At 56.9% G+C, this 69,892-nt stretch overlaps 9 protein-coding genes across 9 annotated transcripts; all 9 read right to left on the bottom strand.

The window, feature by feature from the left end:
* Window positions 1-4,719: 4,719 nt before the first annotated feature.
* Window positions 4,720-5,706, bottom strand: LOC128669519 (uncharacterized; the record flags this gene model as incomplete). Its single annotated transcript, XM_064435926.1, has 2 exons — window positions 5,281-5,706; window positions 4,720-5,214 (listed from the first exon to the last, which is right to left on the bottom strand). Coding segments are annotated over exons 1-2 (921 nt in total), but the record flags the coding sequence as incomplete, so codon positions are not given.
* On the bottom strand, window positions 5,706-7,718 carry LOC128669520 (uncharacterized). Its single transcript, XM_053744420.1, has one exon. The coding sequence runs from the start codon at window positions 7,716-7,718 to the stop codon at window positions 5,706-5,708; it is 2,013 nt and encodes a 670-aa protein (XP_053600395.1).
* Window positions 7,719-21,988: 14,270 nt separating this feature from the next.
* LOC128669521 (uncharacterized) lies at window positions 21,989-22,975 on the bottom strand (the record flags this gene model as incomplete). The annotated part of the gene is made up of 2 exons (XM_064435927.1): window positions 22,550-22,975; window positions 21,989-22,483 (listed from the first exon to the last, which is right to left on the bottom strand). Coding segments are annotated over exons 1-2 (921 nt in total), but the record flags the coding sequence as incomplete, so codon positions are not given.
* On the bottom strand, window positions 22,975-25,332 carry LOC128669522 (uncharacterized). The gene has a single exon (XM_053744422.2). The coding sequence runs from the start codon at window positions 25,330-25,332 to the stop codon at window positions 22,975-22,977; it is 2,358 nt and encodes a 785-aa protein (XP_053600397.2).
* A 2,694-nt stretch (window positions 25,333-28,026) lies between these two features.
* On the bottom strand, window positions 28,027-29,013 carry LOC128669483 (uncharacterized; the record flags this gene model as incomplete). Its single annotated transcript, XM_053744351.1, has 1 exon — window positions 28,027-29,013. A coding segment is annotated over exon 1 (987 nt), but the record flags the coding sequence as incomplete, so codon positions are not given.
* Window positions 29,014-32,082: 3,069 nt separating this feature from the next.
* Window positions 32,083-34,266, bottom strand: LOC128669523 (uncharacterized). The gene has a single exon (XM_053744423.1). It carries the CDS (start codon window positions 34,264-34,266, stop codon window positions 32,083-32,085), a length of 2,184 nt encoding a protein of 727 aa, XP_053600398.1.
* A 3,908-nt stretch (window positions 34,267-38,174) lies between these two features.
* LOC128669525 (uncharacterized) lies at window positions 38,175-40,358 on the bottom strand. Its single transcript, XM_053744424.1, has one exon. The coding sequence runs from the start codon at window positions 40,356-40,358 to the stop codon at window positions 38,175-38,177; it is 2,184 nt and encodes a 727-aa protein (XP_053600399.1).
* Window positions 40,359-43,235: 2,877 nt separating this feature from the next.
* Window positions 43,236-44,222, bottom strand: LOC128669526 (uncharacterized; the record flags this gene model as incomplete). Its single annotated transcript, XM_064435928.1, has 1 exon — window positions 43,236-44,222. A coding segment is annotated over exon 1 (987 nt), but the record flags the coding sequence as incomplete, so codon positions are not given.
* On the bottom strand, window positions 44,222-46,237 carry LOC128669527 (uncharacterized). The gene has a single exon (XM_053744427.1). It carries the CDS (start codon window positions 46,235-46,237, stop codon window positions 44,222-44,224), a length of 2,016 nt encoding a protein of 671 aa, XP_053600402.1.
* Between the last annotated feature and the right edge of the window lie 23,655 nt (window positions 46,238-69,892).

A 69,892-nucleotide genomic window follows, 5' to 3' on the forward strand; every position in this document is an offset into this window, starting at 1 on the left:
ATCTCAGGCGAGGGGTGCTCACCGATTTCCCTCCTGTTCGCCACAAAGTGGTAAACCTCGGCGAGCACCTCCGCCACCAACTCCCACGGCGGGTCGCCCGCGAGGGCTGTGGCCGCAGAGAACGCCACTGTACGGTACCCCCGTATCGCCCTTACCGCGATCACCTTCTGCGCCTGCCGGAGAAGGCGCTTATTCTCCGCGGCAAGGGCGTCCACCCAAACGGGGGCGCCGTACATCGCCATACTCCGGCACACGCCGGAGTACAGCTTCCGTACAGCGTCGCTGGGCCCACCCAGATTGGGCAGGAGTCGGCCCAGCGACGCAGCCGTCCTGATGATCCTTTGCCCCAGCTCTCGGAAGTGGGGGACAAAGGACCATCTCCCGTCGAGGATGAGGCCCAGGTATTTCAAACCTAACCTAACCTAACCTAACCTTTTTTTTTTTTTTTTGTTTTCGCAGGGGAATGCATTTACGCACTGAGTGTGGGACTCCTGGGCCGCTATCCAGCCCAGACTACCCACTAAACCCCTGCGGGTGCCATCGGCCGCTTTACAGGGAGGCGCCTCGGATCTATCTAACACAAGACGCCTCAGCGACTGGCCGGTCTCTTTCGCCAGAGACCGGACTCACCATTCTCAGGGGCCCACCGACACCTGGTGGACCCCTGCCGTCGGGTGGGACTAGTCCCACCGATTTAGGGGGGCGCCTGCAGGCGCGCAAGGTAGCGCCTGCGTCGCACCCCCGTCCGCCTTCTGCGGATCGGCTCCGCGAGGGGGTGGTCCTCACGGTTCCTTTCCTCGGCCTCCCTCTGTGACATAACAGTCTCACAGAAGGAGGCCACTGCCGCCCAGGCTCCGTCACTCCCGAGCATCGCATTGACGACACTCGGGAGCGACAGATCCACTCCACCGAGCACTGCCACCAGATCGTGGCGCTGCCGACTCCACCTGGGACACTGCTCTAGAACATGTTGAGCAGTGTCCCGAGCCTCGCCACAATCGTGGCAGACCGGCTCGGTCTCCCGCTGGGCCACGCGGTGCAAGTACTCACCGAAGCAGCCATGCCCGGTGAGCACCTGCGTCATGCGGAAGGTGAGAGGCTTGCGCCGCCTCAACATCCATCTCTCCAGGACCTGGCGCAGGGCCTCCACTGTGCGTACACCGTACGTTGCCCGCGCCAGGTCTGCCTCCCACCTCCGCACGAGTTCCGCTTGCCCTCGTAGGCGGACCCGCCGGACCATCTCAGGCGAGGGGTGCTCGCCGATTTCCCTCCTGTTCGCCACAAAGTGGTAAGCCTCGGCGAGCACCTCCGCCACCAACTCCCACGGCGGGTCGCCCGCGAGGGCTGTGGCCGCAGCGTACGCCACGGTACGGTACCCCCGTATCGCCCTTACCGCGATCACCTTCTGCGCCTGCCGGAGAAGGCGCTTATTCTCCGCGGCAAGGGCGTCCACCCAAACGGGGGCGCCGTACATCGCCATACTCCGGCACACGCCGGAGTACAGCTTCCGTACAGCGTCGCTGGGCCCACCCAGATTGGGCAGGAGTCGGCCCAGCGACGCAGCCGTCCTGACGATCCTTTGCCCCAGCTCTCGGAAGTGGGGGACAAAGGACCATCTCCCGTCGAGGATGAGGCCCAGGTATTTCATCTGGGCACTCACCCTCAACTCCTCATGACCCACCTGGAGGCGCGCCCCTGGGGGAGGTCCTCGCGTCCGGGCCCCGCGGAAGAGGAGGACTTCGGTCTTATCCAGTCGGACCCGAAGCCCCAGCCTCTCTATGCGGCCGACCAAAAGGGCGAGGCCCGTTTCGGCCAGCCGCGCCGCCTCACCGAAGTTCGCACCCCGGGACGTGAAGAGAGTGTCATCCGCATAGCAGATGACACCCGTCCCGGGGGGAAGCCGGCACCGCAGGACCCAATCGTATGCGATGTCCCACAGGATAGGGCCGAGAATCGACCCCTGTGGCACACCGCATCCGACGCTCCGCCGAACCATACGACCCCCCCCGTCCTCGTACAGGACAACACGATCCTCCAGGTACACCCCCAACAGCCGCCGCAGGTACGAGGGCACCCCAAAGTACCGGAGTGCCTCCCGTATTACACTGTGCGGGATGCTGTTGAAGGCGTTGGCGACGTCTAAAGACGTCGCCAGGGTCACATCGCCTTCTCGATCCGCCTCCTCCGTCACCGACCGCAGACGCCTGAGGGCGTCGAAACCTAACCTAACCTAACCTAACCTAACCTAACCTAACCTAACCTAACCTTTTTTTTTTTTTTTTTTGTTTTCGCAGGGGAATGCATTTACGCACTGAGTGTGGGACTCCTGGGCCGCTATCCAGCCCAGACTACCCACTAAACCCCTGCGGGTGCCATCGGCCGCTTTACAGGGAGGCGCCTCGGATCTATCTAACACAAGACGCCTCAGCGACTGGCCGGTCTCTTTCGCCAGAGACCGGACTCACCATTCTCAGGGGCCCACCGACACCTGGTGGACCCCTGCCGTCGGGTGGGACTAGTCCCACCGATTTAGGGGGGCGCCTGCAGGCGCGCAAGGTAGTGCCTGCGTCGCACCCCCGTCCGCCTTCTGCGGATCGGCTCCGCGAGGGGGTGGTCCTCGCGGTTCCTTTCCTCGGCCTCCCTCTGTGACATAACAGTCTCACAGAAGGAGGCCACTGCCGCCCAGGCTCCGTCACTCCCGAGCATCGCATTGACGACACTCGGGAGCGACAGATCCACTCCACCGAGCACTGCCACCAGATCGTGGCGCTGCCGACTCCACCTGGGACACTGCTCTAGAACATGTTGAGCAGTGTCCCGAGCCTCGCCACAATCGTGGCAGACCGGCTCGGTCTCCCGCTGGGCCACGCGGTGCAAGTACTCACCGAAGCAGCCATGCCCGGTGAGCACCTGCGTCATGCGGAAGGTGAGAGGCTTGCGCCGCCTCAACATCCATCTCTCCAGGACCTGGCGCAGGGCCTCCACTGTGCGTACACCGTACGTTGCCCGCGCCAGGTCTGCCTCCCACCTCCGCATGAGTTCCGCTTGCCCTCGCAAGCGGACCCGCCGGACCATCTCAGGCGAGGGGTGCTCGCCGATTTCCCTCCTGTTCGCCACAAAGTGGTAAACCTCGGCGAGCACCTCCGCCACCAACTCCCACGGCGGGTCGCCCGCGAGGGCTGTGGCCGCAGAGAACGCCACTGTACGGTACCCCCGTATCGCCCTTACCGCGATCACCTTCTGCGCCTGCCGGAGAAGGCGCTTATTCTCCGCGGCAAGGGCGTCCACCCAAACGGGGGCGCCGTACATCGCCATACTCCGGCACACGCCGGAGTACAGCTTTCGTACAGCGTCGCTGGGCCCACCCAGATTGGGCAGGAGTCGGCCCAGCGACGCAGCCGTCCTGACGATCCTTTGCCCCAGCTCTCGGAAGTGGGGGACAAAGGACCATCTCCCGTCGAGGATGAGGCCCAGGTATTTCATCTGGGCACTCACCCTCAACTCCTCATGACCCACCTGGAGGCGCGCCCCTGGGGGAGGTCCTCGCGTCCGGGCCCCGCGGAAGAGGAGGATTTCGGTCTTATCCAGTCGGACCCGAAGCCCCAGCCTCTCTATGCGGCCGACCAAAAGGGCGAGGCCCGTTTCGGCCAGCCGCGCCGCCTCACCGAAATTCGCACCCCGGGACGTGAAGAGAGTGTCATCCGCATAGCAGATGACACCCGTCCCGGGGGGAAGCCGGCACCGCAGGACCCAATCGTATGCGATGTCCCACAGGATAGGGCCGAGAATCGACCCCTGCGGGACACCGCACCCGACGCCCCGCCGGACCATTTGACCTCCCCTGTCCTCGTACAGGACGACCCGCTCCTCCAGGTACGCCCCCAACAGCCCCCGCAGGTACGAGGGCACTCCGAAGTACCGGAGCGCCTCCCGTATTACACAGTGCGGGATACTGTTGAAGGCGTTGGCGATGTCTAACGACGTCGCCAGGGTCACCTCGCCTTCTCTGTCCGCCTCCTCCGTCACCGACCGCAGACGCCTGAGGGCGTCGATGGTGGACCTCTTGGCCCGGAATCCGTACTGCACGTCAGAGAGACGCGGTCCCGGGCCTTCCTCCACATGCCGAACGAGGCGAGAGGCCACAACGCTCTCTAGGGCCTTCCCAGCCTCGCTCAGCAGGACCAGAGGTCGCACCGCCGAAGCCGAGTCCAAGGGCCGGCTCCCCTTCGGAATAAGGCAGAGCCGGCCCTCCTTCCATAATTTCGGGAACTGCCCCTCTCGCAGACAGCGGTTGAGCAGCCCCCGAAACTCCTCCCCGAGGTGCACGAGAATCAGCGCAAGCACTTTCCCGTGCACCCCGTCTGGACCCGGTGCCCTCTTCCTTGTCTGGAGGCGGTCAAGGACCACCTCCATTTCGACGTCGGTGACGGGAGGCGGATCCGCCTCCACCTCTTCTCCCTCCGCGTCAGGCGGCTGTCGGGCCATCCTCGGAGGAGAAAACCCTCGCGGATTGCCGGGGAATAGATCCCCGACAATCTCCCCCAGCAGAGCTGGCTGAAGGGTCTCCGTTAGCGGGGTCGCCTGTGGGCGCAATTTGTCTCGCGCCCACTTATACGGCCGGCCCCATGGGTCTCTTTCGATACCCTCCACCAGCTCCTCGAAGGCTTCCTCCTTGGCCCGACCGATGGCCAGCTGCAGCTCCTTACGGTTTTCCACATACACCGCATACAGCTGACCATCCCTCTCCTCGTCCCGGGGACTGCGCCGCCTGCTTCGGCTATAGGCCCTTCGGGCCGCGTTGCAGGCGACGCGAAGGGCGGCAATCTCCGCCGACCACCAATAGACCGCCCGCCTAGGGGGGGCTCGACCTACGCTTGGCATGGCCGCCCGGCACACCGCTGTGAAAGCGTCGCCGAGACGGTCAGCCGCGTCGTCCACCCCCATTCCGTCTAGAGGCGGGAGGCTCCAGCGGCCGACGATGGCCGCCTCTTCCGCCAGCTCCCGGTCAAGCCGCGTAAGGGCCCAGCGCGGGAACCGGCTGCGCACCCGGGACGATGATGCCGCCTGACATTGGGGGGCGGCCGACACCTCGAACCGAATATACAAGTGGTCCGAGAGTGTCTCCACCCCCCCTTCCACCCTCCAGTCCGACACGGAGCGCGCGGCGGAGGGGGTGGCGAACGTCAGGTCCACCACCGATCCGCCCGTCCGTCGCACGCACGTGTGGGCTGTCCCCCTGTTTAGGAGAGACAGCCCCGCGGCCAGCGCCCACTCTTCCACCTTTCGCCCCTTGGGCTCCGTGGCCGGGTTCCCCCACGCCGTTGATTTGGCGTTGAAGTCACCGGCCACGAAGACCTTTAGGGGCGCTAACCGCCTTATTTCCGGCCCCAGGGCATCCAAGAACCGCTCCAGGGCCGGCAAATCCCGGTTCGGGGAGAAGTAAACACCAATTATGGCGTACTCTCCCCGAACCGCCACCACAAAGCCGTTCCCTCTCTTCTTAATCGCGAGGGGAGGGGCGGCACCAGGCCTAGCCACGATGGCCACGAGGCCATCCAGATCCCCCGCCCAGTGGGGCAGGGAGGGAACCGCGTACGGCTCCGCGACCACCGCGACATCCAAATCCCACTCCGCCATGGATTGCAGGAGGAGATCCTGCGCCCTAGCGGAGTGGTTGAGGTTGGCCTGGAGGAAGGTGACCCCCATCACTCCTCCATTTGGCCGACTGGCGCCTCCCCTTGCCTTCCCTCGCGCGGAGGAGGGGACGGCCCTTTCCCTCGGATCGGGGGTGGGTTGCAGGCCCTACCCCCCATCACGTGGCCCGCCGGCTTGCCGGCGTCGCGGCATACCGCGCAGCGGGGCTCCGCTGTGCAGGAGGCGGACAAATGCCCTGCCTCCCCGCACCTATAGCAGAGCCGGCTGCGGTCCGTCTGCGAGGGGCACAGCGATGCGGTGTGCCCCTTCCCCATGCACTTGTAGCAGTGCATGGGGCGCGCCTCCAGGTGCCGGAGCTGCACTCGACTCCAGCCTACCGTGAGGCTGCCCGCCTCGATCAGCTTTTTAGCCGTCGTGACCGGGCAGCGCATCAGGGCAGAGCCAGAGCCCCGCCAGTCTGAGCGGATTTCACCCACCCAGACCTGGTCCTCCATGCAGCTCCCGGCTTGCGCGACCGCAGCCTTTATCCGCTGCGCCGTTGCCGCATCATTCAGGCCCGTCACGCGGAAGTCCGCGGTTTTGACGGGCCTGGAAACGTCCGCGACGCCGGAAAGGGCCGCCTTCAAGGCCGATGCAAGCGCATCTGCCTTGTCTGAGTTGGAGGGGCCAGAGATCTCGATTAGCCTCGCTCCGGTCGCACTCGGGCGAATCCGAAGCGAGCCGATTCCTAGCCCCTCCAGGCTCACCGCCTGCTCGGCCTTGAGGAGGGCGGAGCTGTATGTGGCCCCTTTTTGCGCTGCCTCTGGCTGTAACTTGAGAATTACAGCCGAGGAGCTAGGGGCCGACAGCTTGGCCGCCCTCGCTGGCGCCGCCCTGGGGGGTGCCTTGGGCGCCGTTGCAGTGGCCTTTGTTGGGGCCGCCGCCGGTCGCTCCGCAGGTTTGGGCTGGGACTTCTTTCCCACGCCCTTCCCCTTCCCCCTCCTCCCCCGGACTTCGACCCAGGGGAGCTCCGGGCATTCGTCGACCACAGCTGTTGAGGTCGACGGCCCGAAGGGCCCCCACTCTGTCACTCCCCCAGCACCTACCCCCTTACAACCCCGCCTCTCAGAGGCCGGGCGTGCAGGGGCCCGAACCTCCAACTCCACCGGCTGCTCAAGCCGCGACGCCGGACCCAGACCGGAGGCCTCCTCAATGGCCGTCCTTGCAGCCCTCGCCACCTCGGAGTTGTCACCCGCCAGAGGTGGACGAGTGGCACTCCGAGGACATCCAGCCAGTCCTAGCGCTGCCAGACGGCCATCAATTAATCTGGCCATCCTCTGCTCCAGCTCATCCTCCACTGGAGCTGCCTGCCGCTGTACCGTCCGCGCAGCCTGAGCAGCCTCACGGCGGGCCTCCTCGAACCCCCGGCGGAGCGCAGCGACCTCAGCCTTCATAATGGCCACCTCCCTTTGGAGGCGACCATTATCGGCCTTAAGGCGTCGAACTTCGTCCGACTCGCTGCGCGCCACCAGGGTGTCCACGATATCCCTGATATCCGAGGAGGCCCGCATAATTTTGGAGTTGAAGCCCCCCTTGAGGGCGGCAGTCTTCCCGACGAGGCTGGTTATAATACCCAGCCTCTCCACCGCAGTGGCCATGAGTCCATCAGCACCCATGGCCCCAAAGTCCCGCGCATCAATGGGGGCCACCACCACATCATCGTCCCCACCATTCAGGGGTCCTCCCCTCCGGAAGGCCCGAGCCCCTAGAGAGGCCGAGAAGGAAGCCTCGGCATCCTCCTCTTGACTCCTCCTCGCTTCAGCCCGGGCCCTCGTCAGGTGCGAGGCACCCCGAGCCTTGCCCCTCTTCGCCACTGATTGTGCCCGTGGCACACCGACCTCAGTGTCGGTGCCGGAACCAGTCGCCACCTCAGAATAGAGGCGCTTGTTGCCCAGCACCGACTCCGACAACGAGGTGATGGAGCCCGCACTTCCCATCAGGCTCCCCATCCTCTCTTGGCCCACAGCGAGGCCACTCCCGTCCGTTTCCTCCCCAGCGGAATGTTCAGACCCTGAACATTCCATTTCCCCCCTTCCCTTTGTTTGGCCCTGAGAAGGGCCTTTTGGGTGGCCCTGAGAAGGGCCTTTTGGGTGGCCCTGAGAAGGGCCTTTTGGGTGGCCCTGAGAAGGGCCTTTTGGGTGGCCCTGAGAAGGGCCTTTTTTCAGGAAACGCCCGCGGGCGTCCCTCAATGTTAGGTCATTAGACGACATTCTTCACAGTTGCAAATTGCTCCTTCTGCACAGTGCACTTTAGCCGTCGGCCTAACCACTCCGTTACGGTGGTTAGGACGCGACGTTGCCCGGGGAACGCGACGTGGACGCAAGCACTGTGGGGTGGTTCCCCAACCTGATGCCATCGGCCGCTTTACAAAGAGGCGCCTCGGATCTAACTAGCACAAGGCGCCTCAGCGACTGGCCGGTCTCTATCACCAGAGACCGGACTCTCCACTCTCAGGGGCCCTCCGACATCTGGAGGACCCCTGCCGCCGGGTGGGACCCTTGTCCCACCGATTCAGGGGGGCGCCCGCAGGCGCGCCCCCAACCACCAAGGCGAGCCGCACGCCATCCAGTCCGGAAGCAGACCGGAGGCAGCGGCTCTCCGTCTTATTCGGCCGCAGAGGATAGGGACAGCGGCGCACCGTAATACCGGCAGTCCTCCTCCTCTGCGGCCCCACCGACCACCATGCCTGCGCCATGGCCGCGCCTCATTCGGCCGCAGAGGATAGGGACAGCGGCGCACCGTAATACCGGCAGTCCTCCTCCTCTGCGGCCCCACCGATCACCATGTTTGCGCCATGGCCGCGCCTGGTCGCGGAGGATAGGGAGAGCGGCGCACCGTAATACCAACCCCTCCTCTTCCCCCGCGACCCCTACCACGGCTGTAAGAGTAGAGGGCTTAGCCCTCTTCTCTCACAGCCACTGAGCCAATTGGCTCTCCAACCTGGGTTACCCGACATGGGTAACCCACCACCAGTTGCCAGGACATTTGCCAACGGCTAACAAGACCCCTAAACGGGGAGTTATTAACCGTCGCCCAGGGTGCACCAGCCCAATAACTTGTCAGCCGCCGCTATCACCGAATCAAAGATCAAGTGACAGAAGCAAACCTTCAAATCATCGAGCCAACGTGGAGGTTTCCTGACAGTAGCACCCCGTGGTTCCCCAACCTAACCTAACCTAACCTAACCTAACCTAACCTTTTTTTTTTTTTTTTTTTTTCGCAGGGGAATGCATTTACGCACTGAGTGTGGGACTCCTGGGCAAACGGCCCAGACTACCCACTAAACCCCTGCGGATGCCATCGGCCGCTTTACAAAGAGGCGCCTCGGATCTAACTAGCACAAGGCGCCTCAGCGACTGGCCGGTCTCTTTCACCAGAGACCGGACTCTCCACTCTCAGGGGCCCTCCGACATCTGGAGGACCCCTGCCGCCGGGTGGGACCTCTGTCCCACCGATTCAGGGGGGGCGCCCGCAGGCGCGCCCCCAACCACCAAGGCGAGCCGCACGCCATCCAGTCCGGAAGCAGACCGGAGGCAGCGGCTCTCCGTCTTATTCGGCCGCAGAGGATAGGGACAGCGGCGCACCGTAATACCGGCAGTCCTCCTCCTCTGCGGCCCCACCGACCACCATGTCTGCGCCATGGCCGCGCCTCATTCGGCCGCAGAGGATAGGGACAGCGGCGCACCGTGATACCGGCAGTCCTCCTCCTCTGCGGCCCCACCGACCACCATGTTTGCGCCATGGCCGCGCCTGGTCGCGGAGGATAGGGAGAGCGGCGCACCGTAATACCAACCCCTCCTCTTCCCCCGCGACCCCTACCACGGCTGTAAGAGTAGAGGGCTTAGCCCCCTTCTCTCACAGCCACTGAGCCAATTGGCTCTCCAACCTGGGTTACCCGACATGGGTAACCCGCCACCAGTTGCCAGGACATTTGCCAACGGCTAACAAGACCCCTAAACGGGGAGTTATTAACCGTCGCCCAGGGTGCACCAGCCCAATAACTTGTCAGCCGCCGCTATCACCGAATCAAAGATCAAGTGACAGAAGCAAACCTTCAAATCATCGAGCCAACGTGGAGGTTTCCTGACAGTAGCACCCCAACCTAACCTAACCTAACCTAACCTAACCTAACCTTTTTTTTTTTTTTTTTTCTCGTGTGGAAAACGCCTCCGCGTGCCCGGCGCCGGGGCATAGCGCCGGGGTATGTCCGACTTGCACGGACTAAAAACCACACGGTGTCCTTCTCGGCTTTCGGGCCGAGGCTGCGGGATCGCTCGCGCATGCACAACGCGGCCTCGGCAAAGCTTTGGTCCACCATCGCAGACCTCTTCAATTTAGGAGCTTTACTCCTCATCCGTCTCGTTGGGCGGTCGCACCGGACACCAGTGCTCCCGCGCCTTCTTGGCCTGTGGCTGATCAGGCGTCGGACTGCCCCGTCCGGCGCCCGCAGGCCGGACCTTATGGTGGTCTAAGGTCCATATTTGCACGCCTCCTACGGCGCACATTGCGTGCTCGGCGAGATGGTACAGTACTCGTCGCCTCTCTCACTCTTTCCGCTTCCTCCTTGGTCTCCATGACAGCCTCACAAAACTCTGCGACGGCCTGCCAAGCAGCTTCACTTTCGACCATTTTATCGAGCACCGTTGACAGCTCGAGGTCTTGTACGCCCAGTGTTGCGACGGTGTTTTGCCGCTCTTCTTCCCACGCCGGACAAACGGCCAAAGTATGGGCAGCTGTGTCTGTTTCGGCATCACAGTGATGGCAGCTCTCGTTTTCCTCCCGGCCGATCCGACACAGGTACTTCCCGAAGCAGCCATGCCCCGAGAGCACCTGTGTCAGTCTATAGGAGAGACTGCCGTGCCGTCTATCTACCCACTCCGCCAGTACTGGACGGAGGGCCGAGATGGTGTATTGCCCGGCGCTGGGCTGGGCCAGTTTCTCGTCCCACTCCTCGATGGTCACGCTGCGTAGCCTCATCCTCTGCCCGTTCACCTCCGACGGTGCTTGTGGTTGACCCTGTTGCAACATCTGCTGCCGCCAGGTATACAACTGGGCGAGGGCTTTAGCCTCTAAACTCCAGGGCGGTGTTCCCGCCAGGGCGCATGCTGCTTCACCCGACACTGTGCAATAACCGCGAATGACTCGTATGGCCATCAGACGTTGTGGTCTTTGCAAAACAGCCGCGTTCCGGGCAGATAGACTCGGTCCCCAGATCGGTGCACCGTACATTGCCATCGATCTCACTACTCCCGTAAATAGGTTCCGGCATGCGACGCTTGGTCCGCCCAGGTTTGGCAGGAGGCGGGACATCGCAGCCGCCGTCTTGGTGAGTTTGGGTGCCAAAAGATCAAAGTGGCGCCTGAAATCCCATCGGCTGTCAAGGACTAAACCGAGGTACTTGAGAGTCGACCCGACGTCGATACGGACCCCTCCCACAATAATATGGGCGTCTGAGGTCGGTGCCGCTCGGGGACCATGAAAAAGTAGGGCTTCCGACTTGCGGAGGGCCACCTCCAGTCCCAGCCGTCTAATCCGGCCTACAATTTGAGCGACTCCGGCAGTGGCCACCATAGCAGCCTGCCTATACGATTTGGCCCGCACGGTGACTAGGGTGTCGTCGGCATAACAATGTAGCGCGACACCAGGAAGTACGGTCCCGCGCAGGACCCAGTCGTAGCCGGTGTTCCACAGGAGCGGTCCGAGGACCGACCCCTGTGGAACACCGCACGACATTTGCCTCAGTTCAGGGCCGTTGAGGCCCGGGTAGACTACCGCTCTGTCACTGAGGTATGCGTCTATAATTCGGCGAAGATATGCCGGCACACCATGGTATTTCAGCGCCTCCCTTATGGTAGCCCAGGGCAAGGTGTTGAAGGCGTTTGCAATGTCTAAAGACACCGCCAGCACCACCTCACCCCGGGACGTCGCTTCACTGGCCAAACGTTGGACACCAGAAATAGCGTCTATCGTCGACCGACAGCGGCGAAAGCCAAATTGGTTCTCGGCAAGATCCGGTCCCACCCTGCTCAAATGCTCGACGATTCGATCTGCAATCACCTTTTCCAACATTTTGTCCACCTCATCAAGCAGTACAACTGGCCTATAGGCCGAGGGGGACTCTGCCGGGCGACCCTCTTTTCGTAGGAGCACCAGTTTCCCCGTCTTCCACCTAATAGGAAACCGTCCCTGCTCTAGGCAGGCTGTGAGGAGCTGACGGAATCGGGTCCCAAGAGTCCCGAGGGCCAGCACGAGCGCAACACCCGGGATACCATCCGGACCCGGGGCCGTGTTCTTCCTCTTCATCCTGCCTATCGCGACTTCCAGTTCCTCTTCGGAGACGGGGGGAACAGTGCCAATCTCTTCATTTAGGTCGTTTAACCGCATTGCCGGTGGCACAAAATCAGATCGACCCGCCGGGAATAGGGCACTCACCACGTCGTTCACCAGTTGTGGCGGCATACTCTGGGTTAGGGGAGGAGCCCATGGGCGAAGTTTCCCCCGCACCAACAGGTAGGGGCGCCCCCACGGATCTCTGTCCAGAGTCGCCAATAGCTCTTCTCGCGCCCTATCTTTGGCAGTGCGAATGGCCACCTGGAGTTCTTCCTTTGCCACTTCGACTTGTAGACCTCCGTTCGAATCTCGTCTAACTCTTGACGAAGGTCAGCCATCTCCTGTTTTAGGCGAGCGTTCTCCGCCTGCAAGCGGCGCGTCTCGCTGGAGGTACATCTCTCCATTAGCTCGTGTGCTAAGTCTTCAATTGAGGCTGCCGCATCCTTGAGGGTCTTCTGGGCGGTGCCCTTCAGGCCTTTGGACATCTTCCCAACCGCTCTTATTGCCGCAACAGAGTTGTTCAGCCTCTCCTCTATAGACCCGGCAGTTAGGTCTTCCGGCTCGAATTCCGCCTCAGACCGAGTGGAGGCGCGTGACGCTGCCCTCTCACTCCTGACCGCCACCTTTTTGGCGGCTTCAGCCAACTGCCGATCCTCCTCACCGATGCGGACCTTCAAAAACTCGGCACGACGAGTAGCCTGAAGAGCCTCCCTTGCCTTCCCGAGGCCAATACATTCGCCGGTTGTCGGCGGTCTTCCTCTACCTCTCTTACCGCGCTGAGCGCGCGCCTGTGGAGGATTATCCTCATCCGTCGCAGAACTCAATTCCGGGCTCTCCGTGTTCCGCCGTTTCCTGAAGAAGCGGGACTGTCCGCAACCACTACTGGCACTCTTAACACTCATTTCAGAGTCCGAAACCTGTGCGACAACATCTCCCGCATTCTTTCCCACCACTTCGTCTCCCACCACTTCGTCTCTCACCACATCGTCTCCTACTACTGCATCAACAATTGCGTCCGAAGGCGCAAGGCGTAAATTGCCCCCCCCAGAATACGAGGGGCAGCCGGTGTCATTAGACACCGGGGTGGATTCTCCGACCGCGGTACGGCCGGTACCACCCTGGGGTAGATTTTCTTTATTCACGACTTGCATTTTTTGAACGTTCCTTTTTTTAATTCAGGTGTGCGGTCACCCTAGCATTGACCTAAGCTCAATTACCCGATCCCACCCCAAACGACTGATTTTTCGAGTGGTTTACTCCACCGGACAGACTGAGGAAGAAAGGAAGGAAAAGGGGGAAAGGATAGAGCGATCCGCATCGCCAGTCGACTCTCATTATGAGAGAAGTACCGGGAGCAGACCGACTCTTTAAGGATGGGAAGAGGACAGAGGGAAAGGAGGGAAAGGATTGCAGGACATTGGCCAGCAACCAGCAAGACCCCGTAGGGAGTTATTGATTGCCGTTTCCAGGGTGCACCGTCCTGAGCCCTTGTCAGCCCATTAAAGCTTTCAAGGGATCAGGCACTCGGGGAGGTTTCCTGCACTAGCACCCCAACCTTTTTTTTTTTTTTTTTTTTTTTTTTTTTTTTTTTTTTTTTCGCAGGGGAATGCATTTACGCACTGAGTGTGGGACTCCTGGGCCGCTATCCAGCCCAGACTACCCACTAAACCCCTGCGGGTGCCATCGGCCGCTTTACAGGGAGGCGCCTCGGATCTATCTAACACAAGACGCCTCAGCGACTGGCCGGTCTCTTTCGCCAGAGACCGGACTCACCATTCTCAGGGGCCCACCGACACCTGGTGGACCCCTGCCGTCGGGTGGGACTAGTCCCACCGATTTAGGGGGGCGCCTGCAGGCGCGCAAGGTAGCGCCTGCGTCGCACCCCCGTCCGCCTTCTGCGGATCGGCTCCGCGAGGGGGTGGTCCTCGCGGTTCCTTTCCTCGGCCTCCCTCTGTGACATAACAGTCTCACAGAAGGAGGCCACTGCCGCCCAGGCTCCGTCACTCCCGAGCATCGCATTGACGACACTCGGGAGCGACAGATCCACTCCACCGAGCACTGCCACCAGATCGTGGCGCTGCCGACTCCACCTGGGACACTGCTCTAGAACATGTTGAGCAGTGTCCCGAGCCTCGCCACAATCGTGGCAGACCGGCTCGGTCTCCCGCTGGGCCACGCGGTGCAAGTACTCACCGAAGCAGCCATGCCCGGTGAGCACCTGCGTCATGCGGAAGGTGAGAGGCTTGCGCCGCCTCAACATCCATCTCTCCAGGACCTGGCGCAGGGCCTCCACTGTGCGTACACCGTACGTTGCCCGCGCCAGGTCTGCCTCCCACCTCCGCATGAGTTCCGCTTGCCCTCGCAAGCGGACCCGCCGGACCATCTCAGGCGAGGGGTGCTCGCCGATTTCCCTCCTGTTCGCCACAAAGTGGTAAACCTCGGCGAGCACCTCCGCCACCAACTCCCACGGCGGGTCGCCCGCGAGGGCTGTGGCCGCAGCGTACGCCACGGTACGGTACCCCCGTATCGCCCTTACCGCGATCACCTTCTGCGCCTGCCGCAGAAGGCGTTTATTCGTCGCGTCAAGGGCGTCCACCCAAATGGGGGCCCCGTACATCGCCATACTCCGACACACGCCAGAGTACAGCCTCCTCACGGCGTCACTGGGTCCACCCAGATTTGGAAGGAGTCGGCCCAGTGACGCAGCCGCCCTGACTATCCTCGGCCCCAGCTCGCGAAAGTGGGGGCCGAAGGACCATCTTCCGTCAAGGATGAGACCCAGATATTTCATCTGAGTACTCACCCTCAACTCCTCATGACCCACCTGGAGGCGCGCCCCTGGGGGAGGTCCTCGCGTCCGGGCCCCGCGGAAGAGGAGGACTTCGGTCTTATCCAGACGGACCCGAAGCCCTAGCCTCTCTATGCGGCCGACCAAAAGGGCAAGGCCCATTTCAGCCAACCGCGCCGCCTCGCCGAAATTCGCACCCCGAGACGTGAAGAGAGTGTCATCCGCGTAGCAGATGACACCCGTCCCGGGGGGAAGCCGGCACCGCAGGACCCAATCGTATGCGATGTCCCACAGGATAGGGCCGAGAATCGACCCCTGTGGCACACCGCATCCGACGCTCCGCCGAACCATACGACCCCCCCCGTCCTCGTACAGGACAACACGATCCTCCAGGTACACCCCCAACAGCCGCCGCAGATACGAGGGCACCCCAAAGTACCGGAGTGCCTCCCGTATTACACTGTGCGGGATGCTGTTGAAGGCGTTGGCGACGTCTAAAGACGTCGCCAGGGTCACATCGCCTTCTCGATCCGCCTCCTCCGTCACCGACCGTAGACGTCTGAGGGCATCGATGGTGGACCTCTTGGCCCGGAATCCATACTGCATGTCAGATAGACGCGGTCCCGGGCCGTCCTCCACATGCTGAACGAGGCGAGAAGCCACAACACTCTCCAGGGCCTTCCCAGCCTCGCTCAGCAAGACTAGAGGTCGCACTGCCGAAGCCGAGTCCAGGGGCCGGCTCCCCTTCGGAATAAGGCAGAGTCGGCCCTCTTTCCATGGTAACGGGAACTGCCCCTCCCGCAGGCAGCGGTCGAGCAGTCCCCGAAACTCCTCCTCGAGATGCACGAGAATTAGCGCAAGCACTCTCCCGTGCACCCCGTCTGGACCCGGTGCCCTCTTCCTTGTTCGGAGGCGGTCGAGCACCACCCCCATTTCGGCATCGGTGACGGAAGGCGGATTAGCCTCCACCTCACCTTCCTCCACTTCGTCAGGCGGCTGTCGGGCCATCCTTGGAGGAGAAAACCCCCGCGGACTGCCGGGGAACAGGTCCCCGACAATATCTTCCAGCAGGGCCGGTTGGAGGGTCTCCGTTAATGGGGCTGCCTGTGGACGCAATTTGTCACGCGCCCATTTGTACGGCCGGCCCCACGGATCTCTTTCTATGCCCTCCACCAGCTCCTCGAAGGCTTCCTCCTTGGCCCGACTGATGGCCAGCTGCAGCTCCTTCCGTTTGTCGACATATACTGCATACAGCCGACCATCCCTCTCCTCGTCCCGGGTGTTGCGTCGCCTGTTTCGACTATAGGCCCTTCGGGCCGCATTGCAGGCAGTGCGGAGGGCGGCAATCTCCGCCGACCACCAATAGATCGCCCGCCTAGGGGGCGCTCGTCCTACGCTAGGCATGGCCGCTCGGCACACCGCTGTGAAAGTGGCGCCGAGACGGCTAGCCGCTTCGTCCACCCCCACTCTAGCTAAAGGCGGAAGACTCCATCGGCCGACGATGGCCGCCTCTTCCGCCAGCTCCCGGTCGAGTCGTGTGAGGGCCCAACGCGGGAACCGGCTGCGCACCCGGGGCGATGACACCGCCTGACTTTGGGGAGTGGCAGACACCTCGAACCGAATATACCAGTGATCCGAGAGTGTCTCCACTCCCACTTCGACCCTCCAATCCATCACTGTGCGTGCGGCGGCAGGGGTAGCGAACGTCAAGTCCACCATCGAGCCGCCCGTCCGCCGCACGCATGTGTAGGCCGACCCCCTATTTAGCAGAGTCAGCCCCGCAGCCAGCGCCCACTCTTCAACCTTTCGCCCCTTAGGTTCCGTGGCTGGGTTCCCCCACGCCGTTGATTTGGCGTTGAAGTCGCCAGCCACAATGACCTTTAGAGGCGCCAGCCGCCTTACCTCCGGCCCCAGAGCGTCCATAAACTGCTCCAGGTCCGGCAGATCCCGATTCGGAGAGAAGTAGACACCAATTATGGCGTACTCTCCCCGAACCGCCACGACAAAACCATTTCCTCTCCTCTTAGTCACGAGGGGAGGGGCGGCACCAGACCTAGCCACGATGGCCACGGAGCCATCCAGATCACCTGTCCAGTGGGACAGGGCGGGAATCGCGTACGGCTCCGAGACCACCGCGACATCCACATCCCACTCCGCCATGGATTGCAGGAAGAGATCCTGCGCCCTGGCACAGTGGTTGAGGTTGGCCTGGAGGAAGGCGACCCCCATCACTCCTCCATTTGGCCATCCGACGCCGCCTCTTGTCTATCCTCTCGCGGAGGAGGGGACGATCCCTTCCCTCTGGTTGACGGGGGATTGCATGACCTACCCCCCATCACATGGTCCGCCGGCTTGCCAGCGTCGCGGCAAACTGCGCAGCGGGGCTCCGCGGTGCAGGAAGAGGAAAAATGCCCCGCCTCCCCACATCTGTAGCAGAGCCGACTGCGGTCCGTCTGCGAGGGACACAGCGCTGCAGTGTGCCCCTTCCCCATGCACTTGTAACAGTGCATGGGGCGCGCCTCCAAGTGTCGGAGCTGCACGCGGCCCCAACCCACCCTGAGGCTACCCGCCTCGACCAGCTTTTTGGCTGCCGTTACCGGGCAGCGCATCAGGGCAGAGCCAGAGCCCCGCCAGTCCGAGCGGATTTCGCCTACCCAGACGTGATCCTCTGTGCAGCTCCCAGCTTGTGCAACCGCAGCTTTTATTCGCTGCACAGTAGCCGCATCGTTCAGACCCGTCATGCGGAAGTCCGCAGTTTTGACAGGTCTGGAGACATCCGCGACGCCAGCCAAGGCCACCTTCAAGGCCGAGGCAAGTGCGTCCGCCTTGCCTGAGCTAGAGGAGCCGGGGACCTCAATTAATCTCGCTCCAGTCGCACTCGGGCGAATCCGAAGCGAGCCAATGCCCAACTCCTCCAGGTTCACCTCTTGCTCGGCCTTGAGGAGGGCGGAACCGTATGTGGCCCCATTTTGCACTGCCTCCGGCTGTAACTTAAGAATTACAGCCGAGGAGCTAGGGGTCGACAGTTTCTTCGCCGCCCTCACTGGCGCCGCCTTGGGGGACTCCTTGGGCACAGACGTAGGCGCCCCCTTGGGCGCCACCGTAGGCTTGGGCACGGTTGAGGGGGCCCCCTTGGGTACCGCCTCGGGCTTGGGCTTGGACTTTTTGCCCTTTCCCTTCCCTTTGCTCCTCCTCCCAACCTCAACCCAGGGGAGCTCCGGGGGTCCGTCGACCAGAATTGCCGAGGTCGTCGGCCCATCCTCAACTCCAGGAAGCTTCGGGAATCCGTCCGGAGCTGCAGAGGTCGTCGGCCCCCGCTCCATCACCTCCTCGATAACTTCCCCACTACAGCCTTCCACTTCCGCCCGATCAGTCGGCAGCGCCGGACTTAAGCCGGAGGCCTCCGCAATGGCCGCTCTAGTAGCCCTCGCCACCTCCGAACTATCACCCGCCAGTGGGGGGCGGGTGGTCATCCGAGGGAGGCAAAACTTCAGCTCTGCTAGGCGGCCATCTATCATTTTCGCTATGGAAGCCTCCAGCCTCTCCATCAGCTCTTTCTCCGCAGGTGCACCTGACCGCTGTTCCGCAGCTCGCGCAGCCTGATTGGCCTCTCGGCGGGCCTCCTCAAACCCACTGCGGAGCGCAGCGACCTCTGCCCTCATGTTGGCCACCTCTCTTTGGAGACGACCGTTATCGGCTCTGAGACGTCGGACCTCATCCGACTCACTACGCGACACCAGGGTGTCCATAATATCCCTGATGTCCGTAGAGGCCCGCAAAATTTTTGCACTGTAGCCCCCTTTGAGGGAGGTGGTCTTTCTGACGAGGCTGGTTATAATTCCCAGCCTCTCCACCGCGGTGGCCATAAGTCCCTCAGCACCCAAGGCACTGAAGTCCCGTACCTCAATGGGGGCCACATCCGACCCTTCGTCCCCACTCGGGTGTTCTCCCCTCCGGAAGGCCCGAGTCCCCAGAGTGGCTGAGAACGAGGCCTCCACATCCTCCTCCCGGCTCCTTCGCGTTTCAGCCCGGGCTCCCGTCGTATTCGAGGCACCTCGAGCCTTCCCCCTTTTTGCCTTCGACAATGTTTCCGGCCGTGTCCACTCAACCTCCGTGTCCGAACCGGATCCGGACCCACTCGCTACCTCTGAGTAGAGGCGCTTGGTACCCAGCACCGATTCGGACAGCGAGGTGATGGAGCCCACACTTCCCAGCGGATTCCACAGCCTTCCTTGGACCGTTCCTTCCCCTTCCGATCCACCGCGACTTCCTTCATGTTCGGACCTGGACCGCTCCTTATCACTTCCGTCCTTCCCGCCCGAACTTTTCTCTCCCCCCACCAAACTCTTCCCCCCACGCTTTCCACTCCTTCCCTTTAGTTGGCCCTGAGAAGGGCCGTTTGATTGGCCCTGAGAAGGGCCGTTTGGGTGGCCCTGAGAAGGGCCGTTAGGGTGGCCCTGAGAAGGGCCCTTTTTCAGGAAACGCCCGGAGGCGTCCCGCAATTGAGTTCCGTTCATTTTAAGCGCAACGATTGCTCCTTCTTGCACAGTGCCAATTAGCCGTCGGCCTGCCACTCCGTTACGGTGGTCAGGACGCGACGTTGCCCAGGGGACGCGACGAGGACGCTAGCACTGTGGGGTGTCCCCCACTAGCACCCCAACCTAACCTTTTTTTTTTTTTTTTTTTTTTTTTTTTTTTTTTTTTTTTTTTTTTTTTTTTTTTTTTTTTTTTTTTTTTTTTGTTTTCGCAGGGGAATGCATTTACGCACTGAGTGTGGGACTCCTGGGCCGCTATCCAGCCCAGACTACCCACTAAACCCCTGCGGGTGCCATCGGCCGCTTTACAGGGAGGCGCCTCGGATCTATCTAACACAAGACGCCTCAGCGACTGGCCGGTCTCTTTCGCCAGAGACCGGACTCACCATTCTCAGGGGCCCACCGACACCTGGTGGACCCCTGCCGTCGGGTGGGACTAGTCCCACCGATTTAGGGGGGGCGCCTGCAGGCGCGCAAGGTAGCGCCTGCGTCGCACCCCCGTCCGCCTTCTGCGGATCGGCTCCGCGAGGGGGTGGTCCTCGCGGTTCCTTTCCTCGGCCTCCCTCTGTGACATAACAGTCTCACAGAAGGAGGCCACTGCCGCCCAGGCTCCGTCACTCCCGAGCATCGCATTGACGACACTCGGGAGCGACAGATCCACTCCACCGAGCACTGCCACCAGATCGTGGCGCTGCCGACTCCACCTGGGACACTGCTCTAGAACATGTTGAGCAGTGTCCCGAGCCTCGCTACAATCGTGGCAGACCGGCTCGGTCTCCCGCTGGGCCACGCGGTGCAGGTACTCACCGAAGCAGCCATGCCCGGTGAGCACCTGCGTCATGCGGAAGGTGAGAGGCTTGCGCCGCCTCAACATCCATCTCTCCAGGACCTGGCGCAGGGCCTCCACTGTGCGTACACCGTACGTTGCCCGCGCCAGGTCTGCCTCCCACCTCCGCATGAGTTCCGCTTGCCCTCGCAAGCGGACCCGCCGGACCATCTCAGGCGAGGGGTGCTCGCCGATTTCCCTCCTGTTCGCCACAAAGTGGTAAACCTCGGCGAGCACCTCCGCCACCAACTCCCACGGCGGGTCGCCCGCGAGGGCTGTGGCCGCAGCGTACGCCACGGTACGGTACCCCCGTATCGCCCTTACCGCGATCACCTTCTGCGCCTGCCGGAGGAGGCGCTTATTCTCCGCGGCAAGGGCGTCCACCCAAACGGGGGCGCCGTACATCGCCATACTCCGGCACACGCCGGAGTACAGCTTCCGTACAGCGTCGCTGGGCCCACCCAGATTGGGCAGGAGTCGGCCCAGCGACGCAGCCGTCCTGACGATCCTTTGCCCCAGCTCTCGGAAGTGGGGGACAAAGGACCATCTCCCGTCGAGGATGAGGCCCAGGTATTTCATCTGGGCACTCACCCTCAACTCCTCATGACCCACCTGGAGGCGCGCCCCTGGGGGAGGTCCTCGCGTCCGGGCCCCGCGGAAGAGGAGGACTTCGGTCTTATCCAGTCGGACCCGAAGCCCCAGCCTCTCTATGCGGCCGACCAAAAGGGCGAGGCCCGTTTCGGCCAGCCGCGCCGCCTCACCGAAGTTCGCACCCCGGGACGTGAAGAGAGTGTCATCCGCATAGCAGATGACACCCGTCCCGGGGGGAAGCCGGCACCGCAGGACCCAATCGTATGCGATGTCCCACAGGATAGGGCCGAGAATCGACCCCTGTGGCACACCGCATCCGACGCTCCGCCGAACCATACGACCCCCCCCGTCCTCGTACAGGACAACACGATCCTCCAGGTACACCCCCAACAGCCGCCGCAGGTACGAGGGCACCCCAAAGTACCGGAGTGCCTCCCGTATTACACTGTGCGGGATGCTGTTGAAGGCGTTGGCGACGTCTAAAGACGTCGCCAGGGTCACATCGCCTTCTCGATCCGCCTCCTCCGTCACCGACCGCAGACGCCTGAGGGCGTCGATGGTGGACCTCTTGGCCCGGAATCCGTACTGCACGTCAGAGAGACGCGGTCCCGGGCCTTCCTCCACATGCCGAACGAGGCGAGAGGCCACAACGCTCTCTAGGGCCTTCCCAGCCTCGCTCAGCAGGACCAGAGGTCGCACCGCCGAAGCCGAGTCCAAGGGCCGGCTCCCCTTCGGAATAAGGCAGAGCCGGCCCTCCTTCCATAATTTCGGGAACTGCCCCTCTCGCAGACAGCGGTTGAGCAGCCCCCGAAACTCCTCCCCGAGGTGCACGAGAATCAGCGCAAGCACTTTCCCGTGCACCCCGTCTGGACCCGGTGCCCTCTTCCTTGTCTGGAGGCGGTCGAGGACCACCTCCATTTCGACGTCGGTGACGGGAGGCGGATCCGCCTCCATCTCTTCTCCCTCCGCGTCAGGCGGCTGTCGGGCCATCCTCGGAGGAGAAAACCCTCGCGGATTGCCGGGGAATAGATCCCCGACAATCTCCCCCAGCAGAGCTGGCTGAAGGGTCTCCGTTAACGGGGTCGCCTGTGGGCGCAATTTGTCTCGCGCCCACTTATACGGCCGGCCCCATGGGTCTCTTTCGATACCCTCCACCAGCTCCTCGAAGGCTTCCTCCTTGGCCCGACCGATGGCCAGCTGCAGCTCCTTGCGATTTTCCACATACACCGCATACAGCTGACCATCCCTCTCCTCGTCCCGGGGACTGCGCCGCCTGCTTCGACTATAGGCCCTTCGGGCCGCGTTGCAGGCGACGCGAAGGGCGGCAATCTCCGCCGACCACCAATAGACCGCCCGCCTAGGGGGGGCTCGACCTACGCTTGGCATGGCCGCCCGGCACACCACTGTGAAAGCGTCGCCGAGACGGTCAGCCGCGTCGTCCACCCCCATTCCGTCTAGAGGCGGGAGGCTCCAGCGGCCGACGATGGCCGCCTCTTCCGCCAGCTCCCGGTCAAGCCGCGTAATGGCCCAGCGCGGGAACCGGCTGCGCACCCGGGACGATGATGCCGCCTGGCATTGGGGGGCGGCCGACACCTCGAACCGAATATACAAGTGGTCCGAGAGTGTCTCCACCCCCCCTTCCACCCTCCAGTCCGACACGGAGCGCGCGGCGGAGGGGGTGGCGAACGTCAGGTCCACCACCGATCCGCCCGTCCGTCGCACGCACGTGTGGGCTGTCCCCCTGTTTAGGAGAGACAGCCCCGCGGCCAGCGCCCACTCTTCCACCTTTCGCCCCTTGGGCTCCGTGGCCGGGTTCCCCCACGCCGTTGATTTGGCGTTGAAGTCACCGGCCACGAAGACCTTTAGGGGCGCTAACCGCCTTATCTCCGGCCCCAGAGCATCCAAGAACCGCTCCAGGGCCGGCAAATCCCGGTTCGGGGAGAAGTAAACACCAATTATGGCGTACTCTCCCCGAACCGCCACCACAAAGCCGTTCCCTCTCTTCTTAATCGCGAGGGGAGGGGCGGCACCAGGCCTAGCCACGATGGCCACGAGGCCATCCAGATCCCCCGCCCAGTGGGGCAGGGAGGGAACCGCGTACGGCTCCGCGACCACCGCGACATCCAGATCCCACTCCGCCATGGATTGCAGGAGGAGGTCCTGCGCCCTAGCGGAGTGGTTGAGGTTGGCCTGGAGGAAGGTGACCCCCATCACTCCTCCATTTGGCCGACTGGCGCCTCCCCTTGCCTTCCCTCGCGCGGAGGAGGGGACGGCCCTTTCCCTCGGATCGGGGGTGGGTTGCAGGCCCTACCCCCCATCACGTGGCCCGCCGGCTTGCCGGCGTCGCGGCATACCGCGCAGCGGGGCTCCGCTGTGCAGGAGGCGGACAAATGCCCTGCCTCCCCGCACCTATAGCAGAGCCGGCTGCGGTCCGTCTGCGAGGGGCACAGCGATGCAGTGTGCCCCTTCCCCATGCACTTGTAGCAGTGCATGGGGCGCGCCTCCAGGTGCCGGAGCTGCACCCGGCTCCAGCCTACCGTGAGGCTGCCCGCCTCGATCAGCTTTTTGGCCGTCGTGACCGGGCAGCGCATCAGGGCAGAGCCAGAGCCCCGCCAGTCTGAGCGGATTTCACCCACCCAGACCTGGTCCTCCGTGCAGCTCCCGGCTTGCGCGACCGCAGCCTTTATCCGCTGCGCCGTTGCCGCATCATTCAGTCCCGTCACGCAGAAATCCGCAGTTTTGACGGGCCTGAAAACGTCCACGACGCCGGCCAGGGCCACCTTCAAGGCCGAAGCAAGTGCGTCCGCCTTGCCTGAGCTAGAGGAGCCGGGGACCTCAATTAATCTCGCTCCGGTCGCACTCGGGCGAATCCGAAGCGAGCCAATGCCCAGCTCCTCCAGGTTCACCTCTTGCTCGGCCTTAAGGAGGGCGGAACTGTATGTGGCCCCATTTTGCACTGCCTCCGGCTGTAACTTAAGAATTACAGCCGAGGAGCTAGGGGCCGACAGTTTTTTCACCACCCTCAGTGGCGCCGCCTTGGGGGACTCCTTGGGCACAGACGTAGGCGCCTCCGCGGGCGCCGCCGTAGGCTTGGGCACAGACTTAGGCGCCCCCGTGGGCGCCGCCGTGGGCTTGGGCACGGTTGAGGGGGCCCCCTTGGGTACCGCCTCGGGCTTGGGCTTGGATTTTTTGCCCTTTCCCTTCCCTTTGCTCCTCCTCCCAACCTCAACCCAGGGGAGCTCCGGGGATCCGTCGACCAGAATTGCCGAGGTCGTCGGCCCATCCTCAACTCCAGGGAGCTCCGGGAACTCGTCCGGAACTGCAGAGGTCGACGGCCCCCACTCCATCCCCTCCTCAGCACTTTCCCTTCTACGGCCTTCCATTCCCGTCCGCTTAGGCAGCAGCGCCGGACTCAATCCGGAGGCCTCCGCAATGGCCGCCCTAGTGGCCCTGGCCACCCTCGAACTGTCACCCGCTAGAGGTGGGCGGGTGACCATCCGAGGGAGGCAAGTCTTCAGCTCTGCTAGGCGGCCATCTATCATTTTGGCTATGGAAGCCTCCAGCCTCTCCATCAGCCTCTCTTCCTCTGCAGGTGCACCTGCCCGCTGTTCCGCAGCTCGCGCAGCCTGGTTGACCTCGCGGCGAGCCTCCTCAAACCCGCTGCGGAGCGCAGCGACCTCTGCCCTCATATTGGCCACCTCTCTTTGGAGGCGACCATTATCAGCCCTGAGGCGCCGTACTTCGTCCGACTCGTTACGCGACACCAGGGTATCCATGATATCCCTGATGTCCGTAGAGGCACGCAGAATCTTCGCGCTGAAGCCCCCCTTGAAGGCGGTGGTCTTTCTGACGAGGCTGGTTATAATTCCCAGCCTCTCCACCGCAGTAGCCATAAGTCCGTCAGCACCCAAGGCACTGAAGTCCCGTACCTCAATGGGGGCCACATCCGACCCCTCGTCCCCACTCGGGTGTTCTCCCCTCCGGAAGGCCCGAGTTCCCAGAGTGGCTGAGAAGGAGGCCTCCACATCCTCCTCCCGACTCCTTCGCGTTTCAGCCCGGGCTCCCGTCATATTCGAGGCACCTCGAGCCTTCCCTCTTTTTGCCTTCGGCAATATTTCCGGCCGTGTCCAATCAACCTCCGTGTCCGAACCGGATCCGGACCCACTCGCTACCTCCGAGTAGAGGCGCTTGGCACCCAGCACCGATTCGGACAGCGAGGTGATGGAGCCCACACTTCCCAACGGGTTCCACAGCCTTCCTTGGACCGTAGCCACACCACTCTCATCCGCCATTGCTTCCCCTTCCGATCCACCGCGACTTTCTTCATGTTCGGACCTGGACCGCTCCTTATCAGTTCCGTCCTTCCCGCCCGAACTTTTCTCTCCCCCCACCGAAATCTTCCCCCCACGCTTTCCACTCCTTCCCTTTAGTTGGCCCTGAGAAGGGCCGTTTGGGTGGCCCTGAGAAGGGCCGTTTGGGTGGCCCTGAGAAGGGCCGTTAGGGTGGCCCTGAGAAGGGCCCTTTTTCAAGAAACGCCCGGAGGCGTCCCGCAGTTGAGTACCATTCATTTTAGCGAGTTGCTCCTACTGCACAGTGCACTTTAGCCGTCGGCCTAACCACTCCGTTACGGTGGTTAGGACGCGACGTTGCCCGGGGAACGCGACGTGGACGCAAGCACTGTGGGGTGGTTCCCCACCCCAACCTAACCTAACCTAACCTAACCTAACCTAACCTAACCTAACCTAACCTAACCTAACCTAACCTAACCTTTTTTTTTTTTTTTTTTTTTTTTTTTTTTTTTTTTTTTTTTTTTTTTTTTTTTTTTTTGTTTTCGCAGGGGAATGCATTTACGCACTGAGTGTGGGACTCCTGGGCCGCTATCCAGCCCAGACTACCCACTAAACCCCTGCGGGTGCCATCGGCCGCTTTACAGGGAGGCGCCTCGGATCTATCTAACACAAGACGCCTCAGCGACTGGCCGGTCTCTTTCGCCAGAGACCGGACTCACCATTCTCAGGGGCCCACCGACACCTGGTGGACCCCTGCCGTCGGGTGGGACTAGTCCCACCGATTTAGGGGGGCGCCTGCAGGCGCGCAAGGTAGCGCCTGCGTCGCACCCCCGTCCGCCTTCTGCGGATCGGCTCCGCGAGGGGGTGGTCCTCGCGGTTCCTTTCCTCGGCCTCCCTCTGTGACATAACAGTCTCACAGAAGGAGGCCACTGCCGCCCAGGCTCCGTCACTCCCGAGCATCGCATTGACGACACTCGGGAGCGACAGATCCACTCCACCGAGCACTGCCACCAGATCGTGGCGCTGCCGACTCCACCTGGGACACTGCTCTAGAACATGTTGAGCAGTGTCCCGAGCCTCGCCACAATCGTGGCAGACCGGCTCGGTCTCCCGCTGGGCCACGCGGTGCAAGTACTCACCGAAGCAGCCATGCCCGGTGAGCACCTGCGTCATGCGGAAGGTGAGAGGCTTGCGCCGCCTCAACATCCATCTCTCCAGGACCTGGCGCAGGGCCTCCACTGTGCGTACACCGTACGTTGCCCGCGCCAGGTCTGCCTCCCACCTCCGCATGAGTTCCGCTTGCCCTCGCAAGCGGACCCGCCGGACCATCTCAGGCGAGGGGTGCTCGCCGATTTCCCTCCTGTTCGCCACAAAGTGGTAAACCTCGGCGAGCACCTCCGCCACCAACTCCCATGGCGGGTCGCCCGCGAGGGCTGTGGCCGCAGAGAACGCCACTGTACGGTACCCCCGTATCGCCCTTACCGCGATCACCTTCTGCGCCTGCCGGAGAAGGCGCTTATTCTCCGCGGCAAGGGCGTCCACCCAAACGGGGGCGCCGTACATCGCCATACTCCGGCACACGCCGGAGTACAGCTTCCGTACAGCGTCGCTGGGCCCACCCAGATTGGGCAGGAGTCGGCCCAGCGACGCAGCCGTCCTGATGATCCTTTGCCCCAGCTCTCGGAAGTGGGGGACAAAGGACCATCTCCCGTCGAGGATGAGGCCCAGGTATTTCATCTGGGCACTCACCCTCAACTCCTCATGACCCACCTGGAGGCGCGCCCCTGGGGGAGGTCCTCGCGTCCGGGCCCCGCGGAAGAGGAGGACTTCGGTCTTATCCAGTCGGACCCGAAGCCCCAACCTCTCTATGCGGCCGACCAAAAGGGCGAGGCCCGTTTCGGCCAGCCGCGCCGCCTCACCGAAATTCGCACCCCGGGACGTGAAGAGAGTGTCATCCGCATAGCAGATGACACCCGTCCCGGGGGGAAGCCGGCACCGCAGGACCCAATCGTATGCGATGTCCCACAGGATAGGGCCGAGAATCGACCCCTGCGGGACACCGCACCCGACGCCCCGCCGGACCATTTGACCTCCCCTGTCCTCGTACAGGACGACCCGCTCCTCCAGGTACGCCCCCAACAGCCCCCGCAGGTACGAGGGCACTCCGAAGTACCGGAGCGCCTCCCGTATTACACAGTGCGGGATACTGTTGAAGGCGTTGGCGATGTCTAACGACGTCGCCAGGGTCACCTCGCCTTCTCTGTCCGCCTCCTCCGTCACCGACCGCAGACGCCTGAGGGCGTCGATGGTGGACCTCTTGGCCCGGAATCCGTACTGCACGTCAGAGAGACGCGGTCCCGGGCCTTCCTCCACATGCCGAACGAGGCGAGAGGCCACAACACTCTCTAGGGCCTTCCCAGCCTCGCTCAGCAGGACCAGAGGTCGCACCGCCGAAGCCGAGTCCAAGGGCCGGCTCCCCTTCGGAATAAGGCAGAGCCGGCCCTCCTTCCATAATTTCGGGAACTGCCCCTCTCGCAGACAGCGGTTGAGCAGCCCCCGAAACTCCTCCCCGAGGTGCACGAGAATCAGCGCAAGCACTTTCCCGTGCACCCCGTCTGGACCCGGTGCCCTCTTCCTTGTCTGGAGGCGGTCGAGGACCACCTCCATTTCGACGTCGGTGACGGGAGGCGGATCTGCCTCCACCTCTTCTCCCTCCGCGTCAGGCGGCTGTCGGGCCATCCTCGGAGGAGAAAACCCTCGCGGATTGCCGGGGAATAGATCCCCGACAATCTCCCCCAGCAGAGCTGGCTGAAGGGTCTCCGTTAGCGGGGTCGCCTGTGGGCGCAATTTGTCTCGCGCCCACTTATACGGCCGGCCCCATGGGTCTCTTTCGATACCCTCCACCAGCTCCTCGAAGGCTTCCTCCTTGGCCCGACCGATGGCCAGCTGCAGCTCCTTACGGTTTTCCACATACACCGCATACAGCTGACCATCCCTCTCCTCGTCCCGGGGACTGCGCCGCCTGCTTCGACTATAGGCCCTTCGGGCCGCGTTGCAGGCGACGCGAAGGGCGGCAATCTCCGCCGACCACCAATAGACCGCCCGCCTAGGGGGGGCTCGACCTACGCTTGGCATGGCCGCCCGGCACACCGCTGTGAAAGCGTCGCCGAGACGGTCAGCCGCGTCGTCCACCCCCATTCCGTCTAGAGGCGGGAGGCTCCAGCGGCCGACGATGGCCGCCTCTTCCGCCAGCTCCCGGTCAAGCCGCGTAAGGGCCCAGCGCGGGAACCGGCTGCGCACCCGGGACGATGATGCCGCCTGACATTGGGGGGCGGCCGACACCTCGAACCGAATATACAAGTGGTCCGAGAGTGTCTCCACCCCCCCTTCCACCCTCCAGTCCGACACGGAGCGCGCGGCGGAGGGGGTGGCGAACGTCAAGTCCACCACCGATCCGCCCGTCCGTCGCACGCACGTGTGGGCTGTCCCCCTGTTTAGGAGAGACAGCCCCGCGGCCAGCGCCCACTCTTCCACCTTTCGCCCCTTGGGCTCCGTGGCCGGGTTCCCCCACGCCGTTGATTTGGCGTTGAAGTCACCGGCCACGAAGACCTTTAGGGGCGCTAACCGCCTTATTTCCGGCCCCAGGGCATCCAAGAACCGCTCCAGGGCCGGCAAATCCCGGTTCGGGGAGAAGTAAACACCAATTATGGCGTACTCTCCCCGAACCGCCACCACAAAGCCGTTCCCTCTCTTCTTAATCGCGAGGGGAGGGGCGGCACCAGGCCTAGCCACGATGGCCACGAGGCCATCCAGATCCCCCGCCCAGTGAGGCAGGGAGGGAACCGCGTACGGCTCCGCGACCACCGCGACATCCAAATCCCACTCCGCCATGGATTGCAGGAGGAGATCCTGCGCCCTAGCGGAGTGGTTGAGGTTGGCCTGGAGGAAGGTGACCCCCATCACTCCTCCATTTGGCCGACTGGCGCCTCCCCTTGCCTTCCCTCGCGCGGAGGAGGGGACGGCCCTTTCCCTCGGATCGGGGGTGGGTTGCAGGCCCTACCCCCCATCACGTGGCCCGCCGGCTTGCCGGCGTCGCGGCATACCGCGCAGCGGGGCTCCGCTGTGCAGGAGGCGGACAAATGCCCTGCCTCCCCGCACCTATAGCAGAGCCGGCTGCGGTCCGTCTGCGAGGGGCACAGCGATGCGGTGTGCCCCTTCCCCATGCACTTGTAGCAGTGCATGGGGCGCGCCTCCAGGTGCCGGAGCTGCACTCGACTCCAGCCTACCGTGAGGCTGCCCGCCTCGATCAGCTTTTTAGCCGTCGTGACCGGGCAGCGCATCAGGGCAGAGCCAGAGCCCCGCCAGTCTGAGCGGATTTCACCCACCCAGACCTGGTCCTCCGTGCAGCTCCCGGCTTGCGCGACCGCAGCCTTTATCCGCTGCGCCGTTGCCGCATCATTCAGGCCCGTCACGCGGAAGTCCGCGGTTTTGACGGGCCTGGAAACGTCCGCGACGCCGGAAAGGGCCGCCTTCAAGGCCGATGCAAGCGCATCTGCCTTGTCTGAGTTGGAGGGGCCAGAGACCTCGATTAGCCTCGCTCCGGTCGCACTCGGGCGAATCCGAAGCGAGCCGATTCCTAGCCCCTCCAGGCTCACCGCCTGCTCGGCCTTGAGGAGGGCGGAGCTGTATGTGGCCCCTTTTTGCGCTGCCTCTGGCTGTAACTTGAGAATTACAGCCGAGGAGCTAGGGGCCGACAGCTTGGCCGCCCTCGCTGGCGCCGCCCTGGGGGGTGCCTTGGGCGCCGTTGCAGTGGCCTTTGTTGGGGCCGCCGCCGGTCGCTCCGCAGGTTTGGGCTGGGACTTCTTTCCCACGCCCTTCCCCTTCCCCCTCCTCCCCCGGACTTCGACCCAGGGGAGCTCCGGGCATTCGTCGACCACAGCTGTTGAGGTCGACGGCCCGAAGGGCCCCCACTCTGTCGCTCCCCCAGCACCTACCCCCTTACAACCCCGCCTCTCAGAGGCCGGGCGTGCAGGGGCCCGAACCTCCAACTCCACCGGCTGCTCAAGCCGCGGCGCCGGACCCAGGCCGGAGGCCTCCTCAATGGCCGTCCTTGCAGCCCTCGCCACCTCGGAGTTGTCACCCGCCAGAGGTGGACGAGTGGCACTCCGAGGACATCCAGCCAGTCCTAGCGCTGCCAGACGGCCATCAATTAATCTGGCCATCCTCTGCTCCAGCTCATCCTCCACTGGAGCTGCCTGCCGCTGTACCGTCCGCGCAGCCTGAGCAGCCTCACGGCGGGCCTCCTCGAACCCCCGGCGGAGCGCAGCGACCTCAGCCTTCATAATGGCCACCTCCCTTTGGAGGCGACCATTATCGGCCTTAAGGCGTCGAACTTCGTCCGACTCGCTGCGCGCCACCAGGGTGTCCACGATATCCCTGATATCCGAGGAGGCCCGCATAATTTTGGAGTTGAAGCCCCCCTTGAGGGCGGCAGTCTTCCCGACGAGGCTGGTTATAATACCCAGCCTCTCCACCGCAGTGGCCATGAGTCCATCAGCACCCATGGCCCCAAAGTCCCGCGCATCAATGGGGGCCACCACCACATCATCGTCCCCACCATTCAGGGGTCCTCCCCTCCGGAAGGCCCGAGCCCCTAGAGAGGCCGAGAAGGAAGCCTCGGCATCCTCCTCTTGACTCCTCCTCGCTTCAGCCCGGGCCCTCGTCAGGTGCGAGGCACCCCGAGCCTTGCCCCTCTTCGCCACTGATTGTGCCCGTGGCACACCGACCTCAGTGTCGGTGCCGGAACCAGTCGCCACCTCAGAATAGAGGCGCTTGTTGCCCAGCACCGACTCCGACAACGAGGTGATGGAGCCCGCACTTCCCAACAGGCTCCCCATCCTCTCTTGGCCCACAGCGAGGCCACTCCCGTCAGTTTCCTCCCCAGCGGAATGTTCAGACCCTGAACATTCCATTTCCCCCCTTCCCTTTGTTTGGCCCTGAGAAGGGCCTTTTGGGTGGCCCTGAGAAGGGCCTTTTGGGTGGCCCTGAGAAGGGCCTTTTGGGTGGCCCTGAGAAGGGCCTTTTGGGTGGCCCTGAGAAGGGCCTTTTTTCAGGAAACGCCCGCGGGCGTCCCTCATTATTTGGTCATTAGACGACATTCTTCACAGTTCGCAAATTGCTCCTTCTGCACAGTGCACTTTAGCCGTCGGCCTAACCACTCCGTTACGGTGGTTAGGACGCGACGTTGCCCGGGGAACGCGACGTGGACGCAAGCACTGTGGGGTGGTTCCCCAACCTTTTTTTTTTTTTTTTTTTTTTCGTGTGGAAAACGCCTCCGCGTGCCCGGCGCCGGGGCATAGCGCCGGGGTATGTCCGACTTGCACGGACTAAAAACCACACGGTGTCCTTCTCGGCTTTCGGGCCGAGGCTGCGGGATCGCTCGCGCATGCACAACGCGGCCTCGGCAAAGCTTTGGTCCGCCATCGCGGACCTCTTCAATTTAGGAGCTTTACTCCTCATCCGTCTCGTTGGGCGGTCGCACCGGACACCAGTGCTCCCGCACCTTCTTGGCCTGTGGCTGATCAGGCGTCGGACTGCCCCGTCCGGCGCCCGCAGGCCGGACCTTATGGTGGTCTAAGGTCCATATTTGCACGCCTCCTACGGCGCACATTGCGTGCTCGGCGAGATGGTACAGTACTCGTCGCCTCTCTCACTCTTTCCGCTTCCTCCTTGGTCTCCATGACAGCCTCACAAAACTCTGCGACGGCCTGCCAAGCAGCTTCACTTTCGTTTCGTCAAACCCGTCGTCCCTGGTGATGTTTTCAGGGAATTGCGAGCCTGAGGAAGGCGACGAGATGATGGCCACCGAGCAGCTAGCATCCCCCACCCAATCGTCACGAGGCGGAACAAAGTATGGCTCCGCAACTATCGCCACTTTGACACCCCACTCCGCCATGCTCTGACACAGAAGGTCTTGTGCTCTGGCAGAGTGGTTGATGTTGCACTGCAAGAATGTCGTACTTTGAGACATTATGGACATTCCATCTCAAAAGGTTCCACACCTTGTGACGATTCGGTGGGGGGTATTTTAGGCCGAGAGGCTGGGGCCTTTTTGGGTGTCTTGCCCGTCTTCTTATTGGCTGCCTTACATAGTTTACTGCCGATTGCATGATCGGCGGGCTTATTGGCCTCCGCGCATACGGGGCAATGGGGCGCCGCAGAACACGTCCTGGCCTCGTGGCCTCGTTTACCACATCGGAAACAGAGGCCACTACAGTCTACCGCAGAATTGCATTGCGTCGCCACATGCTCACCCGTGATGCATCTGTAGCAGCGCATCGGCCTTTGCTTTAACAGCTTAACACTGGCAGACACCCAGCCAACTAGGAGCCGACGGCCATCCTCCAGCTTTTTAGCCACAGTCACCGGGCACGCTACAATCGAGGTCCCCATACCACGCGGTGCACGACGAATCTCGCCTACTTTCAGGTCCAGCTCAGAGCAAGCTCCAGCCTTGGCCAGTGCTGCTGTCAGCTCTTCCCTAGTCACGGAATCATCCAGGCCAGATATTCGCAGGTCTACCCGCTTTACAGGTCTGGAGACCTTCACTTCCTCCGGATTCAGGGCTTGCCTCAGCTTGTCGGCCAAGGCGTCGGCTAGGGGGCCACTAGAACTGCCGGGCACCTGCAAGAGGCGGGCGCCAGTGGCCGTGACCTTGCACCGCATGCCCTCGATACCCAAGCTCACAGTATCCACCTGACTTTTTGCTCGACCCAACACCTCCTCATATGTCACGCCATTTTGAGAAGCGTGCGGCTGCAGGGTCAAAACAACCGCTGCTGACCGGGGCGGGCGAAGCCTGGCTTCCTGCCGTTTCTTCTTCTGGGCCTCTTTTCTAGTGGCCTTCTTTTGGGACTTCTTTTGACCCACAGTTTGCCAGGCACCCTCTTCCGCTTGCTGTGGGGCAGCTGCCGCGGCCGCATCAGGTGCAGTCTTGGAAGACTTGGCCTTCTTCCTTTTAGCCTTCTTGGTTTTAGCTGGGGCTGTGCTTGTACTCGGCTGAGAGGGCGGGATGTCGACCGCCTGCGATACCTGTTCCACAGGAGTCTCTGCCAAAGTCGGCCTGGCCGCTGTCTTCTCGGCAAACGTGGCCATAGTTGGAGCTCTACCTTTGCTGCCCCGGTCAGAGGCCAATGTGGGTCTGAGGACTTTCCCCTCCAAAAAGTTTACTTTCGTAAGGACCTCTTCCCTGAATCGACCGAGTTCTTCTTTAAGGAGACTCGTCAGCTGTTTCTCCAGTGCTGGCGTGTCCCGCGGCGCTTCAGTCTCAGGCTGAGCTGAGCGCTTCGACTTGTAGACCTCCGTTCGAATCTCGTCTAACTCTTGACGAAGGTCAGCCATCTCCTGTTTTAGGCGAGCGTTCTCCGCCTGCAAGCGGCGCGTCTCGCTGGAGGTACATCTCTCCATTAGCTCGTGTGCTAAGTCTTCAATTGAGGCTGCCGCATCCTTGAGGGTCTTCTGGGCGGTGCCCTTCAGGCCTTTGGACATCTTCCCAACCGCTCTTATTGCCGCAACAGAGTTGTTCAGCCTCTCCTCTATAGACCCGGCAGTTAGGTCTTCCGGCTCGAATTCCGCCTCAGACCGAGTGGAGGCGCGTGACGCTGCCCTCTCACTCCTGACCGCCACCTTTTTGGCGGCTTCAGCCAACTGCCGATCCTCCTCACCGATGCGGACCTTCAGAAACTCGGCACGACGAGTAGCCTGAAGAGCCTCCCTTGCCTTCCCGAGGCCAATACATTCGCCGGTTGTCGGCGGTCTTCCTCTACCTCTCTTACCGCGCTGAGCGCGCGCCTGTGGAGGATTATCCTCATCCGTCGCAGAACTCAATTCCGGGCTCTCCGTGTTCCGCCGTTTCCTGAAGAAGCGGGACTGTCCGCAACCACTACTGGCACTCTTAACACTCATTTCAGAGTCCGAAACCTGTGCGACAACATCTCCCGCATTCTTTCCCACCACTTCGTCTCCCACCACTTCGTCTCCCACCACATCGTCTCCTACTACTGCATCAACAATTGCGTCCGAAGGCGCAAGGCGTAAATTGCCCCCCCCAGAATACGAGGGGCAGCCGGTGTCATTAGACACCGGGGTGGATTCTCCGACCGCGGTACGGCCGGTACCACCCTGGGGTAGATTTTCTTTATTCACGACTTGCATTTTTTGAACGTTCCTTTTTTTAATTCAGGTGTGCGGTCACCCTAGCATTGACCTAAGCTCAATTACCCGATCCCACCCCAAACGACTGATTTTTCGAGTGGTTTACTCCACCGGACAGACTGAGGAAGAAAGGAAGGAAAAGGGGGAAAGGATAGAGCGATCCGCATCGCCAGTCGACTCTCATTATGAGAGAAGTACCGGGAGCAGACCGACTCTTTAAGGATGGGAAGAGGACAGAGGGAAAGGAGGGAAAGGATTGCAGGACATTGGCCAGCAACCAACAAGACCCCGTAGGGAGTTATTGATTGCCGTTTCCAGGGTGCACCGTCCTGAGCCCTTGTCAGCCCATTAAAGCTTTCAAGGGATCAGGCACTCGGGGAGGTTTCCTGCACTAGCACCCCGTGGTTCCCCAACCTTTTTTTTTTTTTTTTTTCCTCGTGTGGAAAACGCCTCCGCGTGCCCGGCGCCGGGGCATAGCGCCGGGGTATGTCCGACTTGCACGGACTAAAAACCACACGGTGTCCTTCTCGGCTTTCGGGCCGAGGCTGCGGGATCGCTCGCGCATGCACAACGCGGCCTCGGCAAAGCTTTGGTCCACCATCGCGGACCTCTTCAATTTAGGAGCTTTGCTCCTCATCCGTCTCGTTGGGCGGTCGCACCGGACACCAGTGCTCCCGCGCCTTCTTGGCCTGTGGCTGATCAGGCGTCGGACTGCCCCGTCCGGCGCCCGCAGGCCGGACCTTATGGTGGTCTAAGGTCCATATTTGCGCGCCTCCTACGGCGCACGTTGCGTGCTCGGCGAGATGGTACAGTACTCGTCGCCTCTCTCACTCTTTCCGCTTCCTCCTTGGTCTCCATGACAGCCTCACAAAAATCTGCGACGGCCTGCCAAGCAGCTTCACTTTCGACCATTTTATCGAGCACCGTTGACAGCTCGAGGTCTTGTACGCCCAGTGTTGCGACGGTGTTTTGCCGCTCTTCTTCCCACGCCGGACAAACGGCCAAAGTATGGGCAGCTGTGTCTGTTTCGGCATTACAGTGATGGCAGCTCTCGTTTTCCTCCCGGCCGATCCGACACAGGTACTTCCCGAAGCAGCCATGCCCCGAGAGCACCTGTGTCAGTCTATAGGAGAGACTGCCGTGCCGTCTATTTACCCACTCCGCCAGTACTGGACGGAGGGCCGAGATGGTGTATTGCCCGGCGCTGGGCTGGGCCAGTTTCTCGTCCCACTCCTCGATGGTCATGCTGCGTAACCTCATCCTCTGCCCGTTCACCTCCGACGGTGCTTGCGGTTGACCCTGTTGCAACATCTGCTGCCGCCAGGTATACAACTGGGCGAGGGCTTTAGCCTCTAAACTCCAGGGTGGTGTACCCGCCAGGGCGCATGCTGCTTCACCCGACACTGTGCAATAACCGCGAATGACTCGTATGGCCATCAGACGTTGAGGTCTTTGCATAACAGCCGCGTTCCGGGCAGATAGACTCGGTCCCCAGATCGGTGCACCGTACATTGCCATCGATCTCACTACTCCCGTATATAGGTTTCGGCATGCGACGCTTGGTCCGCCCAGGTTTGGCAGGAGGCGGGACATCGCAGCCGCCGTCTTGGTGAGTTTGGGCGCCAAAAGATCAAAGTGGCGCCTGAAATCCCATCGGCTGTCAAGGACTAAACCGAGGTACTTGAGAGTCGACCCGACGTCGATACGGACCCCTCCCACAATAATATGGGCGTCAGAGGTCGGTGCCGCTCGGGGACCATGAAAAAGTAGGGCTTCCGACTTGCGGAGGGCCACCTCCAGTCCCAGCCGTCTTATTCGGCCTACGATTTGAGCTACTCCGGCAGTGGCCACCATAGCAGCCTGCCTATACGATTTGGCCCGCACGGTGACTAGGGTGTCGTCGGCATAACAATGTAGCGCGACACCAGGAAGTACGGTCCCGCGCAGGACCCAGTCGTAGCCGATGTTCCACAGGAGCGGTCCGAGGACCGACCCCTGTGGAACACCGCACGACATTTGCCTCTGTTCAGGGCCGTTGAGGCCCGGGTAGACTACCGCTCTGTCACTGAGGTATGCGTCTATAATTCGGCGAAGATATGCCGGCACACCATGGTATTTCAGCGCCTCCCTTATGGTAGCCCAGGGCAAGGTGTTGAAGGCGTTTGCAATGTCTAAAGACACCGCCAGCACCACCTCACCCCGGGACGTCGCTTCACTGGCCAAACGTTGGACCCCAGAAATAGCGTCTATCGTCGACCGACGGCGGCGAAAGCCAAATTGGTTCTCGGCAAGATCCGGTCCCACCCTGCTCAAATGCTCGACGATTCGATCTGCAATCACCTTTTCCAACATTTTGTCCACCTCATCGAGCAGTACGACTGGCCTATAGGCCGAGGGGGACTCTGCCGGGCGACCCTCTTTTCGTAGGAGCACCAGTTTCCCCGTCTTCCACCTAATAGGAAACCGTCCCTGCTCTAGGCAGGCTGTGAGGAGCTGACGGAATCGGGTCCCAAGAGTCCCGAGGGCCAGCACGAGCGCAACCCCCGGGATACCATCCGGACCCGGGGCCGTGTTCTTCCTCTTCATCCTGCCTATCGCGACTTCCAGTTCCTCCTCGGAGACTGGGGGAACAGTGCCAATCTCTTCATTGAGGTCGTTTAACCGCATTGCCGGTGGCACAAAATCAGATCGTCCCGCCGGGAATAGGGCACTCACAACGTCGTTCACCAGTTGTGGCGGCATACTTTGGGTCAAGGGAGGAGCCCATGGGCGAAGTTTCCCCCGCACCATTAGGTAGGGGCGCCCCCACGGATCTCTGTCCAGAGTCGCCAATAGCTCTTCTCGCGCCCTGTCTTTGGCAGTGCGAATGGCCACCTGGAGTTCTTCCTTTGCCGCTCTATACTCCTCATAGAGTTCCGCCTCGCGAGCGGCTGCATCTGCGGTGCGGCGACGTCTTCTCCTATGACGAGCATAGAGGCGGCGACGAAATATGCACCTTCGCCGGAGTTGGGCAATCTCTTGGGACCACCAGTATACTTGCCGTCGGGACGGTGCTCTCCGTACTCTGGGCATCGCCGCGTCACACACAGCGGTTAACGTGTCCCTAAACCATTCCGCCTCCTCATCCACGTTTATAGGCTCAGCGGGAGGTGCCGACGCCCAGGCCTGTACTATCGTCACTTCCTTTAGCAGCTCCTTGTCGATCCGTTTTATGGCCCAACGGGGGCTGCTTACGTCAATTCCGGTAGGCGTAGCTGGCTGGCCGGAGGTCTGGGCGGAGACACTGAACCGAATATACCGGTGGTCAGAGAGCGTCTCCACCTCCTCAACAACCCGCCAGTCCGCAATTCGTCGAGATAGGGAGGGGCTGGCGAACGTTAGATCAACGATTGAGCCACCCCTTTGTCGAATACAAGTGTGGGTCGTTCCCCGGTTCATGAGTGTGAGACCGAGTTGCAACGCCCATTCCTCAACTAGCTCGCCTCTCGCGTCCGCAACCGGGGAACCCCACGCCAAGGACTTGGCGTTGAAGTCCCCGGCCACGATCACGGGGCGAGGATGGCTGCTGACCACGACAGATCCTAAACGGATGAGAAATGCCTCATAGTCGGCTAGAGCCCTGTTGGGCGAAAAATACACGCCGACCACTACGCAATCCCCTATCCGCGCTGCAACAAACCCGTCGTCCCTGGTGATGTTTTCAGGGAATTGCGAGCCTGAGGAAGGCGACGAGATGATGGCCACCGAGCAGCTAGCATCCCCCACCCAATCGTCACGAGGCGGAACAAAGTATGGCTCCGCAACTATCGCCACTTTGACACCCCACTCCGCCATGCTCTGACACAAAAGGTCTTGTGCTCTGGCAGAGTGGTTGATGTTGCACTGCAAGAATGTCGTACTTTGAGACATTATGGACATTCCATCTCAAAAGGTTCCACACCTTGTGACGATTCGGTGGGGGGTATTTTAGGCCGAGAGGCTGGGGCCTTTTTGGGTGTCTTGCCCGTCTTATTATTGGCTGCCTTACATAATTTACTGCCGATTGCATGATCGGCGGGCTTGTTGGCCTCCGCGCATACGGGGCAGTGGGGCGCCGCAGAACACGTCCTGGCCTCGTGGCCTCGTTTGCCACATCGGAAACAGAGGCCACTACAGTCTACCACAGAATTGCATTGCGTCGCCACATGCTCACCGGTGATGCATCTGTAGCAGCGCATCGGCCTTTGCTTTAACAGCTTAACACTGGCAGACACCCAGCCAACTAGGAGCCGACGGCCATCCTCCAACTTTTTAGCCACGGTCACCGGGCACGCTACAATCGAGGTCCCCATACCACGCGGTGCACGACGAATCTCGCCTACTTTAAGGTCCAGCTCAGAGCAAGCTCCAGCCTTGGCCAGTGCTGCTGTCAGCTCTTCCCTAGTCACGGAGTCATCCAGGCCAGATATTCGCAGGTCTACCCGCTTTACAGGTCTGGAGACCTTCACTTCCTCCGGATTCAGGGCTTGCCTCAGCTTGTCGGCCAAGGCGTCGGCTAGGGGGCCACTAGAACTGCCGGGCACCTGCAAGAGGCGGGCACCAGTGGCCGTGACCTTGCACCGCATGCCCTCGATACCCAAGCTCACAGTATCCACCTGGCTTTTTGCTCGACCCAACACCTCCTCATATGTCACGCCATTTTGAGAAGCGTGCGGCTGCAGGGTCAAAACAACCGCTGCTGACCGGGGCGGGCGAAGCCTGGCTTCCTGCCGTTTCTTCTTCTGGGCCTCTTTTCTAGTGGCCTTCTTTTGGGACTTCTTTTGACCCACAGTTTGCCAGGCACCCTCTTCCGCTTGCTGTGGGGCAGCTGCCGCGGCCGCATCAGGTGCAGTCTTGGAAGACTTGGCCTTCTTCCTTTTAGCCTTCTTGGTCTTAGCTGGGACTGTGCTTGTACTCGGCTGAGAGGGCGGAATGTCGACCGCCTGCGATACCTGTTCCACAGGAGTCTCTGCCAAAGTCGGCCTGGCCGCTGTCTTCTCGGCAAACGTGGCCATAGTTGGAGCTCTACCTTTGCTGCCCCGGTCAGAGGCCAATGTGGGTCTGAGGACTTTCCCCTCCAAAAAGTTTACTTTCGTAAGGACCTCTTCCCTGAATCGACCGAGTTCTTCTTTAAGGAGACTCGTCAGCTGTTTCTCCAGTGCTGGCGTGTCCCGCGGCGCTTCAGTCTCAGGCTGAGCTGAGCGCCTCGACTTGTAGACCTCCGTTCGAATCTCGTCTAACTCTTGACGAAGGTCAGCCATCTCCTGTTTTAGGCGAGCGTTCTCCGCCTGCAAGCGGCGCGTCTCGCTGGAGGTACATCTCTCCATTAGCTCGTGTGCTAAGTCTTCGATTGAGGCTGCCGCATCCTTGAGGGTCTTCTGGGCGGTGCCCTTCAGGCCTTTGGACATCTTCCCAACCGCTCTTATTGCCGCAACAGAGTTGTTCAGCCTCTCCTCTATAGACCCGGCAGTTAGGTCTTCCGGCTCGAATTCCGCCTCAGACCGAGTGGAGGCGCGTGACGCTGCCCTCTCACTCCTGACCGCCACCTTTTTGGCGGCTTCAGCCAACTGCCGATCCTCCTCACCGATGCGGACCTTCAGAAACTCGGCACGACGAGTAGCCTGAAGAGCCTCCCTTGCCTTCCCGAGGCCAATACATTCGCCGGTTGTCGGCGGTCTTCCTCTACCTCTCTTACCGCGCTGAGCGCGCGCCTGTGGAGGATTATCCTCATCCGTCGCAGAACTCAATTCCGGGCTCTCCGTGTTCCGCCGTTTCCTGAAGAAGCGGGACTGTCCGCAACCACTACTGGCACTCTTAACACTCATTTCAGAGTCCGAGACCTGTGCGACAACATCTCCCGCATTCTTTCCCACCACTTCGTCTCCCACCACTTCGTCTCTCACCACATCGTCTCCTACTACTGCATCAACAATTGCGTCCGAAGGCGCAAGGCGTAAATTGCCCCCCCCAGAATACGAGGGGCAGCCGGTGTCATTAGACACCGGGGTGGATTCTCCGACCGCGGTACGGCCGGTACCACCCTGGGGTAGATTTTCTTTATTCACGACTTGCATTTTTTTGAACGTTCCTTTTTTTAATTCAGGTGTGCGGTCACCCTAGCATTGACCTAAGCTCAATTACCCGATCCCACCCCAAACGACTGATTTTTCGAGTGGTTTACTCCACCGGACAGACTGAGGAAGAAAGGAAGGAAAAGGGGGAAAGGATAGAGCGATCCGCATCGCCAGTCGACTCTCATTATGAGAGAAGTACCGGGAGCAGACCGACTCTTTAAGGATGGGAAGAGGACAGAGGGAAAGGAGGGAAAGGATTGCAGGACATTGGCCAGCAACCAACAAGACCCCGTAGGGAGTTATTGATTGCCGTTTCCAGGGTGCACCGTCCTGAGCCCTTGTCAGCCCATTAAAGCTTTCAAGGGATCAGGCACTCGGGGAGGTTTCCTGCACTAGCACCCCGTGGTTCCCCAACCTAACCTTTTTTTTTTTTTTTTTTTTGTTTTCGCAGGGGAATGCATTTACGCACTGAGTGTGGGACTCCTGGGCCGCTATCCAGCCCAGACTACCCACTAAACCCCTGCGGGTGCCATCGGCCGCTTTACAGGGAGGCGCCTCGGATCTATCTAACACAAGACGCCTCAGCGACTGGCCGGTCTCTTTCGCCAGAGACCGGACTCACCATTCTCAGGGGCCCACCGACACCTGGTGGACCCCTGCCGACGGGTGGGACTTTAGTCCCACCGATTACGGAGGCGCTTGCAAGCGCGCAAGGTAGCGCCTGCGTCGCACCCCCGTCCGCCTTCTGCGGATCGGCTCCGCGAGGGGGTGGTCCTCGCGGTTCCTTTCCTCGGCCTCCCTCTGTGACATAACAGTCTCACAGAAGGAGGCCACTGCCGCCCAGGCTCCGTCACTCCCGAGCATCGCATTGACGACACTCGGGAGCGACAGATCCACTCCACCGAGCACTGCCACCAGATCGTGGCGCTGCCGACTCCACCTGGGACACTGCTCTAGAACATGTTGAGCAGTGTCCCGAGCCTCGCCACAATCGTGGCAGACCGGCTCGGTCTCCCGCTGGGCCACGCGGTGCAGGTACTCACCGAAGCAGCCATGCCCGGTGAGCACCTGCGTCATGCGGAAGGTGAGAGGCTTGCGCCGCCTCAACATCCATCTCTCCAGGACCTGGCGCAGGGCCTCCACTGTGCGTACACCGTACGTTGCCCGCGCCAGGTCTGCCTCCCACCTCCGCATGAGTTCCGCTTGCCCTCGCAAGCGGACCCGCCGGACCATCTCAGGCGAGGGGTGCTCGCCGATTTCCCTCCTGTTCGCCACAAAGTGGTAAACCTCGGCGAGCACCTCCGCCACCAACTCCCACGGCGGGTCGCCCGCGAGGGCTGTGGCCGCAGCGTACGCCACGGTACGGTACCCCCGTATCGCCCTTACCGCGATCACCTTCTGCGCCTGCCGGAGAAGGCGCTTATTCTCCGCGGCAAGGGCGTCCACCCAAACGGGGGCGCCGTACATCGCCATACTCCGGCACACGCCGGAGTACAGCTTCCGTACAGCGTCGCTGGGCCCACCCAGATTGGGCAGGAGTCGGCCCAGCGACGCAGCCGTCCTGACGATCCTTTGCCCCAGCTCTCGGAAGTGGGGGACAAAGGACCATCTCCCGTCGAGGATGAGGCCCAGGTATTTCATCTGGGCACTCACCCTCAACTCCTCATGACCCACCTGGAGGCGCGCCCCTGGGGGAGGTCCTCGCGTCCGGGCCCCGCGGAAGAGGAGGACTTCGGTCTTATCCAGTCGGACCCGAAGCCCCAGCCTCTCTATGCGGCCGACCAAAAGGGCGAGGCCCGTTTCGGCCAGCCGCGCCGCCTCACCGAAATTCGCACCCCGGGACGTGAAGAGAGTGTCATCCGCATAGCAGATGACACCCGTCCCGGGGGGAAGCCGGCACCGCAGGACCCAATCGTATGCGATGTCCCACAGGATAGGGCCGAGAATCGACCCCTGCGGGACACCGCACCCGACGCCCCGCCGGACCATTTGACCTCCCCTGTCCTCGTACAGGACGACCCGCTCCTCCAGGTACGCCCCCAACAGCCCCCGCAGGTACGAGGGCACTCCGAAGTACCGGAGCGCCTCCCGTATTACACAGTGCGGGATACTGTTGAAGGCGTTGGCGATGTCTAACGACGTCGCCAGGGTCACCTCGCCTTCTCTGTCCGCCTCCTCCGTCACCGACCGCAGACGCCTGAGGGCGTCGATGGTGGACCTCTTGGCCCGGAATCCGTACTGCACGTCAGAGAGACGCGGTCCCGGGCCTTCCTCCACATGCCGAACGAGGCGAGAGGCCACAACACTCTCTAGGGCCTTCCCAGCCTCGCTCAGCAGGACCAGAGGTCGCACCGCCGAAGCCGAGTCCAAGGGCCGGCTCCCCTTCGGAATAAGGCAGAGCCGGCCCTCCTTCCATAATTTCGGGAACTGCCCCTCTCGCAGACAGCGGTTGAGCAGCCCCCGAAACTCCTCCCCGAGGTGCACGAGAATCAGCGCAAGCACTTTCCCGTGCACCCCGTCTGGACCCGGTGCCCTCTTCCTTGTCTGGAGGCGGTCGAGGACCACCTCCATTTCGACGTCGGTGACGGAAGGCGGATCCGCCTCCACCTCTTCTCCCTCCGCGTCAGGCGGCTGTCGGGCCATCCTCGGAGGAGAAAACCCTCGCGGATTGCCGGGGAATAGATCCCCGACAATCTCCCCCAGCAGAGCTGGCTGAAGGGTCTCCGTTAGCGGGGTCGCCTGTGGGCGCAATTTGTCTCGCGCCCACTTATACGGCCGGCCCCATGGGTCTCTTTCGATACCCTCCACCAGCTCCTCGAAGGCTTCCTCCTTGGCCCGACCGATGGCCAGCTGCAGCTCCTTACGGTTTTCCACATACACCGCATACAGCTGACCATCCCTCTCCTCGTCCCGGGGACTGCGCCGCCTGCTTCGACTATAGGCCCTTCGGGCCGCGTTGCAGGCGACGCGAAGGGCGGCAATCTCCGCCGACCACCAATAGACCGCCCGCCTAGGGGGGGCTCGACCTACGCTTGGCATGGCCGCCCGGCACACCGCTGTGAAAGCGTCGCCGAGACGGTCAGCCGCGTCGTCCACCCCCATTCCGTCTAGAGGCGGGAGGCTCCAGCGGCCGACGATGGCCGCCTCTTCCGCCAGCTCCCGGTCAAGCCGCGTAAGGGCCCAGCGCGGGAACCGGCTGCGCACCCGGGACGATGATGCCGCCTGACATTGGGGGGCGGCCGACACCTCGAACCGAATATACAAGTGGTCCGAGAGTGTCTCCACCCCCCCTTCCACCCTCCAGTCCGACACGGAGTGCGCGACGGAGGGGGTGGCGAACGTCAGGTCCACCACCGATCCGCCCGTCCGTCGCACGCACGTGTGGGCTGTCCCCCTGTTTAGGAGAGACAGCCCCGCGGCCAGCGCCCACTCTTCCACCTTTCGCCCCTTGGGCTCCGTGGCCGGGTTCCCCCACGCCGTTGATTTGGCGTTGAAGTCACCGGCCACGAAGACCTTTAGGGGCGCTAACCGCCTTATCTCCGGCCCCAGAGCATCCAAGAACCGCTCCAGGGCCGGCAAATCCCGGTTCGGGGAGAAGTAAACACCAATTATGGCGTACTCTCCCCGAACCGCCACCACAAAGCCGTTCCCTCTCTTCTTAATCGCGAGGGGAGGGGCGGCACCAGGCCTAGCCACGATGGCCACGAGGCCATCCAGATCCCCCGCCCAGTGGGGCAGGGAGGGAACCGCGTACGGCTCCGCGACCACCGCGACATCCAAATCCCACTCCGCCATGGATTGCAGGAGGAGATCCTGCGCCCTAGCGGAGTGGTTGAGGTTGGCCTGGAGGAAGGTGACCCCCATCACTCCTCCATTTGGCCGACTGGCGCCTCCCCTTGCCTTCCCTCGCGCGGAGGAGGGGACGGCCCTTTCCCTCGGATCGGGGGTGGGTTGCAGGCCCTACCCCCCATCACGTGGCCCGCCGGCTTGCCGGCGTCGCGGCATACCGCGCAGCGGGGCTCCGCTGTGCAGGAGGCGGACAAATGCCCTGCCTCCCCGCACCTATAGCAGAGCCGGCTGCGGTCCGTCTGCGAGGGGCACAGCGATGCGGTGTGCCCCTTCCCCATGCACTTGTAGCAGTGCATGGGGCGCGCCTCCAGGTGCCGAAGCTGCACTCGACTCCAGCCTACCGTGAGGCTGCCCGCCTCGATCAGCTTTTTAGCCGTCGTGACCGGGCAGCGCATCAGGGCAGAGCCAGAGCCCCGCCAGTCTGAGCGGATTTCACCCACCCAGACCTGATCCTCCGTGCAGCTCCCGGCTTGCGCGACCGCAGCCCTTATCCGCTGCGCCGTTGCCGCATCATTCAGGCCCGTCACGCGGAAGTCCGCGGTTTTGACGGGCCTGGAAACGTCCGCGACGCCGGAAAGGGCCGCCTTCAAGGCCGATGCAAGCGCATCTGCCTTGTCTGAGTTGGAGGGGCCAGAGACCTCGATTAGCCTCGCTCCGGTCGCACTCGGGCGAATCCGAAGCGAGCCGATTCCTAGCCCCTCCAGGCTCACCGCCTGCTCGGCCTTGAGGAGGGCGGAGCTGTATGTGGCCCCTTTTTGCGCTGCCTCCGGCTGTAACTTGAGAATTACAGCCGAGGAGCTAGGGGCCGACAGCTTGGCCGCCCACGCTGGCGCCGCCCTGGGGGGTGCCTTGGGCGCCGTTGCAGTGGCCTTTGTTGGGGCCGCCGCCGGTCGCTCCGCAGGTTTGGGCTGGGACTTCTTTCCCACGCCCTTCCCCTTCCCCCTCCTCCCCCGGACTTCGACCCAGGGGAGCTCCGGGCATTCGTCGACCACAGCTGTTGAGGTCGACGGCCCGAAGGGCCCCCACTCTGTCACTCCCCCAGCACCTACCCCCTTACAACCCCGCCTCTCAGAGGCCGGGCGTGCAGGGGCCCGAACCTCCAACTCCACCACCGGCTGCTCAAGCCGCGGCGCCGGACCCAGACCGGAGGCCTGATCAATGGCCGTCCTTGCAGCCCTCGCCACCTCGGAGTTGTCACCCGCCAGAGGCGGACGAGTGGCACTCCGAGGACACCCAGCCAGTCCTAGCGCTGCCAGACGGCCATCAATCAATCTGGCCATCCTCTGCTCCAGCTCATCCTCCACTGGAGCAGCCTGCCGCTGCACCGTCCGCGCAGCCTGAGCAGCCTCACGGCGAGCCTCCTCGAACCCCCGGCGGAGCGCAGCGACCTCAGCCTTCATAATGGCCACCTCCCTTTGGAGGCGACCATTATCGGCCTTAAGGCGTCGAACTTCGTCCGACTCGCTGCGCGCCACCAGGGTGTCCACGATATCCCTGATATCCGAGGAGGCCCGCATAATTTTGGAATTAAAGCCCCCCTTGAGGGCGGCAGTCTTCCCGACGAGGCTGGTTATTATACCCAGCCTCTCCACCGCAGTGGCCATGAGTCCATCAGCACCCATGGCCCCAAAGTCCCGCGCATCAATGGGGGCCACCATCACATCATCGTCCCCACCACTCGGGGGTCCTCCCCTCCGGAAGGCCCGAGCCCCTAGAGAGGCCGAGAAGGAAGCCTCGGCATCCTCCTCTTGACTCCTCCTCGCTTCAGCCCGGGCCCTCGTCAGGTGCGAGGCACCCCGAGCCTTGCCCCTCTTCGCCACTGATTGTGCCCGTGGCACACCGACCTCAGTGTCGGTGCCGGAACCAGTCGCCACCTCAGAATAGAGGCGCTTGTTGCCCAGCACCGACTCCGACAACGAGGTGATGGAGCCCGCACTTCCCATCAGGCTCCCCATCCTCTTTTGGCCCACAGCGAGGCCACTCCCGTCCGTTTCCTCCCCAGCGGAATGTTCAGACCCTGAACATTCCATTTCCCCCCTTCCCTTTGTTTGGCTCTGAGAAGGGCCTTTTGGGTGGCCCTGAGAAGGGCCTTTTGGGTGGCCCTGAGAAGGGCCTTTTGGGTGGCCCTGAGAAGGGCCTTTTGGGTGGCCCTGAGAAGGGCCTTTTTTCAGGAAACGCCCGCGGGCGTCCCTCAAGGTTTGGTCATTAGATGACATTCTTCACAATTGCAAATTGCTCCTTCTGCACAGTGCACTTTAGCCGTCGGCCTAGCCGTAGCCTCTTGGGTTGCGCGCAGGCACACGCGCACGCATCCTCAAGTTGGGTCGACAGACTTATCCCCGAGTCCGCCACCCAGATTTGCCAGTCAGGGGGGTTGTTGGCGGTTAAAGTCCCGCCTTCTTCGTCCTTTTGTTCTACGTCGCATGGGGTCTGAGGTCGTAGCTTCACGTTCACGCTCCGCTTCCTCCTTTACTCCCATTACAACTTCGCAGAATCTTTTTACAGCATTCCATTCTCTTCTGGACGAGACCATCGCAATCAGAATGGCCCGCAGAGAGAGATCTAGCCCAATTGCGGCTGTAAGCTCAGCACGCTCCGTACTAAATGCCGTACACACTGTTAAGGTGTGCTCGGCCGTATCCTCAAAGCCGCCATCACAGTGGTGGCACTCGGTTGTCGGCTCCCTTCCAGCCACCTGACACAGATATTTGCCAAAGCAACCATGCCCGGTCAAAATCTGCGTCAGTCGGAAGGTAAGGGACCCATGACTCCGGTCCACCCACTGCAGTAATATAGGACGGACGGCTTCTACCGTCTGACGACCAGCACTTGTGTTTTCTAGCCTGTCCTGCCATAATAGTAGGGCTTCCATTCGCTTTTGGGAGCGACACCCCGCCACCTCTCTAGGAGCAGGTCGATTACCACGAGCCACCGCTTCTTCACGCCAGTTATAGACCGACGCGAGAATTCTTGCCTCTAGGTCCCATGGCAACGACCCTGCTAGTACACATGCCGCACTGTGGGAAACCGTGCGATATCCTCTTATGACTCTGATTGCCATCACTCTCTGAGAGGAATTAAGGAGAGCGACATTCTGGTTTTTCAGAGTCTCCGCCCATATAGGCGCTCCATATAAAGCCATCGATCTCACAATACCCTCATAAAGGCGACGGCAAGATGAGTTCGGACCTCCCACATTCGGCAGCAGACCTCCCAGGGCTAGTGCCGCTGTTTTAAGTTTGGGCACCAACGTCACAAAGTGGGTGGTGAAGTCCCACCTACTATCAAGTATCAGCCCAAGATACTTCATTGACCTCTTTATGACGATGGTGATTCCTCCCACCGTTATTTTACTTCCTGCAGGGGGCGCACTCCGAGGTCCGTGGAAGATTATGGCTTCAGATTTCTCAAGCGCAACCTCCAGCCCAAGAAGTCTAATGCGTCGTACCACATGTGCAACTGCGATAGTGGCCCGCATACAGACATCGCGGAGTGACTTCCCTCTAATCGTTACCAGAGTGTCGTCTGCGTAGCAGGTGAGATAGACACCTCCAATATTCGCACCCCGCAACACCCAATCATAACCGATGTTCCACAGGAGGGGACCGAGGACCGACCCCTGTGGAACACCGCACGACATTGGCCAATGTCCCCAACCGTCTTTTCCCGGAAATGAGACTTGCCGACTCGAAAGGTATGAATCCACCATTTTTTGCAAGTACTCTGGCACCCGGTGATACTGCAAAGCTGCCTTGATGCAGTCCCAAGGGAGGGTATTGAAGGCATTCCGTATATCAAGTGAGCAAGCCAACACCATCCCACCCCGAGACAATGCATCGTCCACCAGGGCTTTCACACGCAAAACCGCATGGACAGTGGATTTTCCTCTTCTAAACCCAAACTGGTTTTCTGCTAGGTCAGGACCAACAGTCTCGAGATGTTTTTTGAGACGGGTTGAGATCACTACCTCGAAGACTTTAGTCAGCTCACTCTCCAGGACAATCGGTCTAAATGCCGAAGGTGAGTCCATGGGACGACCCTCTTTCCTCAACAAAATTAACTTTCCGGTTCTCCACTCTTCAGGAAATTCACCCCTTTCCAAGCACTTTGAGAGCAGCGCTCGCAATCTGGGCTCTAGGTGTTTTAGAGCCATTGCTAGTACACGTCCTGGAACGCCATCTAGGCCAGGCGCTTTGCTCTTTGCTCTCAGGCGTTCAATCGCTAATCCCGTTTCCTCTTGCGTCACTGTATAATTATTATCTTCTAGCGCATGCAGACTTCCTGGAGGACAGGCCATCGGAGGAGGTGCATATTGGCCTCTGGTAGGAAATAGTGTCAACAAGACATTATTTAGGAACTGCGGTTGCAAAGTCTCCGTTATAGGGGGGGCCCAAGGTCGTAACTTCTGCCGCACCATTCTATAAGGTCGTCCCCATGGGTCATTGTCCAGTATCCTCAGAAACTCTTCCCTTGCACTCTCTTTAGCAATGGCTATTGCCTTTCGGAGAGACTTCTTGGCCTCTTTATAAACGGCGTGTAGCTGTACCTCTATATCTTCGTTTCTGGGTCGTCTTCTTCTTTGGCGTGTGTACTGGCGTCGTGCCGCATTGCAGGTAGAGCGCAGTTTGGCAATTTCAGCGGACCACCAGTACACTTGACGTTTTCGGGTTGGGGGGCCAGCCCGGGGCATTGAGGCATCGCATATACTCTGCAGGGCCTTCCGGAACCAAACCACTTCTTCATTAATGTTCCAGAGAGGAGACGATGGCAGCCAACTCTGAACTATTGCCGCTTCTTCTAGAATTTCTTTCCTTAGTTTTTTAAGAACCCATCTTGGACTATCTCCTAAGCTATTGTTAGTTGGACCAGGGGATGGGACATCAATTTCTGGTGATATGTCAAATCGGATATATTCATGGTCCGATAGTGTCTCTACCTGAACTACCTCCCAATTTTTAACTCGGCATGCGATTGCAGAGGACGCAAAGGTGACATCCACTCGTGAACTTCCTTGCGGACGGACACAAGTAGGAGTAGTTCCTCTGTTTAAAATTGAAAGTCCCATAGTTATAAGCCACTCATGAATTGCCACACCCCGGCTGCACGTCTGGTGGGATCCCCAAGCCGTAGAGTGAGCGTTGAAGTCTCCAGCTATTAGAATAGGGTGAGGGTGGTTTTGACGAATGATAGCACCCACCTGGTCCAAGAACACCTCGAATTCCGATAAGGGCCTATTGGGAGAAAAATATACAGAAATAACTGCAATGTCACCCAGTAGAACCGACACACATCCAGACCTCTTAATAACATTACCAATAGTCACCTTTTCGGAGTTGTGGACTATTACAGCAGCTGTACTATCATTGTCTCCCAACCAAGTATCCCGCAAAGGAACGAAGTAGGGCTCCGAAACCAACGCTACATCTACTGACCACTGGGCCAAGCTTTGCACAAGCAGGTCTTGTGATGCACCACAGTGATTTATGTTCGCCTGGAGAAAACTGATTGGGGCCATATTATTGGCTGTTGACTTCCGTCGCCACTTCAACCCTGGTCACGTCTGTGTCCATCGGGCTTGTAGTTTGCAGGGACTGTTGCGTGTCCTTGGCCACTACGCCGCCTCTTCTATTGTCGCGTTTGACAACAGGTGCTTTGCATGTTTTGCTACCTAGCCTATGGTCGGCAGGTCTCTTTGCTTCCTCGCATATAGAACAGTGTGCTGGCGCCGTGCAATGTTCTGCTTTGTGTTCAGGGTTTCCGCAGCGATAGCAGTTGCTGCTTCTGTCTGTGGCCGCAGTACACTGAGCCCTGACGTGGCCACTCTGAAGGCAGCGGTAGCATCGCCTAGGTTGGGACTGTAACAGTCTAACCGACGCAGTTACCCAGCCAATACGAAGACCTTTTGCAGCCACTATTATTTTCGCAGCGACTGTGGGACATCTAACGAACACCCTACCCTTTCCTGTGGGATCTATGCGTATTTCACCCGCTTTTATTGATGCTCTTGGACACTGACCTTCTCGAGCGATTGCATCTTCAACCTCTCCTTTAGTGACTGCATCATCTAGCCCACCAATCACCAGATCAGCACAAATTTCAGGCCTAGATACTTTGACTACATTTTCACTTAGTGCCCCTCGTAATTTTTCAGCCAGTGCATCCGCTTTCTCACGGGTGGTAGCTCCTGGCAGCTCAAACACAGCAGCTCCTGTTGCGGCCCTGCGAAACCGGAGACCTGTTATATTAAGGTCGTCGAGTCCTACCTTAGACTTGGCCTCAAGGAGAATTTCTTTGTAGGAAACACCTCTCTTTTCTGCCTCAGGCTGCAGTGTAAGAACGACTGCTGAGGATTTTGGAGTCCGGAGCTTCGCAGCACGGGGGTTCGTCTTCTTTGGCCCTTTGCCTTTAGGCTGAGCTTGAGCACCCTGCGGTTGACTACCTTGTGTTTGACTGCTCTGTGGTTGCGTCACACTAGGTGCATTCTTCTTTTTCTTCTTCTTATTTTTCTTCTTCCTCCCACCTTTTCCAATTTCTGTCCATTCCGATGGGTTTATTACCTCAGGCTCCACATTAGTTTGAGGAGGAACATTTGCCTCTACCCGGTTCTCTTGTACCTTAGTTTTCTTTCCTATCCCTTTACCTTTTCCTATGTATTCAGCAGGCGCAGGGGGAGGCACTGGGGCAGTCGCTGGCTGACTATCAACAATAGTGGGGCCAGAGCAAGATGGAATACAGCTGTCCATCAATACCTCACTCCATGTTCTGTGTACAGACGGTGGAGGACGGTCCGAAGCAAGTGGAGGGCGTAGCCGTTTTTCTGGCAGAAGTCGATCTCTGATGCCGTCCAACTTGGCGTCCACCATAAATCCAGTCTTTTTCAGAAGGTCCGCCATAAAGTTCTCCAGGTCAGCTTTAGTGATAGGAGCACCGTCGCCAGCAGTGGGGCCGGCGCCAGCACTCTGCCCAACGCACAAGCTGTTTGCCCTTTGAGCCTTTGAGACTTCCGCTCGCAGCTCCGCCATTTCTTTGCGGAGTTCTGTCATTTCCATGTTCAGGCGATGATTCTCAGCCTGTAATTTCACGGTCTCCTCCGACATGGTCCGTTCCTTTAATACATCTACAGCTTCCGTTATGGACATAGAAGACTCCTTCAGACATTTAATAAAACCACCCTTCAGACTTTTGGACTTTTTGGCAACGTCCAGAATTATTTCCACCGAGTCCTGGACCTGCTTTGCCAACGCTTCAGTCGGCAAATTATGCAGGTTGTCACCGCCAACGCTTTTCGCCGTGTTTTTTCTGAGACGTTTCGCCTTTTCTGATACCTCTTGTTCTGCAGCAATACGCAGCGCCTCACGCTTAGCCGCTGCAAGTTCGGCTCTCGTTTGTGTCATCCCGACATGTTTTCCGGAAGACGCCACTCCACTACTGATAATCGGCTCCTCAGTCTGTATGTATTTTTTAGCCGGCGCATCCGAATCAGTATCCTCTTCAGTGGTTTTTGTTTGGCGCCTCTTCCGGCGCCACAAACCTCTAGACCCGTCAGAGTCAAAGTCAAGAGACATCGACGACCTCCTTGACCCGAGATCTGACTGCTCATCACAGTCCCGAAGGACTACCTCTTGCTGACCTTCTCGGTCGCTCCTACTCAACAACAAAGGTTTTTTAAATTTTTCTTTAATATTCTCCATACAATTCCCACGAGTATGGGGGAAATAAGTGGTCCACCCGAGCAGTGCCCCCTGTACCCGGGTAAGCCTAAGGGGTAACCCACCAGAGTGTCGGCCGGTACTCTGACGGGAGGGACACTAACGACTGGTCTATCCCCCAGCCATGCATCCCCTCACGGCGTCCCCACCGCTTGGGATTGGGAGTAATTTTTTCAGAGGTTGTCTTCCTCGCAGGCCGGGCGGTAAAGCCAAGCCCCTCGGTCCCGAAGGGATCCTCCGGGATTACGAGATCGACGGTGATTTGGACATGGTATAACGCCCAAGTCTAGCCCAGATGCCAACTTGGCAATCCGAGCCCGCCGACTTCCACCGCCAACTGGCGATGATGGCCGTTGCCGGCCCCCAAAATGAGCAGAGGCCCATTACTGGACCCTGCTATTTCCCCCCCTATGCCAGGACATTTGCCAACGGCTAACAAGACCCCTCATAACGGGGAGTTATTAACCGTTGCCCAGGGTGCACCAGCCCAATAGCTTGTCAGCCGCCGCTATCACCGGATCAAGAGATCAAGTGACAGAAGCAAACCTTCAAACCATCGAGCCAACGTGGAGGTTTCCTGACTGTAGCACCCCAACCTAACCTAACCTAACCTAACCTAACCTAACCTAACCTAACCTAACCTAACCTAACCTAACCTAACCTAACCTAACCTAACCTAACCTAACCTAACCTAACCTAACCTAACCTAACCTAACCTAACCTAACCTAACCTAACCTAACCTAACCTTTTTTTTTTTTTTTTTGTTTACCCAGGGGAATGCTTGTTACGCACTGAGTGTGGGACTCCTGGGCCGCTAGTCGGCCCAGCCTACCCACTAAACCCCTGGGGCGTTTTCACGCTGCCGTTATGGGGGACGTCACGGGGTCGCTAGGCATTCGACCGCGACGCCCCCCCGGCCGGCCTTTCGGCCCCGACCTGGGCGGGCAGCAAGCACAAGTGCTAACCACCCGCCCCTTACGCCACGCGAGCGTGGCGCGGACCATCAAGCCCACTCCGCACACCAGTCAGAAAGCTGACGGGGGGAGCGGGCATCACCGACCGCTGGTCCTGAAGGGACCAGCGATCACAACACACACACAAAATCTTGGGTGCCACAGGGCACCCAAGTCTGCCTCTGTACGGGCGCAAGAGGTGATAGGCAGGTGACACCCACACATTGCACCCGATACAGAGGCAGCCACCCTTCGGCCGCAGAGGACAGGGGGATCGTCGAGAGACATACCGACTCTCCTCTTCCCCTGCGGCCCCACCGCACCGTGTTCAGCGCCACGGCCGCGCTGTGGTCGCGGAGGACAAACCCCCGCGACCCCACCTCTGGTCCCCTCTAGTTTCCACATCCAAAGGCTGGTGGCGGGTCACCAGCCAATGGCAGTACTACTGAGGGGACCGTCCACCAGGCCCAGAGCACCCACCAAAGTCTCTGGGCCTTGGGTTCCTCTTGGTTCACCGGGGTGGCTGGTTGTGTCAGACCAGCCCCCCCGGTTACTAAGCCCCACCATCGCGACAAGATGGGAACCCGTCGGGGGGCGAACCTAACCTAACCTAACCTAACCTAACCTAACCTAACCTAACCTAACCTAACCTAACCTAACCTAACCTAACCTAACCTAACCTAACCTAACCCATATACCTATTTGTTCCCCTACATCCCAGTGAATTTTCTCTTTAGTGCATCTCGTGTATCCTTCAATATAACAAGTGTTTTCAGTGCAGATTTCTCCATAATTTCTCTTTAAAAAATTCATTTAGTTTCCGTGAACGCCATACTTAGGCGCTAACACTCAAACAACTCTCTAAAATTTTTTCTCGCTATCCCTTGATCGTCTTTGTTTGTAGTTCTGTTTACTTACCTGTCTCCCGGCTCCCTGTGAAGTTTCGTCGCATTCCGTTGCAGTTTTCTTGCATTCTCACCTGTAACATAGAAATTTTTCATACAAATTTTAATAAAATCACACTTTTTCCCCTTTTTTCCAAATTTTTTCTATCGGACCCTCGCTAGCTTGTTACACCATCTTATCAGGCTAACGGAGGCGCATCTTTTGACGCCTCACACGTCTCGATAGGACCACCCGTTTTTGAAATCGTATTTTCACGATCTTCAAAAAGTCTACCTAAGCCCCTCAGGCACGTGTTCGACATATACCTATTTGTTCCCCTACATCCCAGTGAATTTTCTCTTTAGTGCATCTCGTGTATCCTTCAATATAACAAGTGTTTTCAGTGCAGATTTCTCCATAATTTCTCTTTAAAAAATTCATTTAGTTTCCGTGAACGCCATACTTAGGCGCTAACACTCAAACAACTCTCTAAAATTTTTTCTCGCTATCCCTTGATCGTCTTTGTTTGTAGTTCTGTTTACTTACCTGTCTCCCGGCTCCCTGTGAAGTTTCGTCGCATTCCGTTGCAGTTTTCTTGCATTCTCACCTGTAACATAGAAATTTTTCATACAAATTTTAATAAAATCACACTTTTTCCCCTTTTTTCCAAATTTTTTCTATCGGACCCTCGCTAGCTTGTTACACCATCTTATCAGGCTAACGGAGGCGCATCTTTTGACGCCTCACACGTCTCGATAGGACCACCCATTTTTGAAATTTTCGCCCACCACACCCGCCCAATTGTGTTCAGGTTGTAAAAGGGACTTCACTTGGGACACCCCATACCCAGATCTACTTCGCTTTTACCGCCACCTAGGGCCAAAAATCGTTACCTAAATTAACAGCACCCCAAATAACAACAGTTTAGGATTCCCTTATAGTTCTACCCGTCCTCTACTCCGGAAAATTATTGCTTTTTGTTATTCTCTCTTCTGCTGTTCTCCCTCGTCTCCTCAACTTTTACTTACTTAGACGATACTCTAAAAATTTCACACTTCTTTCTTTCTAAATACTTTTCTTCTGGTCTAAGCCAACATGGTCTTAGCCCACTCACCCCCGCGTAAGGCGGCTAACGCTCGCCCCCCGGATAGTAACCTCCCCCGCATCCCCGAAACTCCTGGGGACATTATCACGCAGCGAAGCCCCTCACCGCAACCCTCTACCTCCAGAGCGGGACGTTCGCATTCTCTTTCCCCGCGCGTCTCCTCTAGGCTGGCTTCAATCCGGGAATCATCCCCTAGCCAGGATCTGCGCACGCCTCCCCCATCTCCATCTAGGGGGAGAATTTCGCTTTCACCCCCTCCCAGCAGCCAAACGTCACCCAGGTCGATTGACCATGACGTGACTGTAATGGCCGTCCCGGACCACTGGGAATCGCTTTCGCCCCCAGTCACACCTACTCCACCTTTATTGTATTCACCCCCCACCCAAGTTCCATCCACTGCGACACCCGTCACACTCGTCGCACCCGCACCCGTCGCACCCGTCGCACCCGTCGCACCCGTCGCACCCGTCGCACCCGCCGCACCCGCCGCACCTGCCGCACCCATCGCACCCACCTCAACCCCGGATACTCACCTCCAAGCCGCTCTATCTAACATCATAGAAGCGGCCAAAGAAATTATCACCAAAATAAGCGAAGGCAGGAGCGTCACCAGCGCAAACAAAAAACGCATCCAAGAGCTCGCGAGGGGCATCATGGGCTCGGTGGAGAAGGCGCAGCAGACGGAGCTCCCCAAGCCCGTCTCGGATACTATCCTTCTGGCAATCAGGGAGAGTATCCGGGACGAGTTCAAGGCCCAAGCGCCCGTCCTCGCGCCACCTCCGGCTCCAGCCCTGAGGTCCTTCGCGGCTGTTGCTTCAACACCCCCGCCACCCAAACGCACCCCCCCGCCGCCACCTCCCCCACCACCTAAGCGCACCCTCCCTTCGCTGGTCATCAAGGCCAAAGAGACCGGGGCCCGACGGCCTGACGTCCTTGACGAGTGGCGTAAGAATGTCAGGTTTAGGGACACCACTTTCGCCCCCACCAACGTGCGCCCTCTGCGCAATAATATGGTGAAGGTTGACTTCGAAACCGTGGCGCAGCGGGATGACGTCATGGCGAAAGTAAACAAGCTCCCCGGGGTGGTTGCCGAGGAAAGCAAACTTCGGAAACCGCTTATCATCTTGAAGGGCATTAACACCCAACTACGAAAGGAAGAGCTGGTGGAGGTGGTGAGCGGACAGAACCAAGTGAGCGCCACAGACATCCGCTTCTGCTTCGCACTGAAGAATCGGAATGAGAGGCTCTACAATGCTGTTTTAGAAGTGGCGCCAGCTGTCCGTCGAATGCTAGTCGAGGCGGGCCGGGCCAATGTGGAGCACCAGCGCGTGCACGTCGAGGACTTCAGCCGATTCGTGCAGTGCCGCAAATGCCTCCAATTCGGCCACACTGGCAATAAGTGCTCGGCGGAATTCTATCCGTGCGCTCACTGTGGCTCCTCGGCCCACCACATCTCAAACTGCGCTCACAAATCAGATGCATCACAACTAAACTGCTTCAATTGCAAACGGTCAAATGACAAATCCACCGGTCACTCTGCCCTTGACTCCAAAAAGTGCCCCAAAATCATCAAAGCCATGACAGCCCTTAGCGACTCCACCGACTATGGTTATTAAACGAATAGAGTTAACACAATGCAACCTCAACCGCTGCTACATAGCGCAACAAGAATTCTTCATCAACTTTCGCAACAGCAACTCTGACATTGCTCTCATCTCAGAACCATATGTCGGCCCTCACCTCGAGATGAGGCCTCCCCCAGACATGAACGTATTCCAGTTTCCCAACGGCTCCCGCGTCAAGGCGTGCGTGGTGACCAAAGCCACTGTGGCTGCGGTCGGGGTCACGCAGCTGTCCTCAGCGAATCTGGCCGTCGTCCGTGTCAAACTAGGACCAAAATCTTTAAACGTAGTCTCCATTTACGTCGAACCCGACATAGACAAACACTCCACGATACACAGGCTAGACCATTTCCTAAGGACTACCAGATCCTCGCTGCGGATAGTGGGCGGCGATGTCAACGGCAGCCACCGGGAGTGGGGGGAGACACAAGACAACGATCGGGGAGAGGAAATTTGCACACTTATGGCCTCAAACGATATGGCTGTTTGCAACACCGGCAATGAGCCCACGTTTGAGGCCATAAGACACGGCAACCTCTGCTCGTCAATAGTGGATGTCACATATGCGTCACAGAACCTAATAGACAGGCTGGAGGACTGGCTTGTGGACCGCGCGATCTGCCCTTCATCCGACCATAACGGGATTACGTTCAAAATAACCCCAACTCACAACATCGGAAAAACTGCTAAATCGACCACCTTCAAATACTCCACTTACAGAGCAGACTGGACAGACTTCCGCACACAAATACAATCAGCCACCGAACATCTTGTCACCCACACAGACTTCTCCACCCTCACCGAAACCGACCTAGACCAAACGGTAAATCAACTAACCACAGCCATACAAAACGTCTGCAACAGAGTCTTCCACAGAAGGCAAAAACCTAAATATTTCAACCCATGGTGGTCAGAAGAGCTGGAATCTCAAAAGAAAGACTGCATCCGACTACACCATCGTCTCCACAACCTGAAAAAGGCCAACAAACCACTCGACAACATCATCAGAGAATACACAGAAGCAAAGCGAAATTACGCCAAAGCCATCTCCAAACAATCCACCGAACATTTCAGACAGTTCTGCGACGCGCAGGGGAAAGAGGACGTCTGGGCCATCACAAACCGCCTCATAAAGGATGCACCCCTAAGGAAACCACCACAAACCCTAAAAATCGACAAAACCTACACTGACAACACCAACGACACCGCAACCGCACTGCTAAACCACTTCTATCCTGACGACACTCCCGATCTGACAGTACGCCAGCAACACCTGCGAGACACCACAAGAAACCCACCTAACACACCAGACGACATACTCTTCACCACCGACGAGATAAGGGAGTGCCTAAGCCACACCAATCCCAAAAAAGCCCCCGGAGCCGACCATCTAACCTCAGACATCTGCGCACAAGCCTTTGATGCCATCCCCCAATTCTTCACGGAACTTTACAACAGAAGTCTGGAATTAGGCTACTTCCCCAAAATATGGAAACAGGCGGTGGTTAAAATAATTCCAAAACCAAATAAACCGGCAGAACAACTCAGCTCGTACCGCCCGATCGGACTCATTGCAGTTTTCGGGAAAATCCTGGAAAAACTGATCATCAAAAGGCTAGAGCATAAATCGGAACAAGAGGAATCTCTGAACAAAACCCAATTCGGCTTCAGACCCCAAACATCGACAGTGGATGCGCTTGAGCGGGCCCTGAAAATAGTAAAAACGGCCAAAGAGAAAAAGCGACAGGTCATAGCGATATCTCTCGATATAAAGGCCGCTTTCGACAACGCCTGGTGGCCTGCCTTATTCCAGCGATTACACCACATACGATGCCCTAGAAATCTGTATAAACTCATCCAAAGTTACTTCACCGACAGGAGGGTCACCCTGGATTATGGGGAGAGCGCGTCGTCCAAATCGCTGACCAAGGGCTGCGTCCAGGGATCCGCTTGCGGCCCAGTCTTTTGGAATTTAATATTGGACGAACTTCTATCCATGCTGCTACCGGACAATGCCCACATACAAGCCTTTGCCGACGACGTGCTTCTCATAGTCGAGGGAAAGTCGAGAGAGGAGGTAGAGCGCACTACCAACACCTGTCTTCGTGAGATATGCTCTTGGGGAGATAGAGTAAAACTGCGATTTGCACCGGAAAAGACACAATGCATATCATTCACAACACAAACCCTAACAGCTGAAATAGAAATGAACAATGTCCGTATACCTCTAACAACCCAAATTAAACTTCTTGGCGTAATCATTGACAATAAACTAAACTTCATCCAACATTCTAAATACATTATAGGAAAAGCTACGAAAATTTTCAAAAATTTGTGCAAATTTGTTAGACCCACTTGGGGAATACATCCGGAAAATGTAGAATGCATATATAGGCAAGTGATAACACCCATAATAACTTATGCGGCGGGAATCTGGGGAACGGCCACAAGGTTCTGTTCGGTTCGCAGAGCCCTCCGTTCGTTCCAAAGAGCGTTTGCTATTAGGGCGATTCGAGGATTCCACACGATTTCCGCCGTCGCCGCGGATGCGCTCGCGCGGTTCCCGCCGCTACACCTTGTGGTGGAGGAGGCGCGCGAGACACACCTTATCAAACAATCTGGCACGTTGGGCTCCCTCCCTGAGGACATTGGTCTGTACAGACGCGTCGGGATCAGGGACCTCCTGCACCCAGCCAAGCGGGTCACTATAGACTACGATACGGCGACCACGCAGGAGGAAACTGATTACCTGATGAACCCGGAGGCACCCAATGTCTTCACGGATGGGAGCAAACACGAAAACGGTGATACGGGGTCGGCATTTGTCGTCATCATGGAGGGACTGCCGGGGGGATCCGTGACCAGAAAATTCAAACTGTGCCGAACCTCAACAGTATTTATGGCCGAACTATACGCTATAGCCCAAGCCTTGGAGTGGCTTCGCGCTCGGAACCACTCCTTGGCAAAAATATTCACAGATTCTCTCTCCGCTCTAAAGGCTATCCAGGACCGTAGCAACACAGACCACCTTGTGAATCGCATTCACAAGGACCTGTTTTTGCTGCGGTCCAGGAACCAGATGGTGGACTTCGTGTGGACGAAGGCTCACGTCGGGATAGTGGGAAACGAGATCGCGGACGCGGCAGCCAAAGCGGCGGCCTCCAAAAAGACCGCGTCCGAGGTCAATTTCTTCCCACTGTCCCACGCCAAGCGACTCCTGAAAGCGAAAACGCTACAGGCTTGGCAGGCGGAGTACCAGTCGACCACACAGGGAGCCACCACCAAAACCTTCTTCCCGCTAATCTGTCACATCCCTTCCGCTCTAAGCGCCTTCAAAATTTCCTTCTCTCTCACTCAGATTCTAACTGGCCACGGATTCCACAAAGCTTACCTCTCCAAATTTAAAATCATCGATGACGACAAATGCCCTTGCGATGGCACTACAGCCCAAGATATACCACACCTTCTAAGAGAGTGCCCTATATTTGGCAAGACACGCCATGACTACGTCACGGCGTGTCTACGCAATAAAATCGACGAATTTGACCTGATCCAGACCTCAAGCAAAGAGGAAACGACAACGACATTTTTGAAATTGGTAGACAATATCGTCTACAGCCTCAAAACCATCAATGGGACATAAATCTCTAAAATCTATCATTTCTCCCAAAAACCTCCTCCCCTCCTAACATAACACAGATAGATGCACGCAACTTTGTATCAAATAGCAAAGAAAAACGTGCATCTAAACTTAGTGATTTATGTAAAATTGTGCCCAAATCAAGCTACTATACCTAATATTTCAAAAAAAAAAAAAAACCTAACCTAACCTAACCTAACCTAACCTAACCTAACCTAACCTAACCTAACCAGTCTCCCCGCCGCGCGCGAGCTGAACGCACACGGTCCACGTCGCTCCGCGCAAAAAATTCCCCATTTTTCGTTTAAAAAATTAATACCTCCGGATCTAAAAGTGCTACAGCTAAGTGAGATACCTTAAAAAATGCGTGCTTATTAGTGCTATAAACTGTGTGTAGTGTTATAAGTGTAGATTTTTAGTAACTATTTTTAAAAGTGCAAAAACTCTAAATTTTCGTTGACTTTTTCATATTAAAATCAATAAAAAAACCCAGTGGACAGATATCTTTATGATTCATATACCAAATTAAAGGTTACAATAGTGCGCAACTTTTGACGTATAGTACAGTGATATTAAGACAATAGTGTAACAACAGGAAACCAAAACACTTTCACTTTTAAAAATTTTAAACTTCAAAAAATTTTTTCTCTGGAATAAGATCGATAACCCCACTTTTTTGAACTGCTATCTTATGTGTAAAATCAGTGACCACAATTTCACCAAATTTGAGACATTTCTGCTGAGCCATCAGGTGGCTATCACAGAAAAACGATCACAGCCAATCAGCGGTTTTCTTGTGTTTGCGGCTAAACCCATGCACCTACGCTAGTGGTTCAACTGCCTCCTGAAGTGCGGTAAGAAGACGCATCTGAAGGCAGTTTCACCAAGTTCCTGGGATCCCGCGTTCCTGAGATACAGCCGTTTTTCCTGCCGAAATTCAACATCTGGCGACTTCGCGTCATCACACACCAGGACCCTGGAGCCCCAGAGCTAAGTGACATAGTTGAGCCCCTAGTGCATCTATCTGACCATAATTGTGCCAAATCTGAGAATTTTCCCTGCCATAGTTTCAGAGATATACCGTCCTAACCAAAAAAGAGAACATTTTCTCGACGACTTTACGTAATTTCAAACTGAAAAATCACTTTTCTCCTACGGGATTTTTGGACAAACCAACATCATACATCCATAGTCTAGACCTAAAAAATAAGTTTCACGCTGTTTTTGGAATTTTATACCCAGTACTTTCTGAGATATTAAGCTCGTAAAATCGGAAATTTTCACTACTTTTTCGCATTTTTGGTCAAAATTGCACTCTTTTCCAATAGATTAGACCCACAGAAGTACACCTATGCCATTTTTGAAATCTTTTCTCAACTAGTTCCTGAGATATTAATTTATAAAGTTAAAATATTTCTCTTACCTTTTTTTTTTTTTTTCTTTTTTGGTAAAGTCATTCTTTCTTCCATTTACCATGGCAAGCGTTAAAGCCACTTTGCCCACCCTCCCGACCCTCCCCAATTTGTCAGAAAACCCCACAGAAAAAATATATCAGCTAGCAAACATCATTATTGAAGCAATTAATCAAGGTAAAAGCGTCACAGCACCCAACAAGAAATTAATAGTAGAAGCAGCAGAAGCTATTAAGAGCACTACGATAAGAATCACATCGAGCAATAATGAGAAAAGCTCTCAGGACACCCCTAACCCCCTAACCCCAAACCCCACTATTCAGGAAGACACTCTCAGACGGGTTTTTAGGGAGGAGCTTGAGGCGTTCCATACCCTCTCTACTCCCTCCAAGGCCCCCACATATGCCTCTTTGACCGCCAAGACCCCCACTAAACCAGCTATTCTTGTTAAGACCCCAACCCCCGACGGCGACAACGCCAAACCAGCTATACAGACTCTGAGAGAACAAATCTCATTCAAAGATAAGAACTTCGCCCCTAGTAAAATAACCCAGATTACAAAAGACAAACTTATAATAGAAGTTGAAAACCCACAACAACAGAAAGAAACATTAGAGTACATTAACCAGTTCGAACACCTGCAAGCCTCTATACCAAAGAAACGTAAACCACTAATTATTGCAAAGGGAATCCATAGCCGAATAAAAAGAGAAGAACTTATACAAATCATTACAACACAAAACACTCTCCCAACAGAATCAATCAGGCTGTGCTACTTGACTAACAACAGGAACCCTAAACTATACAACGCCGTACTAGAAGTCGACCCCTCTGTTTACGCCCGTATCATCGGACTAGAGAGGATCGCTGTTGACTTGCAACGAGTGCACGTAGCCCCCCAAACAAGATTTATACAGTGCCACTCGTGCCTCCAATTTGGACACACGAAAAACAAGTGCACATCCAAAACTAAACCGTGCGCACACTGTGCATCCCCTGACCACCAGATTGACACCTGTCCAACCAAGAACGCTCCAGAGTCAGCCTGCTGTTACAATTGTGCAGGCAAAGGCCAAATAAGGAACATCCAAGACACACAACTCAACCTAAACCACTCCGCAACCGACCATAAGCTGTGCCCTAGAATAAGGGCAGCCAAAAACAGAATAGAAGAAGCCACCGACTTTGGATACTAAACAGAAACGAAATTCAGACAGGAAATAACAGGCCATCACATTAACAAATTCTTCCCATGTTTAGAACAATTAAGAAAAATTACAGAAAAAAAAAAAAAAATAGCACCGAATTTTGAAACTACTCAACTTATAACCTAGCATACAACCCATGAAACACCTAATAGAACACTGCCCAAAATTTTACAAATCAAGAAACGAACACAAAGAAGTAGCCAGGATCTACAAGATAGACCCATATGACCTATATCAAATTCATCACCGAGACTCCACCATCAAGACATTAGCAACCATTTACACAGCATACTAACTAACTTGAAAAAAATTAACCTACAATTGTAACTAGATTAATAATTAAGTGATTATAAAATAAACGCCACTGTATCAAATCGCAGAGGCAACAAAACTGTAAAATCAAAGACAATTGCTTATGTAAAACTACGATATATATTATGTAAGAAACTCTGTAATAATGCTCGATAATAAATTCCTCCCGGATGTCGTGTAGCATCCAGGAGAAATCTAAAAAAAACCTAACCTAACCTAACCTAACCTAACCTAACCTAACCTAACCAGTCTCCCCGCCGCGCGCGAGCCGAACGCACACGGTCCACGTCGCTCCGCGCAAAAAATTCCGCATTTTTCGTTTAAAAAATTAATATCTCCGGATCCAAAAGTGCTACAGCTAAGTGAGACACCTTAAAAAATGCGCGCTCATTAGTGCTATAAACTGTGTTTAGTGTTATAAGTGTAGATTTTTAGTAACTATTTTTAAAAGTGCAAAAACTCTAAATTTTCGTTGACTTTTTTCATATTTAAATCAATAAAAAAACCCAGTGGACAGATATCTTTATGATTCATATACCAAATTAAAGGTTACAACAGTGCGCAACTTTAGACGTATAGTACAGTGATATTAAGACAATAGTGTAACAACAGGAAACCCAAACATTTTCACTTTTAAAAATTTTAAACTTCAAAAAATTTTTTCTCTAGAATAAGATCGATAACCCCACTTTTTTGAACTGCTATCTTGTGTGTAAAATCAGTGACTACAATTCCACCAAATTTGAGACATTTCTGCTGAGCCATCAGGTGGCTATCACAGAAAAACGATCACAGCCAATCAGCGGTTTTCTTGTGTTTGCGGCTAAACCCATGCACCTTCGCTAGTGGTTCAACTGCCTCCTGAAGTGCGGTAAGAAGACGCATCTGAAGGCAGTTTCACCAAGTTCCTGGGATCCCGCGTTCCTGAGATACAGCCGTTTTTCCTGCCGAAATCCAACATCTGGCGACTTCGCGTCATCACACACCAGGACCCTGGAGCCCCAGAGCTAAGTGACATAGTTGAGCCCCTAGTGCATCTATCTGACCATAATTGTGCCAAATCTGAGAATTTTCCCTGCCATAGTTTCTGAGATAGACTGTCCTAACCAAAAAAGAGAACATTTTTTTGACGACTTTACGTAATTTCAAACTGAAAAATCACTTTTCTCCTACGGGATTTTCGGACAAACCAACATTATACATCCATAGTCTAGACCTAAAAAATAAGTTTCACGCTGTTTTTGGAATTTTATACCCAGTAGTTTCTGAGATATTAAGCTCGTAAAATCGGAAATTTTCACTACTTTTTCGCATTTTTGGTCAAACTTGCACTCTTTTCCAATAGATTAGACCCACAGAAGTACACCCACGCCATTTTTGAAATCTTTTCTCAACTAGTTTCTGAGATATTAATTATAAAGTTAAAATAATTCTCTTATCTTTTTTTTTTTTTTTTTTTTTTTTTTTTTTTTTTTTTTTTTTTTTTTTTTTTTTTTTTTTTTTTTTTTTTGTTTAATGTTTAAGGTCATTCTTTCTTTCATAAATCATGGCAAGCGTTAAAGCCACCTTGCCCACCCCCCCGACCCTCCCCAATTTGTCAGAAAACCCCACAGAAAAAATATATCAGCTAGCAAACATCATTATAGAAGCAATTAATCAAGGAAAAAGCGTCACAGCACCCAATAAGAAATTAATAGTAGACGCAGCAGAAGCTATTAAGAGCACCACGATAAAAATCACATCGAGCAATAGTGAAAAAAGCTCTCAGGACACCCCTAACCCCCTAACCCCAAACCCCACTATTCAGGAAGACACACTCAGACGGGTTTTTAGGGAGGAGCTTGAGGCGTTCCATACCCTCTCTACCCCCTCCAAGGCCCCCACATACGCCTCTTTGACCGCCAAGGCCCCCACTAAATCAACTATTCTTGTCAAGACCCCAACCCCCGACGGCGACAACGCCAAACCAGCCATACAGACTCTGAGAGAACAAATTTCATTTAAAGATAAGAACTTCGCCCCTAGCAAAATAACCCAGATTACAAAAGACAAACTTATAATAGAAGTTGAAAACCCACAACAACAGAAAGAAACATTAGAGTACATTAACCAGTTCGAACACCTGCAAGCCTCTATACCAAAGAAACGCAAACCACTAATCATTGCAAAGGGAATCCATAGCCGAATAAATAGAGAAGAACTTATACAAATCATAACAACACAAAACACTCTCCCAACAGAATCAATCAGGCTGTGCTACTTGACTAACAACAGGAACCCTAAACTATACAACGCCGTACTAGAAGTCGACCCCTCTGTTTACGCCCGTATCATCGGACTAGAGAGGATCGCTGTTGACTTGCAACGAGTGCACGTAGCCCCCCAAACAAGATTTATACAGTGCCACTCGTGCCTCCAATTTGGACACACGAAAAACAAGTGCACATCCAAAACTAAACCGTGCGCACACTGTGCATCCCCTGACCATCAGATTGACACCTGCCTAACCAAGAACGCTCCAGAGTTAGCCTGCTGTTACAACTGTGCAGGCAAAGGCCAAATAAGGAACATCCAAGACACACAACTCAACCTAAACCACCCCGCAACCGACCATAAGCTGTGCCCTAGAATAAGGGCAGCCAAAAACAGAATAGAAGAAGCCACTGACTTTGGATATTAAACAAAAATGAAATTCCTCCAAATAAACCTCATGAAGAGCTACCGTGCGCACCACGAATTTATTCAATATTTTCAATCACAGGAATATGACATAGCATGCGTCTCAGAACCTTACACAGGCAAATTAAACCATATAAAAGCCGTCCCTGGTATTGACATTCACCAATTCTACCACAATGGCCACGTTAAAGCAGCAATCCTCATTAAAAACAAAATTTCAGCCCTCGGAATGGCACAATTCTCCAACAGTAACTTAGCGGTAACACAACTAAAAATAGGACGTAGAAATCTTTATGTAGCCTCAGTTTATATCGAACCAGACGAAGACCCATTCAACACCATGCTTAACTTAGACCGCTTTCTACTCGCAACCAACGGCTCACTCAGGATCGTGGCAGGTGATCTTAACGGTAAACACCGAATCTGGGGCGAAGCTATCAACAACGATCGAGGCAAAGAAATCTACGAGCTCACAATGACACATAATTTAACAATAGCGAACCAAGGAGACAACCCCACGTTTGAAGCAATCCGCCACGGACGCCCTTGCTCATCCATAGTCGACATTACACTGATATCTGAACATATGACATTTAATATAACTAACTGGAAAGTAAACATGGAAGCATGCCCAACGTCAGACCACAATGCGATTGAATTTAAAGTCAACACTCCTGGTAAAATACAAAAACAACAACTCACATCAACTCGCAAATACGATACAAAGAACAAACAGAACCTAGAAAAACTACAGAAAGCCTTAGAGATCAAACTTGAAGGCAGCGCAATACAAACACAAAACTTAGAAACTGCAGATACAGAAACCATTGATGCCGTCATAGAAGAATTTACCCGCACTATACAGAAAACCTGTGATAAAACCCTAGGCACTACGAAACCAAGACCCAAATATAACCCATGGTGGACTGAGGAACTGGAAAACATGAAAAAAGCTACCATCAAAGCACATCACCGACTACACGACCTAAAGAAAGCAAAACGACCACTTGAAGAAGCAATAAAAACCTACACGGAACTTAAAAATGAATACGCCAAAGCCCTATCTCAAACCTCAACCAAACACTTCAGAGAATTCTGTGAGAAACAAGGAAAAGAAGATGTGTACTCTATCACCAATAGAATAATAAAAACAACAGCCCCCAAGAAACCACCACAAACATTAAAACTAAACTCTATTCATACCTCCGACGCTCACAGCACAGCCCAGGCCCTTTTAACGCATTTTTACCCAGATGACGATACCACCACGGACACTATAGAGCAACACGAAATAAGAACCAGTATAAAGGCCAGCATTGACACCCCTGATGACAAACCGTTCACAGAAGATGAAATAAGAGACCACCTAAGTACAATGAACTCCAATAAAGCCCCTGGTTTGGACAAACTCACATCGGACATCTGCCTCACTGCATTTAACGCCACACCAACACAATTTACAAAATTACTAAACAGGTGCTTGACGATTGGATACTTCCCCGACCAATGGAAAAAAGCCCTGGTACTCATCATACCTAAACCCAACAAAGAAGACACCGATGATGTCACAGCATACAGACCTATAGGCCTAATAAAAGTATTTGGCAAACTACTAGAAAAACTTATAGCTAAGAGATTAACTCACCACCTAGAAACTACAGAATTAGCAAACCAGAAACAATACGGTTTCAAAGAACAAATATCTACAACAGACGCTCTTCAACATGCAATAGATTTCATTAAAAAAGCAAAATCAAAAAAACATCAAGTATTAGCAATCTCACTAGACATCAAAGGAGCCTTCGATAACGCATGGTGGCCATTTTTACTACACCGACTTCAAACCACTAAATGTCCCAACAACATATACAAAATCATAGTAAACTATTTAAGAAATCGAACAGCCACTGTAAACTATGGAAACTCAAAAGCAGAAAAAACACTCACAAAAGGCTGCATTCAGGGATCAGTATGTGGACCTATTTTCTGGAATTTAATCTTAGATGATCTTTTAGAAAAACCTACACCACCCAACATCAGAATACAGGCGTTCGCCGATGACATATTACTACTAGTAGAAGAAAAAGACAGCACACTTATAGAACAATCAACGAATGAAACCCTCAAAATGATATCAGAATGGGGAAATAAAGCTAAACTCACATTTGCCCCCCATAAGACCCAAGCAATTACATTCACACCAAAATCCAAAAATGCAATCATAACCATGCAAAATACCCACATCCCCTTCTCTTCCAAAATCAAACTTCTAGGCGTAATAATCGACAACCGCCTATCTTTCACCTCCCACTGTCACTCTGTCATAGAAAAAACCCAAAAACTATTCAGTAAACTAACTAAACTTATCAGACCCACATGGGGCATACACCCGGAAAATGTCAAAACCATATACACCTCAGTCATCCAACCAATGTTCACATACGCCGCAGGCATATGGGGATCAGCAACCAAATTTAAACACATTAGAAAAGAACTCTGGTCACTACAACGACAATTTGCAATCAAAATCACCCGAGCCTTCCGCACCGCACCAACTATAACGGTGGTGGCACTGGCAGGCCTCACCCCGTTACACCTGGTGATAGAGGAGTACAGGGAGGTCCATCAAACGAAACAGAGAGGCGTGCTCCCCCAACTCCCCGAAGACGTAAGACTAAGAACAAAAACTAAAATAAGCCAAAAACTACATCCAGCAGACCGACAAACAATTCAAATACACGAAGCCCAAACACAGGAAGACATAGATAGACTTACACAAGACGCAACAATAAAAATATATACAGATGGAAGCAAACTAGAAAACGGAGACACCGGAGCCGGCGCAATTCTCTACCTACCAAATAACACAACCATCACTAAAAAAATCAAATTAAATAGAGTAAACACAGTATTCATTGCCGAACTAATCGCCATCGAAACTGCCATAAAATACATTGAAGAAATCCCATCGATCACAAACACAACAATAACAATAGCCTCAGACAGTCAATCAGCCCTAAAAGCCTTACAAGATAGAAATAACCCAGACCCCACAATTTCTTCAATACACAGCTGCATACATAGACTAAAAACCAAACATAAAGCTAAATTAATTTTTATATGGGTAAAGGCCCACATTGGCATAACCGGAAACGAAGCAGCAGATATAGAAGCCAAAGAAGCAGCGGCAATGAAGACCTCAACCAAATCCAACAAATTCCCCATATCATATGCAAAAAGGGAAATCAAAAAATCAATAGATGATAAATGGAAGGAAATATACAGACAGGAAATAACAGGCCATCACATTAGCAAATTCTTCCCAAGTTTAGAACAATTAAGAAAATTTACAGAAAAAATAGCACCGAATTTTGAAATTACTCAACTTATAACCAACCATGGGTACCACAAAGAATATCTACACAGGTTCAAATTAACGAATACAGAAGTATGCCCATGCGACAGTACTAGCATACAATCCATGAAACATCTAATAGAACACTGCCCAAAATTTCACAAATCAAGAAACGAACACGAAGAAGTAGCCAGGATTTACAAGATAGACCCATATGACCTCAATCAAATTCATCACCGAGACTCCACCATCAAGACATTAGCAAACCATTTACACAGCATAATAAGTAACTTGAAAAAATTTAACCTACAATTGTAATTTGATTAATAATTAAGTGATTATAAAAATAAATGCCACTGTATCAAATCGCAGAGGCAACAAAACTGTAAAAAAAAATTAAAACTTCAAAGACAATTGCTTATGTAAAACTATGATATATACATGTAAGAAACTCTGTAATAATGCTCGATAATAAATTCCTCCCGGATGTCGTGTAGCATCCAGGAGAAATCTAAAAAAAAAAAAACCTAACCTAACCTAACCTAACCTAACCTAACCTAACCTTTTTTTTTTTTTTTTTTTTTTTTTTTCGAGTGGAAAAAGACCTTCGTCTTGCCGTCTAGCCGCGGGAAGCCAGACGGGTATGTGGGGCATGAACCCACTAAAAAACCACCCGGTGTTCATACTCGGCCGCTTTTGTCGGAGTTATGGGAACAACAAACCTCCACGACTCCGACGCGGCTATAATGGTGTTCCTCTCTCATTCGCCCTTCCAAAACGGAAGGGGAATGGAGCGAACCCTTA

The sequence above is a fragment of the Plodia interpunctella genome, chromosome 4 (genome assembly GCF_027563975.2).
Source record: "Plodia interpunctella isolate USDA-ARS_2022_Savannah chromosome 4, ilPloInte3.2, whole genome shotgun sequence".
Taxonomy (NCBI): domain Eukaryota; kingdom Metazoa; phylum Arthropoda; class Insecta; order Lepidoptera; family Pyralidae; genus Plodia; species Plodia interpunctella.

Excerpts from the sequence above, each read along its gene's own strand:
- LOC128669522 (XM_053744422.2), bottom strand. The coding sequence starts at position 25,332 with ATGAATGGTACTCAACTGCGGGACGCCTCCGGGCGTTTCTTGAAAAAG.
- LOC128669520 (XM_053744420.1), bottom strand. The coding sequence starts at position 7,718 with ATGGAATGTTCAGGGTCTGAACATTCCGCTGGGGAGGAAACGGACGGG.
- LOC128669527 (XM_053744427.1), bottom strand. The coding sequence starts at position 46,237 with ATGGAATGTTCAGGGTCTGAACATTCCGCTGGGGAGGAAACGGACGGG.
- LOC128669523 (XM_053744423.1), bottom strand. The coding sequence starts at position 34,266 with ATGCAAGTCGTGAATAAAGAAAATCTACCCCAGGGTGGTACCGGCCGT.
- LOC128669525 (XM_053744424.1), bottom strand. The coding sequence starts at position 40,358 with ATGCAAGTCGTGAATAAAGAAAATCTACCCCAGGGTGGTACCGGCCGT.